This window comes from Urtica dioica, chromosome 8, assembly GCF_054948205.1.
Source record: "Urtica dioica subsp. dioica isolate 48M chromosome 8, U.dioica_male_clone48M_v1_H2, whole genome shotgun sequence".
NCBI lineage: Eukaryota > Viridiplantae > Streptophyta > Magnoliopsida > Rosales > Urticaceae > Urtica > Urtica dioica.
The window spans coordinates 49,368,219-49,440,307 of record NC_142763.1 but is presented as its reverse complement, the minus strand read 5'-3'; the positions used below and the strand labels follow the sequence as shown (position 1 = coordinate 49,440,307).

Below are 72,089 nucleotides of genomic sequence, written 5' to 3'. Positions count from 1 at the left end.
CTCAGATGGAGGCCTTTTAGCAACAGTTCTCTGCCTACACACAGCAGCATCCGTCTCCCATGCAGACATCCCCAGCGATACCGCACCTTCGGACGACGCCGCCATCAGCTTCAATGTCGAATGCTCAGATGATGCCATCAGCTTCAATGTTGAATGACGCGGCAATCAGCTTCAATGTCGAATGCTCAGACGCCGCAATCAGCTTCAATGCCGAATGCTCAGACGCCAGGTTCAGTGGAGTTTCAGCGGCTACGTCCGAGCGGCAGCGCATCAGGACGCCAAGGCGCACGAGGAAGGTCTGGCGGAAGAGAAGGTCGTGCATTGAAGAATTGGAACCCTCCAAGTGAAAAAGGAAAACAAAAGGAATAGATTGTAATTTTTTTAATTTATTGAACGTAAATTATCAAATTTATATTTGTTAATATTAGAATTTCTATTAAAGGATCTATATAATTATTATATGAATCAACATATATATAATTATTATTATTAAAATGATTTTATTAAAATAAAAATTATAAGCTGATTCTAGAATCAACATATGAAATTTATAGGCCGAATCTATTAGAATCAGCATTTAATTAAAAAAAAAAAAAAGCAAAAGAGAATCAGATATTTACTCAAAAACAAAATATTAAGGCGGGATATAGTGTTTCGGATGCGACTAGTCACATCTGAAACTTTAGCGCCAAAGATATCAGATGCGACAAGTCGCATCTGATACTCTTGTATCCCGCAAAAGTATTAGGTGGGAAGGAATATCAGATACGATTAGTCGCATCTGATATCTTTGGCGCTAAAGTTTCAAATGCGACTAGTCGCATCCGAAACTCTATATCCCGCCTTAATATTTTGTTTTTGAGTAAATTTAGGTGCGACTTTTGGTGCGAAAAGTCACACCTAAATTTGTCGTACCTAATAGTAATGACTTTCAGGTGCAGTCTTTCGCACCTAAAAGCACCAGTTGCGAACTTTCGGGTGCGACTATGTAGCAGCTAATGTCGCACCTAATAGTGTCATCCGGTGCGAGTTTTGCACTTTCAGGTGCGATAAAAGTCGCACATGATGCTATATTTTGTACTAGTGGTTACCACGATCATGGCTGGAAGATTCGCGTTAAAAGAAGTTCTAATCGACAACGACAACTCATCTGATATCCTATTCAACATGAATTTCGACATAATGGCATTAGAGGGAGTTGAAACGGTGCTAGGAGAACCTCTCCTTTGAGGTTTCTCCCGTGAGTCAGTATCTTCCATAGGCACCACCAAACTCCTAGTGACATTCGAAACCGAGGATGGCCGAAAACATGTCATGAGATCGATTTTTAAATCATCGACGTACCCGTGTTGTACATTGCGATCATCGGTCAGTCGACGCTCAACAAGCTCCACGCCATCACATCCACCTATCATCTTCTAGCAAAGTTTCCCATTCCCCATGGAATCAGAATCATCGGGGTGATCAAGAGATCTCGAAGACAATCTCCGATATAGGGTGGCCACCATATATCAAATAGGCGACGACTAGACTTGTGCCATTGAGGACGCCCGATCATTTGAAGAATTAGATCCTCCAGACACCGAGAGAACACGATTCAGAGGACGATGCTCTAGCTAGGATGGCATCTGGCATGGATCACGAACACATACGGAAGGTGCCAATCGAGCTGCATGAAAAACTATTTATCAACAAAGAAGAAGTCAACGACGTGGAAGAGAAAGTTTAGTTTATGTGGATAACCCCAATCGTAACGGGGCTGTTAGAAATTCTACAAGAATGAGAACTAACAAGATTATTAGAGGTCATGAGTTACTCCTCTTATTGTCAATTGATTTTGAGATAGAACCACACGATACTTTCAATCCCATACACCATATATAATAAATGGTTTTTTTTTTCTCGTCAAAACATAAATTTTACATGTCATTTTAATTCATACAACATTCTGACCACAAAGTTCTTAATCACGTTTTAGCACTCTTGGGAAGTATTCTTTGCTAAGTAATTACTTGCTAGTCTGAACAAAGTATATTTTAAATATCTGAATAAGATTACCAATATAAGTATTATTTCTTAATCTTTGACAATTTTATTTTTCATTTTTCATTTTTAATATGATTTTATACATTACATATTACATTTCGTGAGCTTTTGAATCATCGTTATCTTGAAGATGTTACCTAAATTAAATTATTAAGAGTTTATATATATTTTTTTATCTTATTATCGTGTAATTTTTTGTTGTTTCATCTTCTCGATAAGTGAAAAATTACCAGGGCTCAAAGCGTCTCTAATCCACTCCACACTGCAGTAAAATGTGACAAATTAGACTCCGATTGTCTTCAGTTCAAATCCAATTTAATTAATTTCATACCCCATTATAAAATTAATGAATATAGAATTTCGCTAAATATTTATCTTAATATTCTAGTAAATATTTATGATGTTAAATTAGATTTTTTAAGTTATAAAACAAAACCAAAATACTATATATATATATATATATATATATATATATATATATATATTATACATATAAACAACTGTTTTATATGATTCTAGTTAGAGTTTGTAATATGAAAATTAATTTAATCTGTGATAAATAATAATTGCATAAAATAAATTAATTAAATATATCAATATACATTTGAAAATAGGAAGAGAACATTGGTAAAAATAAAATATTATATTACGGATAAAATATTGCTTGTTTTAATATTAATTGTATTTAAATTTTGGGTTGGCGATCCTTTAGCATCACACACTTCAGAAATGATATATGTTAAAATTTCCTAAATAATATCAATAATTGAAGGCATTGAACTGGCAAAAGGTCTAAGCTTCTTTATAGTTAATGGCATATATAATGATTTCATGTGCAAAAGCTTAGAGCGGGTTGACCACATACCGTACTTAATTCCTTTTGTAAATTTAAAATTCATATAATATAAGGTTTAGTGTAGTTCACAACTTTTGGTGTGGCTAACTAGTGGTTATTGAGTACAATAGAAGAGATAGCCCACAATAACATCATTATGAGCTTCAATAATAATGTTACTTTATACATGTACGAATACTAAGATATCAAGTTAACCTATTGTGATCGATCTTTTTTAATCACTTTTATTTTGTTATTTTGAATGTGAATATATGCTGCAGGTACACTCATTCACATGGCAGGCAAGGCGCTAGAAGTTTCCTTTGTTCGACCGTTGAAGAAAATAAAAATTAGAATGATTCGTTTGCTTCTTTTCTTTACAACCACAGCTTGTTTTTTTTTTTTTTTTTTTTTTTTTTTCTTTTTTTATACTACAGAGATCGCATCTTTAGGAACAGGAAAAATCTATTAAAGAAAAAACATAATAATAACAATAGCTACGAATAATGCCGATCGATGGAACTCGTTATCAAATTATATCAAATGATTAAGAACATAAACTTTATAAAATCAGTTGTTTTCCATGTTTTCTTTCTCTTCTTTTTAACACTCGGTTTCGAGATAATACTAGAGAGTCATTCGCGATTCAACCATGAAACTGCACGTAGGCAAGTCTCGTCAAACGTGTTGTCGCTGTTTTTCGGACAACTATTTAGAAGCCCCAAACGGTTCGACCCAAGACCGGACCAAGTGGTCGCGTTCGGGCTTGAGCGTGTCGGACTCGGTATCCCGAGTCTTCCCATAGCTGTGATTGGTGTTTGCTTCGTCCGTCGTTCGTCCTGCAAGAGAAGGTAACGATGAACTACAAAGGGGAAACAGAGGGGTTGCCTCTGTTTACCTCTCCGACGCTCAACATTAGTAGGGTTGAGGTAGATTGTAGAGAGTTAGGTGTTTAGGGGCCGAGACTTGAGAGAAACGAGCGAGATACGAGTTCGACAGCGTTTCAGTACTCAAGAATGGATTACCTGGACCAGGGGAAGGACCCCGGTATTTATAGGCGACCAAGGGGCTTTTTGGGCGTCCCCTTGGCCGAAGGCCGGTCCTGGGTCGGCCGTGGAGGCGAAGGCCGGCCCTGGGTCGGCCGTTGTGGCGAAGGCCGGCCCTGGGTCGGCCGTGGTGGCGAAGGCCGGCCCTGGTTCGGCCGTGGTGGCGAAGGCCGGCACTGGGTCGGTTGTGGTGACGAAGGCCGGCCCTGGGTCGGCTGTGGTGGCGAAGGCCGGCCCTGGGTCGGCCGTGGTGGCGAAGGCCGGCCCTGGGTCGGCCGTGGAGATGAAGGCCGGCCATGGGTCGGCCGTGGTGGCGAAGGCCGGCCCTGGGTCGGCCGTGGTGGCGAAGGCCGGCCCTGGGTCGGCCGTGGTGGCGAAGGCCGGCCCTGGGTCGGTCGTGGAGGCGAAGGCCGGCCCTGGGTCGGCCGTGGTGGCGAAGGCCGGCCCTAGGTCGGCTGTGGCCGGGCGAAGGCCGGCTCTGGGTCGGCCGTGTGCCGGGGGATCCTAGGAAGGCCGCTTTACCGGGCAGATACGGGCCGGTATCATTAGCCCCCCGAGTTTATTATCGACTGTAAGTCGCGTGGTAAACTCAAAGTTTGTCATCGGCCCACCGGAGTAGCCCGTCGCCTAGAGGTATGTCCCGACGTCTTTTAATATTATTATTTTTATTTTTTGTCGATCACTTTAGCCTCGTTATTCGCGCCCATGGACCCCATTGACCGCCTATCGGGGAGTGGGACCATTGAAGACGACTTGCTTCACTTGTTCGGGGATAACCATGTGGATTTAGATAATTTTTGGGCTCAATTTTCGCCCCCTTCAACGATCTCCAACGTCCGGCATTCGTCGAATTCATCCAACGCAATCGAGATGACCGGGAAGGATCTTTCTTTGTTGGAGGCGTGGCTGGCCGGCGAGGGAGAGGGCACGCGTGCCGGAGACGGCCAGCGCCGGCAGGTAGACGCCGGGGACGGCTCACGCGCCGGAGGAGGCGCCTTGGCCCAGGGCGGCGCCGGCGGCGCTGGAGGTGTCGAGGAAGACCCGCCCAGGCCGGGGAACAAGGCCCAACCACCTACAGGTGGCCTGGGCTGCGCGCGCATGCTGGGGAAGGTCGCGCCCGGAGCGGCCGGCGCTGGAGGAGACGCACCGAAGGGGGGCGACGCCGGGGAGGGCACCTTGCCCAGGGGCGGCGCGGTCTGGGTCGACCCCAGCGCCGAGGGAGCCCCCATTCGGCCGGGTGGGTCCGTCTGGACGGTCACCAGGCGCGCCGGTGAGGAAGAACGCCCGAGCGGTGCGAGTGAGCCCGGGGTGGCCGCGCGCGGCGAAGCCGGCGCTGAGAGGGGCGCGCCGGCTGGTGTCGGCGTCCTCTGGGCCGGTCCCGACGCGGGGGAGGCCTCTGCTCGGTCGGGTGATACCATCGAGGGGCCTACAAATCGCGCCCAGGAGGAGAGCCCCCCGGGCCTGGCCGCGCCGGCGATGACGCGTGCTGCCGGAGAGCCGCCGGCGCCGGGCGACGCTGCCCATGGGGGGATACTTGTTGTTTGTAACCAACGATCCCCAACACTAATGAAAGAAGCAATTAACGTGAGACTAAGATCTTGTGGCCCTCTCTTCAATGAGATTACTCTATGGATTTTTTGCTTTGATCATTGCTGAAACCAATTTAAAAGGTGGCTAGACAAAATTGGTGTATTGACATCTTGGCTAAGCATTAATGATGTGTCATTTACTTATAAAAAGAGATTTTTTGCGGCATTCTCTTGAGGGAGTAGATTATCATTTCATTTATAACACCTTTGGATTTTATCAAATTTTAAAACTTAAATCCTAAACCAAAAAACTAATCATAAACTTGTTTCAACTTAGATCAGCAATTTGTCTCTCAACCACCTCTCAACCATCCTTTCCTCGAACAAACACGAAAATGAAAACTACGTATATTCGAAACGTAACCTCGACATCGTCCTTACCGTTAACAAGCACAAATGGGTACTTACCACCCCGTGTCCTCCTCAAACGAATGATTATTCGACTCAAGAGGACAAAGATGCCTTGGCAACCTGGCTCAATTCCGATGAGATTGTAAGGTGCTATATCTTAGCATCTATGAACAATGTGCTGAAACAACAACATCGTAACATTGAGACAACCGCTGACATGCTCTACAATGTCCATGAGATGTTTGGAGGGCAAGGGCGTCAGGCCAGACAACAAGCAGTCAGACAGTTTATGAACTGTCGTATGAAGGCTGGGACTCCTTTCAGGGACCATATGATACTGATCATTAGTTACCCGAATGAGATGGAAATCTTAGGATCCAAAATTGATCGGAAGAGCAAAATAGATATGATCTTGAAAACTCTCCCCGAATCATTTGAAACCTTCAAGCTGAACTACTCCATGAATAAGCTAGAGTACACTGTTACCGAGCTAATAAAGGAGCCTCACACTATCGAGGGTCTTACTTAGAAAAAGAGGAATCAAGGAGAGGCACATGCTACTGAGCACAAAGCCTTTGCCTCTGGATCTAAGAAGAGACCTCACAAGGCTGAGAAGAAGAACTGTCCTGCCTATCTCAAAGCAAAGGAACATAGTATTGTACTGATTGCCGAAGCATGCTTTGTAGCTGATAATGTACCAACGTCTAGGTAGAGGCTGTCAACAAGACAATTAAAAGAAACCTTAAGAAAAAGCTCGAAGCCAAGAAGGGCGCCTGGGCTGATGAACTACCATTCATCTTATGGGCCTACCGAACGACTGTTCGAAACGCCACCGGAGAGACCCCCTTTTCCCTAGCCTTTGGGGTTGAGGCAGTGGTCCCCGTGGAAATTGAGGTCCCCACTTATCGAGTCGACACTTTCGATAAGAAAGAAAATGACGAGGCCGATCAATGTCTCCATCTGTCGCTTGAGTGCGAAGCCTTGAGCGGTCATGTGACCATAATCCTGGTGGAACTCAATAACGGGACCGATTGGGAGATGCAGGGTCACCTTTCATTGAAGCTGGAGTGGTGAAATTGTTACGTGCCACATCATAGATTCAATCTACAGGGGTATTCAAAGGTGTGTATAAAGAATAGTCTCTGAAGTTGTTCGTAAGACGCGACTTTTGAGACGTAGGGGGTCGGCTATAAGAAGCTTGACCTCCCTTATTCACTTTCTTTCAGGGGTTGCCCTGCTCGTTGCCGGACATGTCTCGATGGCGAGAGCTTTGATTATTGCTTCTACGATCGTCGAGGTAATCTTCGACCCCCATGAAAGTCTTGGCTCGGTTCATTAAATCAACCATTGACGAAGGGACTCTGCCAACGATGAACTTTAAGAAGTCCCCAATGCACTGTTGTCAATGGTGCCCACAAGAAGAGTAGTAGTGTCTATTTATGTACATTTGATGTCATATAGTCTTACGAAGACTCTTGCTTGTAATTGCTTATTCATTAATATAAAGTTGAAACGTTCATTCATTCTTTCTTTGTTTGAAGCTTTATGATAAAACCTTAGTCTTTTAGTCCATAAACAAACTTAACAACTTACGAAGAGACAAATGTAGATTTGCATGAACAAACTCTTCGTAGTTTGCTTAAAACGATATATTCGCAACCTTAGGGTCAAAGGACTATTGACCTCGGTATGATTGTTAGAAGAATCTATGATGTCTGGTTATGAGGCATTGAGAGTTGGAGACTCTATAGTTCTTCTAGGTATCTTCCGAAGGTACTGAATTGACCAGTGCACTTCTAGAGACAAGATAAGAACAAACCATTTAACCTCTTATGTCTCGAAGTCACTATGTATGAATTGCATCATGCTTACCTTAATCCTGAAATGAGACATGTCATTTCACACCTTAGTATTCTCATTTGAGAAAGTAAGAGTTCGGACTCACTATGTGATTCCGAACAGGGCCTATTGGTGAAGTACTAAGTTGTGAGTATGTCATGAGTAACTTTGTGAAGTTCTCATAGATATGGAATTCATGTACAAGATTGCTGAAATGCAATGTATGTCACCTCATGCTTTGTTCCTTGGAGTGTGAATAAATGAACTGGCCAGTGTCCAAATTGAGTCCTGACTCTTTTGGATGAAACAATGTGACTTGTTAGCTCCTCGTCAATACATTGTTTCTAACGTATTCACAAGCGACAAAGGAGTTGAGGAAATAACAGCTAGAAGGGTAAAATGGTAATTTAGTAAATCCCGACTAGCTGATGACATTCATGAAGGGTAAACATAGATAATATTCAGTGGATCCGCTCATCATAATTAGGTTGAATTCTTGAGTAGAAAATAAATTCATTTGAACCGAGAGATTTTCAGTGTCAACTCTTTAGTGGAGTCAGTTGCCATTAAGCTAAACTTGGAAAAGGTTTGTGAACTTTTAAGCCCAAGTGTTTAGCTCAAGCTTTGTTCATTTGGGTCCATGAGGTCACTGTCACGAATCACATCGAATAGGAATAGTTAAACTGGAAGCTAAGCCAAAACAAGAACGAAAATTGTCAAAAGGGTATTTTTGTCTTTTGAGACATAGGATGAAATGAATGTCAATAAATTTTTGACATGGTCATTTGATGACAAGTAACACTCGGCCATAATATGATTAATTGGGCCTTGTGGATTAATTTCATTTCATAAGAATTTTATTGAAAATTCTTAATGGGCCTTTCTCATGTTGTTATGAAGAAATGAAGAAGCTTCTAGAAGCTCCTTCTAGATGTGAAATGGGCGCCCAAATACCCAAGACAAAGAGAGATTATTTTGTGCATAAATGTATCAAGATACTTGCCAAAAGAAAAAGAGGAAACAAATTTCCTCTATGAGGAAACAAGGAGAATCGGCCAAGGCAACGAAGAAGGGAAACAAAAGAGGAAACTAATCCCTTGTGGATTGAATGAGGTGGGCGCCTATGTTGATAGGAATGGGTAATAAAAGATTGCTCATAAAGGCTTGGAAAATAAGAGGAAACTACTTCTTTCCAAGGCCAACCCCTCTCCTATAAATAGGACCCTCATTCCCTTCATTTTATTCATTCCACACAACTTAGAGATTGAGAGACTCTCTCTCTAGACATTGTGGCCGAACTCCTCTCTCTCTCTCTACTTTATTTTTTATTTTGTTTTGGCACCTAGGTCCTCATTCGACCTAGAGTTTAGCTCTGCGACTTCGAGACTCGTTCTTAAGTCGTAGTGTTTAAAAGTGCCCACTCACTAATTCCTTTTCTCTCGAGTGATTTAGTGATAGAAACTTTCGTGGTTGCTCGAGGTGCCGAGGAAAGAAAGAGGGACGTGCTGCGAGGGGAGACGAGCTTTGCAACTTTCTAAGAACTTCTCAAAGATCAAGCTTCAAGAAAGGTTAGTAAACTTCTTAGCTCATAATAGTTTTTAATTACGTGTACTTGCTCTTTTGTCTAGATTAGTAAAAACTGGTTTTACTTTTAAAAGAAAATTTTTAAAATTCCGCCGCTTACCGAAGCGTTAATTATTTTCTTAAACCCTAGATCGATTCCAACAAATGGTATCAGAGCTATGGTCAAATATTAGCATGTACATGTATTTAAAATTATGAGCTTGAAAATCGTTTTCGAAAGTTTACTAATTTTGTGACAAGTTAGAATTGTTATCTTATATTTTTTTTTAATTTATTGCTCATGCCTTTAAATTAAAAATCATGTTGATTTTCTATGAGTTTGGGATGATATTAAAACACATTAGAATCAGCTCTAAAAGTTTTTAATTTTTTATATTGAAAAACGTGTTTTAAAGGTTTGAGAAATTTCGAGTAAAATTTTGTGACTAGTTTTCTTGTTTTACTAGTTTCTTATTTTTACTTGAATCGTTTTATGCTTGTTGTTTTTACTTTTATGCCTTGTTATTACCTTGCTAATATAACACAAATAAAAGCTTTAACAACCTTCATAAAACGATCCGTTACACTCGATTCTTTTTCGCACCTACAAAGGACCAAGCTTTAATTATTTCTTTTTCTTCGAGCTGGAGTAAACCCGCATTAAAAGTGGCATAACTCTCTTCTCAGAAATTGAAATTTTATGATTTTTGAATCAAATTAAAGCTCTGTCTGTCCTCTGTCCAAAGCCACCGGTTTCGGCTCAAAATGACATCGGAGCCGCCAGTTATGGCGATTTTACTCCGAGGTGCGCGGCTGTTCCGAAACTCCAGTTTTTTAGAATTCCGGATTTTCAAACCCCACTACCATGAGTTATAGAACTCTAATGAGAAAAACATTTTGTGCAAAAAAAATTTTCATATGATTATAAACATGATGTGTAAGATTAAAGTGTTTTGATTTTTGAAAGTTTAATTGAAATTGAGTTTTTACAAAACTAGTTTGAATTTTGAAAACCCGTTTTCACTTTCAAACTTGAAAATATTTTGTCATCCAAATCAAATAAGTTTTCAAAATGTTTTCAAAACTATATCTATATCACATATGTTCAAAATCAATATGCTCTTGAAAATTTGAGTGGGAGGTCTCCTTGTAGACAAGCCGAAAAAATAAAAAGATGTGTAATCTCAAACTTTCAAGTGTTCGAGTGAGTTGAAGTTCACACTTCCCTCACGCACTTTCCCGAAATAGAAAATAGGAAAAGATCGAGTATGTACCTTGTGCCTTTATGCACTAATACTGCTCTGAAAATGTCGATCTAGGATTCTCTTCTAGTTGTCCGCTCTGTCGCTCTTTAACTAGGAAATCCGTTTCCGAACTTATAAGAGTCGATGAACCAACTCCAAAAACTAAGTGGGAGGGTTATACTTGTTGTTTGTAACCCACGATCCCCAACACTAATGAAAGAAGCAATTAAACGTGGGACTAAGAGCCGCTCTTGCGACCCTCTCTTAAATGGGAGTACTCCAAGGCGTTTTTGTTTCGATCATTGCTCAATGAGCTACGTCCGAGAGTGAGACGATGATGGCAAGGCCTCCCCTTGGGGGATTGTTTTTCAAAGTTGACCTTTTGGACTAAGTGGTTGGTTGCACACTTAGGCTCAATCCCTAGTAATCCTCCCTTGAGGCTCTGCGAAAGGATGTGAGTGATCAAACCAATTTAAAAGGTGGCTAGTCAAAATTGATGTATTGACATCTTGGCTTAGCATTAATGATGTGTCATTTACTTATAAAAGGAGATTTTTTGCGGCCTTCTCTTGAGGGAGTAAATTATCGTTTGGTTTATAACACCTTTGGATTTTATAAAAGTCTTAATAAAACTTAAATCCTAAACCAAAGACTAATCATAAACTTGTTTCAACTTTTATAGGCAATATGTCTCTCAACCCTCTCTCAACCATTCTTTCCTCGAATAAACTCGAAGGCGACAATTACGTCGACTGGAAACGTAACCTCGACATAGTCCTTACTGTCGACAAGCACAAATGGGTTCTCACAACCCCCTGTCCTCAAACGAATGAAGATTCGACGCAAGAGGAAAAAGACGTCCTGACGGGCTGGCTTCGATCCGATGAGATTGCGAGGTGCTACATTCTGGCATCGATGAACAATGTGTGGCAACAACAACATCATGATTATGAAACTGCCACCGATATGCTCTACAATCTCCATGAGATGTTTGGAGGGCAAGGACGTCAAGCTAGGCAACAAGCGGTCCGACAATTCATGAACTGTCGTATGAAGGCTGGAACTCCCGTTAGAGATCATATGATGCTGATCATTAGCTATCTAAACGAAATGGAGATCCTTGGATCCGAGATTGATGGGGAGACTAAAATAGATATGATCTTGGAAACTCTCCCCAAAACCTTTAATACCTTCAAGTTGAATTATTCCATGAACAAGCTAGAGTACACTGTTACCGAGCTTATGAAGGAACTTCAAACCACTGAGGCACTAACTAAGAAAAAGAGGGCTCAAGGAGAAGTACATGGTACTGCCTCCACCTCTGGATCTAAGAAGAGACCTCGCAATGCCGAGAAGAAGAACCAACCTAAGGTTCAAACGAAGAAGAAGGCGCCAAAGGCTCCGAAGGTGGACAAGTCTAAAGACAAGTGCCACCACTGCAATGAGCCTGGTCACTGGCGTAGGAACTCTCCTGCCTACCTCAAAACCAAAGTAAAACGTATTGTACTTGTTACTGAAGCTTGTTTAGTAGCTGATAATGTATCATCGTGGATTATTGACTCCGCTGCTACTAACCATATTTGCTGCTCCTTAACTGGTTTTAGGAAAAGCAAAAGCTTAGAGGATGGCGACTTCTGCTTCAAGTGGGGTGATGGGAGCGTGGTGTCTGCGAAGGCTGTGGGATCCGTGACGCTATCTTTTGAAGATCGAACTTTAAATTTGAATAATGTTTATTATGTTCCTTCCTTTGGGAAAAACCTAATATCTGTTGCTCAACTTTTCGAGCAAGATTATTATTTAAAGTTTATAAAGAATGGAATTCGTATTTCTTTTTCTAATTCTTTTGTCACTGATGCATGTATGAAGAATGGTCTTTTTTACATTTATCCCACTCAACCTTCCATCTTAGATACTGAAATAGATAATGATCTAATTAGGGAGCCAAAGAGGATCAAACTTTCTGAATCCTCCGATCTAACAAAATCAACATACCTATGGCACTTAAGACTTGGTCATATCAGTCTAGATAGGATTAAGAGACTTGTGAGGGATGGTCCACTCCAAGCCTCTGCAATAGGTTCACTACCTACTTGTGAATCCTGCATAGAAGGAAAAATGACTAAGCGACCTTTCTCCGATAAGGGTCGAAGAGCCACTGAGTTGCTGGAACTAGTACATTCTGATGTATGTGGTCCGCTCAACCAACAGGCACGTGGAGGATACGAATACTTCGTTACCTTCACCGATGATTACTCACGATATGGGTTTGTCTATTTGCTCAAACACAAATCCGAGACCTTTAACGTATTTAAGGTCTTTAGGGCTTTAGTGGAAAAGAAAACTGGCAAAGTGATCAAAACCCTTCGATCTGATCGAGGTGGTGAGTATATGTCTGGAGAGTTCGATGACTTTCTTAAAGAAGAAGGTATCGCTTCTCAGCTTATCGCACCTGGCACACCTCAACAAAACGGAGTGTCAGAGAGAAGAAACCGAACTCTCATGGAGATGGTTAGATCAATGATGAGTTACTCATCACTCCCTCTTTCCTTTTGGGGATATGCCCTCGAAACAGCCGCTTATATTCTGAACCAAGTTTCGTCCAAGACGGTTCCTGGTACTCCTTATGAACGATGGAATGGCCGTAAAGTGAATCTTGGCCGCATCAGAATTTGGGGTTGCCCTGCACACGTGCTAAGGCAAAAGACTAGCAAGTTGGCTAGTAGGTCAGAATTGTGCCTGTTTGTGGGATATCCAAAGGAAACCAAAGGTTTCATTTTCTATAATCCCAAGGACGATAATACTTTCGTTAGCACGAATGCTCGTTTCCTTGAGGAGGACTTCATGAAGGATGCGAAACCTAGAAGCAAAATTGTGCTTGAAGAAAAGTTGGGAGAGGAAGCTTCTACCTCATCTGTAAGAACTGTTCTTACCCCAACTGAAACACAACCTAACTCATCAGAATATCGTCAAGTATTACTTCGACGTAGTGGGAGGGCTACTCAAAAGCCTGACAGGTACATGTCTTATGGAGACTCTCTTGTAGCCGTCTCTGACATGGATGATCATGTTTCCTATAGCAAAGCGATGGCTTGTTCTGAATCAAACCTTTGGCTTGACGCCATGAAAGTTGAAATGCACTCGATGTATGTCAACAATGTTTGGAAACTTGTAGACCTTCCTGAAGGGATTAAACGCGTAGGGTGTAAGTGGATATACAAGAAGAAAAGGGGTCCTGATGGGAACGTCGAGACGTTTAAAGCACGACTTGTGGCGAAGGGTTATACCCAACAAGAAGGGATTGACTATGAAGAAACCTTCTCGCCAGTCGCGATGCTTAAATCCATCCGCATACTCCTATCCATAGCTGCAGCTCTCGACTATGAGATCCGGCAAATGGATGTCAAGACAGCCTTTCTGAATGGCAATCTTGACGAGCGCATTTACATGGCTCAACCAGACGGTTTCGTGGAAGAAGGTCAAGAGACCAAGGTTTGTGAGTTGCTTAGGTCCATTTATGGATTAAAGCAAGCATCTAGGTCATGGAATATTAGATTCGATGAAACTATAAAGAGCTTTGGCTTTGAACAGTCAATAGATGAGCCTTGTGTTTACAAGTTAATACACGAGGTAAAGTTGTGTTTCTGGTACTATATGTCGATGATATACTACTCATTGGTAATGACGTGGGTAAGTTATCTGAGGTTAAAGTCTGGCTAGCAAAGCAATTCGATATGAAGGATCTAGGAGAAGCCGCGTACATTCTGGGAATCCAAATCTTTCGAGATAGGAAAAACCGGACCATGTCGCTCTCTCAAGCATCTTATATTGATAAGGTGATGGATCGCTTCTCGATGCAAGACTCCAAGAAGGGTCAAACACCCTTTAGGCATGGAGTTTCACTCTCTAAGGACCAGTCTGCCAAGACTGCACAAGAAATTGAAGACATGAAGAAAATTCCTTACGCCTCTGCCGTAGGAAGTCTCATGTATGCTATGCTTTGCACTAGACCTGACATTTGTTTCGCCGTTCGTGTAGTTAGCCGTTTCCAATCCAACCCTGGACCCGAGCACTGAATTGCTGTTAAGCATGTTCTTAAGTATCTTCGAAGAACTAGGAACTTGATGCTTACATACTCAGGTACTGACCCGACTATGACGGGATATACCGACTCCGATTTTCAAGTGGATAAGGATTCCAGGAAATCCACTTCGGGATCTGTGTTCATCCTTAATGGTGGAGCTGTTGTGTGGAGAAGTATTAAGCAATCTTGCATTGCTGACTCCACGATGGAAGCAGAATATGTGGCTGCTTGTGAAGCATCCAAAGAGGCTGTATGGCTTAGAAAATTCCTTAAGTATTTGGAAGTTGTTCCAAACGTCGACGAGCCCATGACCCTTTATTGTGATAATAGTGGGGCTGTCGCTAACTCAAATGAACCTCGAAGCCATAAGCGCTTTAAGCATATTGAGAGGAAATACCATTTGATTGGAGAGATCGCGCAGCGCGTAGACGTGGAGGTGAAGTAGATCTCTGGCAGATCCATTCACCAAGGCCCTAGCGAACATGGTCTTCGACCAACTTCGAGAGGGATTAGGCATGTAGGACTACTCACATCTTCTTTGAGTCAAGTGGGAGTTTGTTGTCAATGGTGCCCACAAGAAGAGTAGTAGTGTCTATTTATGTACATTTGATGTCATATAGTCTTACGAAGACTCTTGCTTGTAATTGCTTATTCATTAATATAAAGTTGAAACGTTCATTCATTCTTTCTTTGTTTGAAGATTTATGATAAAACCTTAGTCTTTTAGTCCATAAACAAACTTAACAACTTACGAAGAGACAAATGTAGATTTGCATGAACAAACTCTTCGTAGTTTGCTTAAAATGATATATTCGCAATCTTAGGGTCAAAGGACTATTGACCTCAGTATGATTGTTAGAAGAATCTATGATGTCTAGTTATGAGGCATTGAGAGTTGGAGACTCTATAGTTCTTCTAGGTATCTTCCGAAGGTACTGAATTGACCAGTGCACTTCTAGAGACAAGATAAGAACAAACCATTTAACCTCTTATGTCTCGAAGTCACTATGTATGAATTGCATCATGCTTACCTTAATCCTGAAATGAGACATGTCATTTCACACCTTAGTATTCTCATTTGAGAAAGTCAGAGTTCGGACTCACTATGTGATTCCGAACAGGGCCTATTGGTGAAGTACTAAGTTGTGAGTATGTCATGAGTAACTTTGTGAAGTTCTCATATATATGGAATTCACGTACAAGATTGCTGAAATGCAATGTATGTCACCTCATGCTTTGTTCCTTGGAGTGTGAATAAATGAACTGGCCAGTGTCCAAATTGAGTCCTGACTCTTTTGGATGAAACAATGTAACTTGTTAGCTCCTCGTCAATACATTGTTTCTAACTTATTCACAAACGACAAAGGAGTTGAGGAAATAACAGCTAGAAGGGTAAAATGGTAATTTAGTAAATCCCGACTAGCTGATGACATTCATGAAGGGTAAACATAGATAATATTCAGTGGATCCGCTCATCATAATTAGGTTGAATTCTTGAGTAGAAAATAAATTCATTTGAACCGAGAGATTTTCAGTGTCAACTCTTTAGTGGAGTCAGTTGGCATTAAGCTAAACTTGGAAAAGGTTTGTGAACTTTTGAGTCCAAGTGTTTAGCTCAAGCTTTGTTCATTTGGGTCCATGAGGTCACTGTCATGAATCACATCGAGTAGGAATAGTTAAACTGGAAGCTAAGCCAAAACAAGAACGAAAATTGTCAAAAGGGTATTTTTGTCTTTTGAGACATAGGATGAAATGAATGTCAATAAATTTTTGACATGGTCATTTGATGACAAGTAACACTCGGCATAATATGATTAATTGGGCCTTGTGGATTAATTTCATTTCATAAGAATTTTATTGAAAATTCTTAATGGGCCTTTCTCATGTTGTTATGAAGAAATGAAGAAGCTTCTAGAAGCTCCTTCTAGATGTGAAATGGGCGCCCAAATACCCAAGAGAAAGAGAGATTATTTTGTGCATAAATGTATCAAGATACTTGCTAAAGGAAAAAGAGAAAACAAATTTCCTCTATGAGGAAACAAGGAGAATCGGCCAAGGCAACCAAGAAGGGAAACAAAAGAGGAAACTAATCCCTTGTGGATTGAATGAGGTGGGCGCCTATGTTGATAGGAATGGGTAATAAAAGATTGCTCATAAAGGCTTGGAAAATAAGAGGAAACTACTTCTTTCCAAGGCCAACCCCTCTCCTATAAAAAGGACCCTCATTCCCTTCATTTTATTCATTCCACACAACTTAGAGATTGAGAGACTCTCTCTCTAGACATTGTGGCCGAACTCCTCTCTCTCTCTCTACTTTATTTTTTATTTTGTTTTGGCACCTAGGTCCTCATTCGACCTAGAGTTTAGCTCTGTGACTTCGAGACTCGTTCTTAAGTCGTAGTGTTTAAAAGTGCCCACTCACTAATTCCTTTTCTCTCGAGTGATTTAGTGATAGAAACTTTCGTGGTTGCTCGAGGTGCCGAGGAAAGAAAGAGGGACGTGCTGCGAGGGGAGACGAGCGTTGCAACTTTCTAAGAGCTTCTCAAAGATCAAGCTTCAAGAAAGGTTAGTAAACTTCTTAGCTCATAATAGTTTTTAATTACGTGTACTTGCTCTTTTGTCTAGGTTAGTAAAAACTGGTTTTACTTGTAAAAGAAAATTTTGAAATTTTCGCCGCTTACCGAAGCATTAATTATTTTCTTAAACCCTAGATCGATTCCAACATGCACAAGCCCTCAATGATGGATGTTATTGCGTCACTGTCGTCGAAGCGTTTGACCTTGTTGGATTCCGTGGTGAACCGAGTGAGATACTGTCTCAAGGACTCGTTATTCTCCTACCTGATTGACCATAGGTACATTGTAGTTTTCTTTTGAACCATCGATGTAGAAAATCGTGCTAGGAACAAGTCCTTCAAGTCTTTGAATGATTGGACACTCCCTAGTCTTAAATTCTTAAACCACTCGAAACTGGGTCCGGTGAGGGTAAGACTAAAAGCCTGGCATAGAGCCCTAGGTGAGATGCCCTGCATCGTTATCCAAGTTTCGTAGTGTTGGATGTGATAACTAGGGTTGGTTTTCCCACTGTATGGAGAGAGATTCGGGAGTTTGAAGTTTCCCGTGCACACCTCAGCAAGGATTTGGGCAGTGAATGGCGAGGAATGTTCTTCTACGACTGCGTATGTATTACCGGCCAAGCCGCCTTCACGTAGATCATGTACTTTGTTGCGAAGATTGAGAATCATGGTGATGACGTCAAGGCCAGTGTTGGGGGGTCACTCCCTGTTCGGGAGGAGTCACCTGGCGTCTTTCATTTGACCCTTGAGCCGTGCGAGGGTCCCCATTGATTGGGGCCACAAGGTTGTGACCTTGGCGGGCATTCAACCTCTCTCGTAGGTCTTCACCACAGTTGTTCCGTTGGCCGTAAGTTGATCCCTTAGGTCTTGATCAGTGGCATGGGGGCGTGAGCTTTGAGCCACATGCCTCACTCGCCGAGTCGTTTGACCTTCCCTGACATTTCCTCTCTGACAAGGTTGGTCATAGCTGATCGTCGGGAAGTTTCCTCTCAGGAGGAAATGGGTATCGCCTTTGTCTTAGGTGGTGGATTCGAAGGACCAGCTTCAATCTCTACATGGAGTTCCCCGTCATTAGTGAGAGAAGTCTCGATGTCCGCCAAAATCTCCAAGCCCTCGTAGTCAGGATCGTATGCATGTCCTTCGTCTACGAGGTCTTCGGGTTCCCTATGAGGAATACCTTGCATAGGTCCCTTGCCCACTAGTTGGCGTGGTACCTCACGTTGGCCACTCTTAGTTGGCGGATCTTCTCCTCCATCTCGAGGATACGATTGTCCCGGCTATCCTAAGGAGGAGGTGGCGAGGGAGTGTGACTCTCGTCGTTGAGAGACTCCTCGTCGCCATGCACTCGGGAGCGCAAGAAGTATTTCTTCACTCCGGTTGCATTCCCGGGGTTATTCACGCCCTCAGAACGAATGGGTGGTTGACCGTTCATGTCTTTCACAAGTCGAGAAAGAAGGGGTCGAGTTGTAAAAGGGATTTCGGACTGTATAAGGTTGGAAGTCCCCTCCTTCTAGCGCCAAAATATTGTCGCACGAAAATGAACAACGATTAAAAACCTCGGGCGGTTTGATCCAAGGCCGGACCAAGTGACCGCGCCCGGGCCATAAATGTGAACTCGAACACCGAGTTGCACCCTCCAGACCCTACTAGAGGTTGGTTGCCTACGTACCCGTCGTCCGGGATCAGGTCAAAACGTAGTTCAATGTGGGTGTGGGGGCTATCTTGGGCTCGGAGGTTGAGAATCTAAGACTTTGGAGAAAGACCTAGCTTTTAGCTTCTAGTGAAGACTTTAGAGTGGACGCGTAACTCATAGCTCAGAGTTCTAACTCAAGGGCCAAGAAGCTGGAGGCAGCTTGCGCTGTGAAGACTCGTGTCGCAGAACTGGAACGCGCTCCCTCTCGTCGAGAGGGGTTCTCGGATTTTTGAGCCGAGCCGGTAGAGGAGGAGAGAGAGCTCTTGGAATGTCACAGAAGCATGGTGAGAGAGAAGAGAAGAGAGAGTTCTCAAAAATCTCTAGAAGAAGTGAGTTCAAGGTCCCACTCAAGTGAAGATGTGGGGGGCTATTTATAGGCTTGGGAGAAGCCTTGGGACGGCCCTCTTGAGGCCCACCGGATGGCAAGGCGCAGGCGTGGCATGCGTATGGGGGGACCCCTCGGCCAGGACGCGGTGCGCACGAGGTGTGACGCCCGACCAGGCGTGCGGCACGCGCGGGTGTGAGGCCCTGCCATGCGTGGGGCGCGGCGGGGCCTAGATCCCGGTCGGGAGCGCTATCCGGCCGGCTTCCCGGTAGGGGCGTGCCGGTGCTCGCCGAGAGAGATCTGGCCAGCGCTGGGGCGCTCGGCCGAGGCAGTAGGGCGCGCACGGGCGAGGGAGCGAGGCGCGCGCGCGGGCTAGGAAGTTGGGCGCGTGCAAGGGTGCGCGCGCGGTCCGGAGGGCAAGGGGCACAGGGGCGCGCGCGGGCCGGTGGGCTGGGGTGCTGGGACGCGCGCGGGCCCGTTAGCCGGGGGCCCTCGAAGCGTGTACGCCCGTGGGCCGGGGGCGCTGGGCGTGTACGCGAGCCGGGGGCCCGACGATGCAGTGCGCACGCAGACCAGGACGTGAATGGACTGGGGCCCCTCAGGAGGTCCGGCCGGCGAAGCCCGATCGGCGCCATATCATTTTTGTTTTTCTGGTTTCCCGAAAATGACCGGTAACACTACGTTTGACAAGAAACTCGTGGGACTAATGTTGTCTGCCCTGCGACGGCCGCTAGGGGTAACGAATTCAATACACGTCGCAGTCTGAAGAACCATCCGCCGGCCAAGGCTCATTCGGCCGACTCCCGGCCGGCCAAAGCTCGTCTGGCCAAGGCCCGTCCGGCCTTCTCTCGGCCGGCCAAGGTTCGATCGGCCAGTGACCCAAATCGCATGGCCAATGGCCAATCCAACTCACTCGGCCAACGACCGATCCAACTCGCTTGGCCAACGGCCGGCTTAGTATCGCTCGACCAACAGCCGACCCAACTCGCTCGGCCAACGGCTGACCCAGTCTCGCTCGGCCAATGGCCGGCCTAGTCTCGCTCGGCCAATGGCCGGCCTAGTCTCGCTCGGCCAACGGTCGGCCCACTCTCGCTCGACCAATGGCCGACCCAATTTTGCACGGCAAACGGCCGGTCTAACTCACTCAGCCAACGGCCGATCAAAACACTCTTCACTCCGTATTAATAGAGACCTTGACTCTCTCCTGATGGTAATTCAATCTTGAGTCTCGAAACACTGTCGAACTCGTACTTCACTCATTTCACTCATCTTTGGCCTCTAAATACCTTAATCCTCTTATCCACCTCAATCCCATCAATTTTGAGCTTCGGAGACGTAAACAAAGGCAACCCATCTGTTTCACTTTGATAGCTTCTCGTTTACCCTTTTTTCAGGTACGACGACGATCAACATCACCCCGACCATTGCTAGAGTAGACTTAGGATACCAAGTCTAAGATGGTCGAAGCCCAAACGTGACCACTTGGTCCGGCCTTGGGTCGAACCGTTGCGGGTGTTAAATAGTTGTCCAAGAACGGCGAAAACATCCTTCACAACGAAACCTACTACATCGAGTACACAGACGCGAGTTCGATCTGTCACACTTGGAATTCGGAACACTTGAGTCAGTACTACTAGTAGCCAGCACACAACCCCCCCCCCCCCCCCCCCCCCCCCCCCCCCCCCTAATTTATTGCATTTTTTTTTTGTTTTTTCCAAATTCAATAAGACCATGAGCCAATCTTTAGGACTTCCAAATATTTTCGCAATACCAATAAACCAAAGTTTTTCAGGTTAAAAAATCTACTTTATCAAGGTCTTGCAGTCATCAAGACAACGCTTGTAAACTCAGGAACTTGAGGGGCTAGTAACATAGGCATCTTGAAAGGAGATCCTCAAGAAAAAACATATTTATTGACACTCATACCATATTTTGTCCTAATAGACAAAATTACCCTTTAGACAATTTTCGTAAAATTCGTCTAGTTCAACACTTGAACTTGTTTTGACTTAGCTACTAGTTTAACAAATCCTACTATAATGATATCTGGTAGTGACCTTATGGATCCAAATGAATAAAGCTTGAGCTAGAATTCTTGGACACAAAAGTTCACAAACCTTTTCCAAATTCTAGCTTAATGTCAACTGACTCCACTAAGGAGTTGACACTGAAAATCTCTCGGTTCACAGGAATATGTTTTCTACTCATAATTCTACTTGATTGTGATGAGTGGATCCATTGAATATTATCTATGTTTACCCTTCATGAATATCATCAATTCGATGGGATTTATAAAATTACCATTTTACCGTTATAGTTGTTATTTCCTCAACTCCTTTGTCACTTGTGAATAAGTTAGAAATAATGTATTGACGAGGAGCTAAAAAGTCATGACTCAATTTCGACACTGGTCAGTTCATTTATTCACATTCCAAGGAACAAGGCATGAGGTAATATACATTTCATTTCAGCAATCTTGTACATGAATTCCATATCTATGAGATCTTCACAAAGTTGTTCAAGACAACTTCATAACTTAGTACTTCACTGATAGGTCTTGTCTATATCACATAGTGAATCTAGAACTCTGACTGACATGTCTCATTTCAAGATTAAGGTAAGCATGATGCAATTTATACATAGTGACTTTGAGACATAAGAGGTTAAATGGTTTGTTCCTATACTGTCTCGAGAAGTGCACTAGTCAATTCAGTATCTTCATAAGGTACCTAGGAAGAAGTATAGAGTCTCCAACTCTCTATGTCTCATAACCAGACATCATAGGTTCTCCTAGCAATAATATCGAGATCAATAGCCCTTTGATCCTTAGATTGTGAATGTACTGTTTTAGGCAAACCATGAAGAGGTTGTTCATGAAAATCTATATTTGACTCTTCATTTGTTGTTAGCTTTGTTTAAGGACTAAAGACTAAGGTTTATCAAAAAGCTTCAAACAAACAAGGAAGAATGAATGAAAGTTTCAACTCTTTATTGATTATTCAGCAGTTACAAGCAAGAGTCTTCGTAAGATTTTATTACATTAAATTTATGTAAAATATGACTACTTCTCTTCTTGTGGGCACCATTGCCAACAGAAACACGCAACAGTTAGTTGGAAGAGAAGCATAGTGAGATTTTGTTTGAGCCAGCTCCATCTGGACAAGTCTCATGCGGCAAACAAAAGTCGAAAAGGATCTTCTCACCCCACATAGCACGTTCGAGTACCTAAAGCAATCAAAGGCACAAGTTAAAAATGTGCGACTGGAGTGAAAGTTTCAACAAGACGAATGGAGGAGAACCCCACGTCATTGCACGAAACAACATCCTTCAACACCTTCAGACAAGATTCTCAAAGGCCTTGAGAGCATTCACCTTTAACCTCCATGGCTTCCATCACCACCATGTAATGCGTATGCTTCCATTCCGAAAGCACATTCGAAGGCACGGATGTTGACTCCTGCTTTAGGGAAGCACGAGGGTAACACTCGACCAAGTGACTGGCCCCAGAGCTTTTCCGGCAAGCGCACGCTGCGATTCAAGACTGAGTCGCTATGAAGGCGCTTGAGTCTCGAGAAGACTTCGCCAGCTGCACCGAGCCCTCTCTCTTGATAAGGGACCAACAACAACAAACGAAGGCGAGACTACCTGATACAACGAGACCCATGGGAGAAGACTTAGTGCGAGGGACTTTCTTCGCTATCAGAAGGCTCTTGGGATCGGCAAGGAGAGACAGGTACAACCCAGTCGATGCCATCAACTCCTTCTAGCGAAAGCGATTGCTAGTTTTCTGGTCATCGGACTTGCTTCGGATTGCCTTCACAAACTCAAGATTATCCGCCGCCACGCTGACGGAGAAGTCAGCGAAACACTGTAGTGGCTCCGCCCCAAAGGCTTTCGCTATAATCCACACCTAAGCGATCCTGCTAGTGGTCTCACTATTGGTGATAATCTTTGCATTTGAGCGGTCCCGAGCAATATGGAATCCAGGTTTAACAGTCGCCTTGAAAATAGTGACGAGGTTGCAAAAATCGTATATGCTCATGGCGCGCTTTGTTCGGCTATGCCATTCCATGTGGCACGTCGCAACCAAGCAAAAGAACACCGGGCTCATATGAGAATCACGCACCCCCTATGCGCAAGGTGCTGTTGAACGATCGGCTAGAAGGGCAAGCGCAACCCTCATTGAAGACTCGCCATGGACACCGCGGCAAAACCGTGCCCCGAAAGAAAATGATTGGCTTCCGAGATTGGCTAGAGAAGCGACACCGAAGTTGTAATGTCGTAAGAATCCCGAAGGTTGATGAAAGCGTGTTGCATGATCAAACTCCTAATATAGATCCCCGTGCAACGAAACACCTTTAGACCAGGAAGGCAACCCGGTCAAGAACCACTCTCGCTTGTCCACGTATCTGGTCGAAGAACCAGCATCTACCTCCGAGACCTCGGAGTCTCGACACCCAAAAGAGTAGTCGCCCTTCGAGTCAGCCAAGACGGCCATCATAACCTTCCCTGAACGGGTCACGGTCAACCCCTTATCACTTGGAAAAGTCTTCGAGTCATCAACAGGCTCTTCAGACTCTGACATAATGAGATCATCATAAGAGATTTCTCATCATGAACAAACTTGGACGAGACCTAGCCAGAGATTGTTGAGACCAGCAGAGCGCAGCTCGAATGCCTGGTGTGGCGAGCTGCGCCCCTCAACCACACATCATCCGCACAATCCGCCTGCAATCAGCCAGATCGATCATGAGTCGCAGCACGCTTCCCCATGGTGCACCGCGCCAGTCCACTTCTCATGCGCACAACGTCTAGTTAGTGCGCGAGCGTCCTTTAGCTCCAAAGGTTGAGCGACGGACGCACTCACGTCCGCCTCGCCCACATTGAGCCACTGCTCCGGGAAATTTGGATCCTCCTCCACCTTTAGAGGAATCTTCTCTAATCCCACAAAAAAGATTAGTTCGTGTATGCTTAGGGTCTAGAATCAAGTGAGAGAAATCCACCTCGAGTTCTTCAATTGAGAAAGAGAATTGATTTTCCACCGTGCACTTATGTCGAGAGAGAAAGAAAAGTGGGAGATAGCGTGTGTAGCTGTGAAAAATAAAGGAGCCTTGTGTCTCTATAGGCACATGGGAAGGAGAAAAAAAAGTAATATTCTTAAAAGAGGAATCGTACTCCTACTCCAATGTTGATTATTTAGCAATGTCGAACGTTTAATTTGATTATTTTCTAATTTTCGGGTCAAAATATATAACAAAAATTAGTTTGAACAAATTCGATTATTAAATCATATTTTAAAATTTTTTTAACTTTTAGGCAGGACAATAACGAAGAAACACAAATTAAAAAGAGAATATATATATATACATGTATATATATATATATATATATATATATATATATATATATATATTGAGATTATATATATTTGTGTTGAAAAAAAAAAGTAGATAGGGTTTAGTATGTTTATCTATACATGGAATATGTAGAACGTATAAAAAGAGTATATGTCTTATTTATTTTATACATTTTTTTAATGTCATACATATATAGACACTCACACACACGAAGGACGAACATGACGCGGATTTAGGGTACGTTTGGCGTTGCTTATTTTTAGGTGTTTTTGTATTTTTAGAATTTTAAGTCAATTTTTATGTTTGGTAAGTCAAAATAAAAATAGTTTACTAAAAAGTTGTGCTTTTTTATAGGTAAATTTTAAAAGCAGATATTTGATACTTTTTCTAAAAGCCACTTTTGTATGGATTAGTTTCTCTCTCCACATACTATTTATTTTTCTTTCCGTAACTTTTATTTTTAGGGTTTCTTTCCGTAACTTTATTTTTAGGGTTTCTTTCCGCAACTCTTCTCACAATTCTCTACAACGAAAAAAAAATAAAAAGGTATGTGATTTTTATATTATTTATCCGTGGTCATTGAAGTGACGGTAATCAAACAAGTCTATGTTAGATTCCATGTTTACACACTACTACAAATTAACATATTGGGTGCGGAAGGGTATTAGGTGCAACATGTCGCACCTAAATGTCGCACCTAAGCACATATTAGGTGCGACATGTCGCACCAGATAGTCCTCTAAGCGACTAAAAATTTCGCTGATGGTTAGTGCTATCTGGTGCGACTTTGTCGCACCTAATACAAATTTGTCGCACCCAATACTATTGGGTGCGACAAATGTCGCACTTAACGTGTTTAAAAATTGAAACGGTCAGAAATTCCCCCCGAATATTTTTGTTTTCCCAAAAACATATTTGGTGCGACATTGGGTGCGACATGTCGCACGGAATATGTTTTTAGGTGCGACATTGTCGCACCTAATAGTTTTAGGGTATTTTAAATACCCGAGCGTCTTCTTCCTCGAGCCCACAGCCTCTCTCTCTCTCTCTATCTAACCGTCTCTCTCTCCAACTCGTTCATCTTCCTCCGCCGTGATCTCCCCCGCCGCCGTGACCCACGTCCAGCCACCGCCGCCCGCTGCCCAACATCCAGCCAACGCCGCCCGCTGCCCCACGTCTAGGAACGTAAGTCTCTTAATATTAATATGCAATATATATGTGATTCATATTTTAATGTTGAAAAATTACAGCAAAAGGAAGATGAGAGTATAGGCTCGGCTTTAGCGATATGGTCAGAAAAACACCATGACGCTAAGGGATCGTGGAGGACGGACTTCACGAAGACGCAATACGTAAGTTAATTTTTTTATTTACTATATTTAATTACTTTATTTCTTCTTATCTGATAAGTTTTTTGTGGTTTTATTTTGAAGGATCAAATCACCGCCTAGACGATAGATATTTTGCGGCAAGCGGCGGAGCAAAACGCCGTGATCTCCCAAGAAGATGCGGAGATGTACGCGATGCGTGATGTTTTGTGAGTACGCAGAGACTGGGAAGTCGGTTTAGGGCCTTCGATCCCAAGGTCATCGTTGGGTGTTGCCCAAACGCTAGATAGAGGCTCGTCAAGTTCGTCATCTTTGACCGATCCATTGGTTGCCGAGATGCGTGCTCAGATGGATGCCCAACAAGCCGAGCTGCATGAGATGCGGCAACAAATCGCCTTCCTCAGCTAGATGCACAACCAGCCTCCCACGACTCCCCAACCTCCGCATGCACCGCAAGCAGGTGGGACTGATCAGCAGACGCCAGGTTCCACGCCGGGTTCTACGCCTGGTTCTATGGATTTCTTGCGAGACCGTCCTTACGGAAGCGGCGGAGCGAGCGGCAGCGCGTCAGGCAGCGGTGGACGAGGACGCAGAAGCAGTTCCCGAAGTTCTGGCAACTTATTCGGTACAGGGAATTCTACTATCGATAAGTTTTATAGGAAAAAAATTCGGAATTCATTTTTTCGCTTTTTTGGAAAGAATTTGTTTTTTTAATTAAGAATTCTATTTTCAGAATATTATTTCTAATTAATTTAGAATTTCGTTAATTAATTTTTATTTAATTTTAAATGAATTTTGATTTAGTTTTTTAATTTTGTATTTTTTTTAATTTAAAAACCATATTCGGTGCGACAATTATTGGTGGGAATGGCATTAGGTGCGACTGTGTCGCACCCGATATGAATTTACCCGCCAATTTTATTAAATTTGGCAGGAAAATAGCTTGGGCATTCGGTGCGACATGTCGCACCTGAAAGTGTCGCACCTAAAGGTGTAATTATTCGGTGCGACATGTCGCACCGAATACCTTCTGCGACGGGTTATCCGGTGCGACGCTGTCGCACCTAATAAACTTTTAGGTGCGACATTTTAAGCATTGGGTGCGACATTCGTCGCACCGGATAACGTTTTTGTCCTAGTGACAATTTTCTGCTAGTTTTCATGTTTTTTGCTTTGCTTTCAATCAGTCACATGTCATTTATATTATTTTAATATATGGAGGGATTTTTTTTATTGTGGTAGACTTTTAAACGTAGACAATACAAAACACATATTTTATTATATAGGCTTGATATTATAACGCATAGTCATAGGCTCATAGGTAACATATGGATGTGTGTATGGAGGGGTTTTTTGCTGTGGTAAAATTATTATATATTATTATTTTAATATGTATATAGGATGTGTACGTTTTAGTTGCTGAAACTTGAATTGATTTGATAAAATATTAAAATTAAAATTTACATGTATTATTTCGGCTTTAGATGGATAGCCAAAACAACCACAACCAAGTAGAAAATAAGAATATTAAATCAAGAGTGAAAGCGGTTTGGGACGCGCAGACTCTCAATTTATTTTGTGAGTTGTGCGTTAAAGAAGTTGAATGTGGACAATGACCAGGAACTCATTGTACGAAGGTTGGATGGGAAAACTTGATCAAGAACTTCAAAATTAACACCGGAAACACGTACGATAAAGTTCAATTGAAAAATAAATGGGATTATCTCAAGAACGATTGGAAATTGTGGAAACAACTCATTGGCAAAGAAAGTGGTCTTGGCTGAAACATTCAAAAGAGAACAATCGATGCAAGTGATGAATGGTAGGACAAGAAATTACAGGTAATTATCAAATATTTAGAATTTATCTACATTTTGTGAGCATTTATCAATCTAAAAATTCATCATTCATTTTCTAGATGCACCCTAATGCAGCGAAATTTTGAAAAGAAGGTTTTCCACGAGAATTTGTAGAGATGTTAGATGGGATGTTTATGAAAATCACAGCAGCTGGTGATCATGCTTGGACACCTACGTTTGGAACTATCCAAGTACGGTTAGCAATGGAGTAGAAGATGTTACTCCACTTGAGATTGATAACGAGTCACATGATTCGAGTACCAAGAAAAAATTTAACTCTAAATCAGGCGAATTCGGTTCCTTGAAAAGAAAAAGAGAGAGCAAAAGTGCGAAAATCGGAGGTGCGGTGAAATTATCAACACAAATTGATCGCTTATGTGAAGCTGTCGAAAAAAGGAGTGCACCGGCAACCACATAAAATGATCAACTTGATTCTAGCATAGCCACTGTTATGAAAATTGTTACTTCCTTACCTGGAGTGGAGATATGTAGCGACTTACATTTATTTATAACCAGGTTGTTCATGATCAAGGGGAAAAGGGAAATGTTCATGTTAATTGAAGATCCGGACAAGAAACTTACATGGCTCAAATTTGAATAGTCTGAAAGAATATGACACGTCTTTTTTTTTTTACTACTTTTAAGTTATTTTAGGGATATTTCTAAGTTTGTAACGACTTTCTTTTACTTTTGAATGTCATAAGTTTTTTTTATATATATATTTGATCTTTTACAGTTTGAAAATTTTGTGTTGTTATATAGAATAATTAGAAGATGAATATTGACGAGGACGAAGAACGTATCACGGATCAAATCATCTGCACGGCTGCCCATCTTATTCGACAATATTATGTGACTTACATATACAAGACTCCATGTATGACTTCTTCTCAAACTGGACATGCGTGGCTGATGGAGATGTTAAGAGGACATGGACATAGATGTTATAATATGTTCAGATTGGACATAAATGTGTTTATGGAATTCAGCACTGAATTAAGAAGCAACTACGGATTGTAAGACTACAAAAGAATGGCTGTTGATGAAATGTTGCCCATGTTTTTATTTACATTAGGTCATGGCGCTTCAAATAGATTAGTCAACGAAAGATTTCAACATTCTGGAGAGACTGTCAGTAGATATTTTAATATGGTGTTGGATTGCATATGTACGAGGAGTGTAAACAATTTGAAGCCAAAAGATCCAAAATTCAAATCCACTCCAAAAGAAATTTTGAAAGACAATATATTCATACCACATTTTAAGGTAATTATGTTTTTTCTTCTTATAAATTTTATGATTAATTTTTTTTCCTTTCTTCATTTACCTATTTTATTGATTTTTCAGGATTGTATTGGTGCTATAGATGGTGTCCATGTTTCTGCTATCATATCTCCTGAAGATCAAGTACCATTCATTGGAAGAAAAGGAGTTCCAACTCAAAACATCATGGCAGTGTGTAATTTTGATATGCAATTTACCTACGTATATGTGGGGTGGGAAGGTTCGGCTCATGATGCCAGAATATTCTTAATAGCTTTGCGTGATCCTAGTCTTAAGTTTCCAAAGCCGCCTACAGGTTCGTTTCACATCAAGTATACTTTTATCGAATTTTAATAACAATTTATTATTTCTATGTTTTGAAATTTATTTTTATTTCATAGGTAAATATTACTTGGTTGATGCTGGATGTTGTCGCTGTTTTTCGGACAACGATTTAGGAGTCAAAGGCGGTTAGACCCAAGGCCGGACCAAGTGGCCTCGCCTTGACTCGAGCGTGTCGGACTTGGTATCCCAAGTCTTCCCTTAGCTGTCAATGGTGTTTGAGCTCGCCGGCATACCTGAAAAAGATAGAAGAACCGTGAGCTAAGAAAGGAAAACAGAGGGGGTCCCTCTGTTTACCTCTCCGACGCTCAACATTAGTGGGATTGAGGTGGATTATAGAGGTTTAGAGGTGGTGAGAAGCCAAAGGTGAGAAAAACGAGCGAAGTCTGAGTTCGGCAGCGTTTCGAGACTTAAAGTTGGATTACCTGGACCAGGAGAGGGGCCCTGGTATTTATAGGTGACCAAGGGGTGCTTTGGGCGTCCCCTTGGCCGAGGGCCGGCTCTGAGGCGGCCTTGGAGAGGAGGGACGGCTCTGAGGCGGCCTTGGAGAGGAAGGACGGCTCTGAGTCGGCCATGGAGGAAGGCCGGCCCTGGAGGAAGGCCGGCTCTGAATCGGCCATGGAGGAAGGCCGGCTCTGGAAGAAGGCCGGCCCTGGAGGAAGGTCGGCTCTGGAGGAAGGCCGCCTCTTAGTCGGCCATGGAGGAAGGCCGGCTCTGGAGGAAGGCCGGCTATGAGTCGGCCATGGAGGAAGGCAGGCTCTGGAGGAAGGCCGGCTCTGGAGGAAGGCCGGCTCTGAGTCGGCCATGGAGGAAGGCCGGCTGAAGGGTTCACTCGGCCATTGGCCGAGCTAACTGCATGGCTAGATGACCTTTGGGCCGGCCGTGGGCCGGCTGATCTTTGGCCCGGCCGTGGGCCGGCTGAGCATATGGCCGGCCATTGGCCGGCTGACCTTTGGGCCGGCCATGGGCCGGCTGACCCTTGGGCTGGCTGAGCATATGGCCGGCCATTGGCCGGCTGAACCTTGGGCAGGCCATTGGTTTGGGCCGGCCAATGGCTGAGGTAAGGTCTCGCCGTCAAAGGCTTCACGCCGGTCTCGCGGGTCGAAGCGATGCCTTCTTCTTCGTCGGTCCGAGACGGGCCGACAACATTAGCCCCCCGAGTTTCTGGTCGAGCGTGGGTCGAGCGGAAACTCAGTACTTGGGCTGACGTGCGGACCCGGGATGAACGCTCTCGAGTTTGTGGTCACATCGTAGAAGGGCTTTCAATGCGTCGTGATGGACGGCTTGTGTGCGTCGCGAGGGACGGCCTTTGTGCGTCGCGAGGGACGACTTTTGTGCGTCGCGAGGGACGGCTTTTGTTCCGGGTTGATCGTCCGTGGCTTATCTTCTCGACCTACCAATGAAGGCGTGATCGATTTGCACGGCTTGGGCCTCGGGGGGCCTTGGTGTCACGTTTGTGTGACCGGGCTTTCCGCGGACGCTGGCTAGACCAGGTACGTCCGACGGACGCAAGCCTTTGAAACCCATTTGAAACTCGCTGCCTTTCGGCTCACGAGCTGGGCGGCGAGCGCGATGCCACATTTGCGTGGCGAGGTTTCCCGTAGACGCTGGCTAGACCAGATACGTCCGGCGGATGCACGCCTTTGAAACCCATTTGAAACTCGCTGCCTTTCGGCTCACGAGCTGGGCGGCGAGCGCGATGCCACATTTGCGTGGCGAGGTTTCCCGTGGACGCTGTCTAGACCAGATACGTCCGGCGGACGCAAGCCTTTGAAACCCATTTGAAACTCGCTGCCTTTCGGCTCACGAGCTGGGCGGCGAGCGCGATGCCACATTTGCGTGGCGAGGTTTCCCGTGGACGCTGGCTAGACCAGATACGTCCGGCGGACGCAAGCCTTAGAAACCCATTTGAAACTCGCTGCCTTTCGGCTCACGAGCTGGGCGGCGAGCGCGATGCCACATTTGCGTGGCGAGGTTTCTCGTGGACGCTGGCTAGACCAGATACGCCCGGCGGACGCAAGCCTTTGAAACCCATTTGAAACTCACTGCCTTTCGGCTCACGAGCTGGGCGGCGAGCGCGATGCCACATTTGCGTGGCGAGGTTTCCCGTGGACGCTGGCTAGACCAGATACGTCCGGCGGACGCAAGCCTTTGAAACCCATTTGTAACTCGCTGCCCATCGGCGCACGAGCTGGGCGGCGAGCGCAGACTCGAGACTCAACTCGAGGACTCATGTAGAGCCTGCACGAGGAGTAGTTAGTTGACTTGTTGACTCGGGACTCAACTCGAGGGCTCATGTAGAGCGTGCACGAGGAGCGGTTAGTTGACTCGTGGACTCGGTATTTGACTCGAGGAGTGAATTCGAGTTGAGAACTCATGTAGAGCCTGCACGACGAGCTACGTGAGGATTTGGCACGAGGAGTATCGGTCGACTCGTGGATTTGAACCCAATTCGAGGAATGAGCTCATCTCGAGGAGGTATGTGAAGAGTCGGCACGAGGAGTATCAGTCGACTCGTGGATTCGAACTCGGCACGAGGAATGAACTCGTCTCGAGGAGGCATGTGAAGAGTCGGCACGAGGAGTATCGGTTGACTCGTGGACTCGAACTCGACTCGAGGACTCATGTAGAGCCTGCACGAGGAGTTTCGTGAAGATTTGGCACGAGGAGTATCGGCCGACTCATGGATTTGAACCCAATTCGAGGAATGAGCTCATCTCGAGGAGATATGTGAAGAGTCGGCACGAGGAGTATCAGTCGACTCGTGGATTCGAACTCGGCTCGAGGAATGAACTCGTCTCGAGGAGGCATGTGAAGAGTCGGCACGAGGAGTATCGGTCGACTCGTGGACTCGAACTCGACTCGAGGACTCATGTAGAGCCTGCACGAGGAGTTTCGTGAAGATTTGGCGCGAGGAGTATCGGTCGACTCGTGGATTTGAACCCAATTCGAGGAATGAGCTCATCTCGAGGAGGTATGTGAAGAGTCGGCACGAGGAGTATCAGTCGACTCGTGGATTCGAACTCGGCTCGAGGAATGAACTCGTCTCGAGGAGGCATGTGAAGAGTCGGCACGAGGGGTAGCTTGTCGACTCGTGGACTCGAACTCGACTCGAGGAATAAACTCATCTCCAGGAGTTACGTGAGGAGTCTCTCTTTGGGACCTCCGGCCTAACAATCGACCCCTTGAGACTTTACTATTATTATTATTTATTTTCTGTTTCGAGAGAGTTAGCCCAGCACGTTTGGGTGAACTGATGAACCAAATTCAAAGATGTTTGGACGAAGTGATGAAGTCGCTCCAGCTCGACTAGACGAAGTGGCGAGCTTGACTAGACGAAGTGGCGAGCTCGACTAGACGAAGTGGCGAGCTCGACTAGACGAAGTGACGAGCTCGACCAGGCGAGGTGACGAGATCGACCAGGCGAGGTGACGAGCTCGACCAGGCGAGGTGACGAGCTCGACCAGGCGAGGTGACGAGCTCGACCAGGCGAGGTGACGAGCTCGACCAGGCAAGGTGACGAGCTCGACCAGGCGAGGTGACAAGCTCGACCAGGCGAGGTGACGAGCTCGACCAGGCGAGGTGGTGAGCTCGAAATCCCAACAATTCGTTATAGTCGGCACGAGGAGTATCAGTCGACTCGTGGACTCGGACTCAACTCGAGGACTCATGTATAGCCTGCACGAGGAGCCATGTGAAGAATCGGCACGAGGAGTATCGGTCGACTCGTGGATTCAAACTCGACTCGAGGAATGGACTCATCTCGAGGAGTTACGTGAAGAGTCGGCACGAGGAGTATCAGTCGACTCGTGGACTCGAACTCGACTCGAGGAATGAACTCATCTCGAGGAATTACGTGAAGAGTCGGCACGAGGAGTATCAGTCGACTCGTGGACTCGGACTCAACTCGAGGACTCATGTAGAGCCTGCACGAGGAGCCACGTGAAGAATCGGCGCGAGGATTATCGATCGACTTGCGGATTCGAAACTCGACTCGAGGAATGAACTCATCTCGAGGAGTTACGTGAAGAGTCGGCACGAGGAGTATCAGTCGACTCGTGGACTCGGACTCAACTCGAGGACTCATGTAGAGCCTGCACGAGGAGCCACGTGAAGAATCGGCGTGAGGATTATCGGTCGACTTGCGGATTCGAAACTCGACTCGAGGAATGAACTCATCTCGAGGAGTTACGTGAGAAGTCTTTCTTTGGGACCTCCGGCCTAAGCATCGGCCTCTTGAGACTTTATTAATTTTTTTTTTGAGTTGTTGTTGAGTTGTTTTTTATTGAGCATTGATCCCTGTTAGCCCCCCGAGTTTCTTGCGTTTGTGAGACAAAGGCCAAGAAACTCTCGTGTTAGAGGTATACAATAATGTGTGTTACATTTTTCCATGTGTGAAATAACTCTTTATTGCAATAAGGGGGTCGTTACAGTTTGTCATGGCACTTGGCCTTCTTTGAAAAAAGGAAATTACATTTTCGCAATAAAAGTTATCACGAAGCCGATCGAGTTCGGGCGTGAGTCTAATGGCGGAAACCGTGGTAGTCGTCACGGCGAGTGGTGGGCGCTTGTCTCTCTTTGGGACCTCCGGCCTAACCATCGTCCCCTTGAGACGCCTCATTCCATCCGACGAGTCGGGCGCTCGGTCGGGGTTGTCACCTTGCTAACAGATGTGATGAATTCCCTGAGATCCCCACCTCGAATCAGGGAATCAATTTACTTCCTAAGTTGGTACCATTCAGTGGTTGCGTGTCCGTGATCTTGGTGATAGTCGCATTGCTTGCTTCTGTCCCGTGTCGCGGGGTCCGCTTTCAACGGGGTCGGGGATCCTAGCTTTTCCTTGTGTAAGCTCAAGATCCGGTCGGGCGTCGTGTTGAGAGGGATGAAGGATCACTTCGGGGTCGGAGAAGGAAGGTCATTAGGGACTCGACCTTTTCTGCGCCTCTTCCTTCGGGAGTCGGGAGCGACGGCCGATGCGGCGAGTGTGGAGGCGCGTTTCTTGTTGGGTGCGCAGTTAGCAGCGTCAGGTGGTTGACGTCCCAAGACGATCTCGCTCGCGATCTCGCGTTGAGCGTTGAGCTTTTCTCTCAAGTCGCTCTCATGAGATCCCTTCCGGGAATTGAGGTGATCTCTCAAGTCTCCGGTGGCCGTCCCTATCACTTTAGGCGAGAGTGTGTCATTTGAGTGACGTTCTCGATAGACGACACGGCCATTGTTGTCGTCATCTCCCCGGGGGTTTTGGACGCGGATGGTGAGCTTGGAGCGTGCCTCTCGGGGCCTAGAGGTTGAGCGCCCCCGTGTACCGTTCGACACTTGTCGTCTTGACGTGGTCGCCCGAGGGTGTCCCCTCGAGGGCGCGTGCGGGTGCTCATCAGAAAGTTGACGTTTCGACGCGGCCGCCCGAGGGTGTCCCCTTGGAAGCGTGCGCGTGTGTCCACTTTCGTGAATAGCGTGGTCGAGGTTGGTCTCGTGGTTGATGTCGTCGACATTGTTGGAGTCGAGGAGGTCGGCGATGAGCGCGCCGGTGACGCCGGGAAGGTCTAGGAGTTCGGCGTGCCTTCGAGCCGTGTCCTCTCGGACTGCGGCCTCGGGGTCAATCGTCGGGTCTCGGGGCTGGCTCTCGTTATCACGAGGTTGCCCTCCAAGACGACGTGCGGGGCTTCGGAGGCCGCACCTCGAGCTAGTTGCTCGGGCGCCCACGGCAGTGGCGGGGACATGACTCATCTCTCGAGAGTCGTAGAAGTGAGAAGAGGAGTGGTAGAGGGGATGCGACTAATGTTGTCGCCAAGGTCGAGATCCCCTCCTTCTAGCGCCAAAACGTTGTCGCTATTTTTCGGACAACGATTTAGGAGTCAAAGGCGGTTAGACCCAAGGCCGGACCAAGTGGCCTCGCCTTGACTCGAGCCTGTCGGACTTGGTATCCCAAGTCTTCCCTTAGCTGTCAATGGTGTTTGAGCTCGCCGACATACCTGAAAAAGATAGGAGAACCGTGAGCTAAGAAGGGAAAACAGAGGGGGTGCCTCTGTTTACCTCTCCGACGCTCAACATTAGTGGGATTGAGGTGGATTATAGAGGTTTAGAGGTGGTGAGAAGCCAAAGGTGAGCGAATCGAGCGAAGTATGAGTTCGGCAGCGTTTCGGGACTCAAAGTTGGATTACCTGGACCATGGGAGGGGCCCTGGTATTTATAGGTGACCAAGGGGTGCTTTGGGCGTCCCCTTGGTCGAGGGCCGGCTCTGAGGCGGCCTTGGAGAGGAGGGACGGCTCTGAGGCGGCCTTGGAGAGGAAGGACGGCTCTGAGGCGGCCTTGGAGAGGAGGGACGGCTCTGAGGCGGCCTTGGAGAGGAAGGACGGCTCTGAGTCGGCCATGGAGGAAGGCCGACTCTGGAGGAAGGCCGGCTATGGAGGAAGGCTGGCTCTGGAGGAAGGCCGCCTCTGGAGGAAGGCCGGCTCTGAGTCGGCCATGGAGGAAGGCCGGCTCTGGAGGAAGGCCGGCTCTGAGTCGGCCATGGAGGAAGGCCGGCTATGGAGGAAGGCCGGCTCTGAGTCGGCCGTGGAGGAAGGCCGGCTGAAGGGTTCACTCGGCCATTGGCCGAGCTAACTGCATGGCTAGATGACCTTTGGGCCGGCCGTGGGCCGGCTGATCTTTGGCCCGGCCGTGGGCCGGCTGAGCATATGGCCGGCCATTGGCCGGCTGACCTTTGGGCCGGCTGTGGGCCGGCTGAGCATATGGCCGGCCATTGGCCGGCTGACCTTTGGGCCGGCCACGGGCCGGCTGACCCTTGGGCCGGCTGAGCATATGGCCGGCCATTGGCCGGCTGAACCTTGGGCCGGCCATTGGTTTGGGCCGGCCAATGGCTGAGGCAAGGTCTCGCCGTCAAAGGCCTCACGCCGGTCTCGTGGGTCGAAGCGATGCCTTCTTCTTCGTCGGTCCGAGACGGGCCGACAACACTGGATATCCATTAATTAAAGGATTTTTAGGACCATACAAAGGCGAAAGATATCATCTTCCAGTATTTCGTTCAAGTGGACAACAAAATGGTTCCCAAGAAGTATTTAATCATGCGTATTCCTCTCTTAGAAGTGTGATTGAAAGAACATTTGGAGTTTGGAAGAAAAAGTGGAACGTACTACGCGATATGTCTAGCTACCCATTTGGCAAACAAGTAAAGATAGTTATTGCAACAATGGTTTTGCATAACTTTATCAGGAAGTACGCAAATTATGATCTGGATTTTGAAGATACAACTGAAGATAACATTGCTATAGATGATGATCACGACGGCTGTTGTCGCACGAAAATGAACAACGATTAAATACATCGGGCGGTTCGATCCAAGGCCGGACCAAGTGATAGCGCCCGGGCCAAAAATGGGAGATCGTAGACCGAGCTGCACCCTCCAAACCCTGAGGTGTGTTTTGGGGGGGTGTGACCGTGCCAAAGGTTGGCTGCCTACGTACCCTTTAGTCGGGATCAGGTCAGAACGTAGTTCAATTTGTGTATTGGGAGGCTATCTTGGGCTCGGAGGCTTTGTGAATCCAAGGCTTTAGAGGGGGACCGGGCTCGTAGCTTCTAGTGAAGACTTTAGAGGGGTCGCTTGCCTCGTAGCTCGGAGTTCTAGCTCAAGGGCCAAGAAGCAGAAGAGCGGTGTGTACCGCAGAAGCTCGGGTCGCAGAAGAGGAGCGCGCTCCCTCTCGTGGAGAGGGGTCCTTGTTTCTGAGCCGAGGGAGGAGGATTGCGCGCTCTTGGAATGTCACAAGAGCACGAGAGAATTCTCAAGAGAAGAGAAGTGTTGTTGGCGTCAACCAGGATGTAAGTTGTGTCCAAAATCGGGATCCTTTTTCCTTCCCCAAGGGGGGGTATTTATAGTTGTGGAGAGAGGCCTTGGGCCGGCCCCTTGAGGCCCACCGGGTGGCCGGGAGCGGGGCGCGCGAGGCTTCACGCCCAAGGGGGCGCAGGGCGCGCGGGACATGTCGCCCGGACGGGCGCGGGGCACGTCGGGCGCGGGACATGGTCAGGCGCGGCGTGCCCGGCTGTAGGTGTGCCCTGCCGAGGTGGGAAGGATGCTCAGCCGAGGTGGCCGCGGTGGCGAAGAGGCTCGGACGATATGGCCGAGGTGGCAAGGGTGTTCGGCCGAGGCGGCCGAGGTGGCCAGGACGCTCGGTCGAGGTGCGCGCGGGCTTGGATGCCGGGGCACATGGGAGTGCGCGCACAGGCAAGGAGGCCGGGGTGCGGGAATGCGCGCGGGCCAGGAGGCCGGGGCGCGGGAGCGCCCGCGGGCCGGGAGGCCGGGGCGCATGAATGCGCGCGGGCCAGGAGGCCAGGGCGCGGGAGCGCGCGCGGGCCGGGAGGCCGGGGCGCGGGAGCGCACGCGGGCCGGGAGGCCGGGACGCGGGAGCGCGCGCGGGCCGGGAGGCCGGGGTGCGGGAATGCGCGCGGGCCAGGTGGCCGGGGCGCGGGAGCGCGCGCGGGCTGGGAGGCCGGGACGCGGGAATGCGCACGGGCCAGGAGGCCGGGGCGCGGGAGTGCGTGCAGGCCGGGAGGCCGGGACGCGGGAGCGCGCACAGGCCAGGGCGCGGGGTGCGCGCGAGCTAAGGTGCGTTGGAGCGCGCAAGCTAGGGCGCGCTAGGGCCCATTGGGCCGGGGGCCGCTGGGCTTCTGGCCGGCGTAGCCCGGCCGACCTTGAATCGTGTTTGAATTTCCGATGTCCCGAAATCGACCGGTAACATTAGCCCCCCAAGTTTACGGCTTACGGGACGTAAGTCGTGAACTTTAGAAGAGGAGAAGGGCGTTGAGGTAATTTCACCTTCGATCATGTATGACCGTACGCGCGCATATCTCTCTTTACCCCTTTTTTCTTTTGTTGGCCGGGCCCCTGGGGGTCGGATCGGGCCGGCCGGGCAGCAGGCGCCGCGCGCGGCCTGGCGCTTGGGACTGGCGTGCGCGCGAGGCCGGCCCGCGGGCCGGGCCTTGTGTCGCGCGCACAGCAGGGGGGGGGGGGGGGAGGGGGGGGGGAAGGAGCAGGGTTTGCTCCTTCCTCTCCTACAAATAGGAGAGCTCCCGCCCTTTCTGTTCACACCTGGCAGCTTCTCGGGAAATTGGAAAATTCCTTTGAATTTGAAATTTCCCTTTGGGCCGCTGGCTTTTTTATTGTTCTTTTATGGGGAGCGATCTTATTGCCCACGTTGATGATCCCGAGGCCGACTCTTGCGGCCCTCTCCCAAATTTTGGGGGGGCGGCCGAGGGTCCCTTTGTGGAACTCGACGAGGTCCCCATATTTGTCGAGGAAGACCTTAGTGCGGCCGACGAATGTCTCGCGGAGCTGGGGACTGACGTTGCGGCGATAGCCGAGTTGGCGGGGCCCGGGAGTGGCCCTCCTACCAGGTGCGGCCCCGAAGGGGAGAACGAAGGGTCCAAGGACTCGCATTCGTCACCGCTGGTGATCAACCTCGTCTCGCGCGAGGCGTCCTTTGACCCCCCCTTGCTCGAGCAGCGAGGTGAAGCGACGGCGAGCGCCGGGCTCCTCTGGGCGTCTGACTTAGATGCCTCGGGTACCGGGCGTTCGATAGTGCCGTCCGAGTCTTTTTTGGACGAGATTTATTCCGATGATCCCCTAGGGTCGGGTTCGGAAGACCCTGAAGAGGATTTGGGGACTCCTCCCGCGAAGGGGAAGGAGAACCGCGATGGCAAAGTGCTGGCGACGGTTTGGTCAGCTTCCGAGTCCGCGGACACCTCGGGCTATACCTATGCCAGGTCTTTGGAGAGGACCCGCATGTACGGAGTAGGGGACCCTGTTTCCCCCGTCGGCTTAGACTGCGGGGGGGTTGATGCTGCAAACACACTCACCTCCCGAGTCTTCAGCATGCTCTGGGAAACGTATAACATTCCTCCCTTGGTGGGGCTGCTCAGACCTGCCCCCGAGGATAGGCCTTCTCGTCCAAGGGACGGGTATGCGGCCGTGGCGATCGGGAGTCTCGCCTGCGGGCTGCGCCTTCCGTTTCCGGCGATCGTCCAGCAGATTCTGATCCGACTAGGGGTTCATGCGTGCCAGATGAGCCCGGCGTTCTATCGCCTATTGGCTACGTGTTTTATGGAGTGGCATTGCCAGACACAGCGTGCCATGACCGTGGACGACTTCCAGGGTTTCATATGGCCCGTGCCCGGGGCAATGTGAGGTTGGTCGAGGATAGTGATCCGCCTAGCCGCCGGGCGTGGGTGTGGGTTACCTCGGACGCCTTTGGCGGGGCACCCCTTCGCTTTGGTCGTCTGGCGGATTTTTCAGCGGATGAGGGGGCAGCGGAGCTCCCCTTCGTGAGAGAGATATCGGGGATGTCGGAAGCCCGCAAAGCTGGCGAGCGGTTCCGTTCCCCTGAGTTGATGGCGCTCACTGGGTGGTTCCCGCCCTTTGCTCCAGGCACCGAGGAGGCGCGCCGGGCGAGCAGGCCCCCGAGTCCCGTGGTTCAGCCAGCTGCTCCTGCTTCTCGAGGTAACTTTTACGGCTTTGTAAAAAATTTCTGTTCGGCAGGAACTTGACTTTCGTTACTTTGCCTTGCGTAGCTGCTAAGACGCGAGCTAGGAGGTTGGCTCTCGCTTCTCGGGACCCCGAGTCGATGGCGGAGATTCGCTCTAGGGTCGCTGACCGCAAGGCGAGGGGAGAGCGCGTCGAGACCGCTGGTGCGGTCGAACCACAGCCTCGTGCCTCTTTGAAGAGGGCTTCGACAGCGGCGCCCCCCGATGAGCGTTCCGAACCCAAGAGGGCGAACTCGGCGGTGGAGCTGGAGGCGATAGAGGCTCGAGGGGATTGCTTCCTTCATCTCGAGGGATCCCCACTATCCTGGTGGAAGGGCGTGGTGTCGAAGAGTGACATCGCCTTCTTTCAGGCGGGGGTTACTGACGCTCAGAGGGTCAGTATTTTTGATAATTTGTCACAAGCGTAGGTTTTATTTTTAACCTTTGCTCATTGTCGTCGCAGGCGTATGTGAGGGCCGTGCGAAGTGACAGGATTCTGCACGACTTCATCCGGTGCTTGGGGGCATTCCAGGACGAGCTCGCTCGGACGAAGGCTAGGCTGGCTCAGGTCGAGCGAGGTTCGCACCCGGGGGCGGAGACCGAGATGCTTCGAGGCCAGCTTCACGAAGCTAAGGTGGAACTCCAAATTGCACGGGATCAACGCGATGGAGCCCAACTGTCGGTGGCCAAGATGGCGGGGGAGCTGACCAAAGAAAGGCGAGCTAGCGAGGTGGCGACCCGATCAGCGGAGATTTTTCGCACTGAGGTCACCAACCTTCGGAGGAAACTGGATGATCGATCCGATGCCTTGGAGACGTTGCACTGCCAGCTCACTTCGAGCGAAGCGGCGCGTGTTCGGGCGGAGCGCGAGCGCGACTCTCTGACGGCGGAGAACACTCGTCTCTCGTCCCGGCTTGCTGAAGCGGAGCGAAAAGCGTCCGACTTGCAGGATGACTACGACATAGGGGTCGAGGACGCCCGTCGTGCCGGAGCGGTGGAATGTCGGAATGCGACCGCGACCGAGAACGAGGCCCGGGGGGTCACTTTCGACTTCTTCGACACCTTGTTTCCCCTGCTGGATGAGGGTGCTCCTTGAGCCGTGTGGCTTCTTTTTTAACGCGCATGTTTAGCGTTTTGCTTTCTTTTCCTTTCCTAGGATTTATTTATTTTTTTCACGCACTTTTTATTCAGCACGTGTTCATTGGATTCGGAGCTGTGGCTCTCCTTATTTATGAGATATTTTTTGTTGCTTTCATGTTGAATGCTATCTCATTTTCCGAGCAATTTTTACTCGCATGTGCCTTCTTTGTGGGCTATCGTGGCCCAGTGACTTCGCTTCGTGCCTTTCGGCGATAGAAGAGGTCGTACCGGGCAGTCCCCGGGGGCTTTGCATCCGTGCCATTGGCGACTGGACGTGTAAGTTGCGCCGGGCTGGGTCGGCGTCTCTTGAGTTCGCGCCCTGGAACAAGCGAACTCTCATGTGTTGCGCCGGGCTGGGCCGGCGTCTTTGAGCTCGTGCTGTCAAGCGATCAAGCTTATGTGTTGTGCCGTGTTAGGCCGGCATCTTTGAGCCCGTGTTGTTTAGCGATCAAGCTTTTTCTTGAGGTTGCTCTTAATCGTCTTGTTGACGGCTTCCACTTGGCCATTAGCCTGTGGATGTCGCGGGGATGAGAATGTCTTGCTTATCCCTGGTTTGGCGCAGATCTCTCTAACCCTCGCGTTGTCGAACTGCGCGCCGTTATCGGTCACGATTGATGCGGGGATGCCGTGGCGGCATATTATGGACTTCCCGATGAAGTTCGTAGTGTTGGCCTCGGTGATCCTGGCCAGAGGCTCGGCTTCGACCCACTTGGTGAAGTAGTCGATAGCGACGATGGCGTATTCGTATTGCCTCGGGGCTTTGGGAAGCTTGCTGATAATGTCTACGCCCCATTTTGCGAAGGGGCGTGGAACAACGATGCTACTTAGGGGAGATGGCGGCTGTCGTGGAACGTTGGAGAAACGTTGACACTTGTCGCACTTTCTCGCCTAGTCGTAGGCATCTTTTTTCATCGTTGGCCAGAAATAGCCTTGCCGAAGCGCTTTGAGCGCGATGGACCTTCCAGCGGCGTGGTTTCCGCAGAGGCCTTCGTGGATCTCGCGGAGGACCTTGGTCGACTCGATGCTGTTGAGACATCGGAGCAACGGGGTTGAATACCCGCGCTTGTATAAGGCTTCGCCTCTCAACACGTATTTGGATGCGAGAGCTTTTAGGCTTTCGGCTTCTTTGCGGTCTTCGGGAAGTACCCCTCTTCGCAAGAAGTCCGTAAGCGTGGTCATCCAAGTTGGATGAGCGGCGCTCTCAACCGCTCCCACCTCGTCACGTGAGACGGATGGTCGTGAGAGAGACTCGATCGGGATGGTTCCCAACCCGTCTTCGGTGATACCGGATCCGAGGCGAGCTAAGGCATCAGCCTCGGAGTTCTCTTCTCGTGGGATCTGGATGATCTCGAACCAGGAGAAGGCATCTAACTTGGCATTTGTCTTTGCCAAGTAGGCGATCATGTTAGGTTCTTTGGCAACGTAGTCGCCTTTAACCTGATTTACGATTAACTGCGAGTCACAGTGTATTCATAAATTCTGTACGTTGAGCTTTTGAGCGAGCTCTAGCCCTACGATGAGGGCTTCATACTCGGCTTCATTGTTTGAGGCCTGGAATCCGTAGTGGAGGGCGTAGCGTAACTTTTCCCGATCGGGATTTGTCAAAATCACGCCGGCGCCTGCTCCTTGGGCATTAGATGCTCCGTCTACGTGTAGTTCCCAGATGGGACCCGTAGGGTCGACCTTTCTCTTTTGAGCTGACAAGTCATCGGTCGAGCCGTCTTCTGCTCTTCCCATGTCGGGAGTGTGGGAGAATTCTGCCACGAAATCAGCTAAGGCTTGAGCCTTTATTGCCGGCCTCGGATGAAACTCAATCCCGTACTCGCTCAATTCTTGGGACCACACCGCCATGCGGGTCGATGTTCCCTTTTGAAGAGCCTTCCCGATTGGGTGTCCGGTTCGGACAACGATTGGGTGAGCCTGGAAGTAGGGGCGTAGTTTTTTGGCGGCTATGAGGAGAGCGAGAGAGAGCTTCTCTATCTCTTTATAACGCATTTCGGCGTCAAGTAGGGCTTTGCTTATGTAGAAGATGGGCCATTGAGCCCTATCTTCTTCACGGATCAGCACAGCGCTCACAGCTCGTTCGGAGACGGCGAGGTAGATGTAAAACGTCTCGCCTTCTTTTGGCTTGGAGAGGAATGGACGTGTCCCGAAGTAGGCCTTCATTTCTTGGAAGGCCTTTTCGCACTCGTCCGTCCATTCAAAGCCGTCCGTCTTCTTAATTGCTTTGAAGAACGGTTGACACTTGTCGGTTGCTTTGGCCACAAAACGCGATAGGGCGGCAATCCGACCGGTCAGAATTTGGACTTCCTTGACACGTCGCGGGGACTTCATGTCAAGGAGTGCCTTGATTTTCTCGGGGTTCGCTTCGATACCTCGACGGCTAACTATGTAGCCTAGGAACTTCTCGGACTCAACCCCGAACACACATTTGTTGGGGTTGAGCTTCATTTTGTACCGGCGGAGGATTAAGAACATCTCCCTCAGGTTGTCTACATGGTTGGTAGCCAATACGCTTTTAACAAGCATGTCGTCCACGTACACTTCCATGGTCTTGCCGATTAGGTCGGCAAAGATCCGGTTTACCAATCGTTGGTAAGTAGCTCCTGCATTCTTAAGGCCGAAAGGCATGACCTTGTAGCAGTAGAGGCCGCGATTAGTGACAAAGGTTGTCTTGATCTGATCGGGCTCGTGCATTCGTATCTGGTTATAGCCCGAGTAGGCGTCCATGAAACTTAGGAGTTCATGTCCTGCTGTGGCGTTGACCAGTTGTTCGATGCGTGGGAGTGGAAAGCAATCTTTCGGGCAGGCTTTGTTAAGATCTTTGTAATCTATGCAAATGCGCCACTTCCCGTTAGGCTTTTTGACCATGACCACATTGGCCACCCACTTTGGGTACTTGGCTACTCGGATGAAACCAGCGGAGAGAAGTTTTTCGACTTCCTCGTTTATCGCTAGGTATCGTTCGGGGTTGAACGCATGTCTAGCTTGTACCTTTTCAGCGATAGTTTTAACGTCGTTCAATCGGTGCACAATCACATCGGGGTCTATGTCGGGCATGTCTGCATGTGTCTATGCAAAGACATCCTTAAACTCCCGAAGGAAGGACGCGAGTTGAGTTTTGATGGCGAGAGGGAGTTGTGCACCGATCTTTACTACCTGGACTGGTTTAGCTTCGTCGAGGACGATCAAAGTGAGATCATCGGGGGTGTCAGCTTTCAACCTCTCGATATCGTCGCGGGGGTCTAATTCCCCGAGTTGCCGTGCATCTTTTTGATCACACGGGTAGTCGTCTTCCAGTTGGTAGATCGTGTTAACCCTTTTTTCAGCGGGCTTGCCGTCCACGCCTTGGACGTAGCATATCCTCGCTTGGGTTTGATCACCGGCCATGACGCTATTCCCTCTTCGGTGGGGAATTTCACTAGTAGGTGATAAGTGGACGTGATAGCCCTTAGTCTGTTCAACGTGGGTCGCCCAATGATAACATTGTAGGGCGACTCGTGGTCGACCACAAGAAAGGGGACCATGTGAACGACTTTGATGCCTCCGGTAGTTCCGAAGGTGACTGGTAAATCAATGATTCCTTCAGTCATGACCTTTTCTCCCGTGAACCCAAACAGGGGTGTCTGAGTTGGGACAGGGCGGAGCCCCCCGAGCTTCATGCGCTCGAGGGTGGTCTTAAAGATTATATCGGCCGCGCTGCCGTTATCATTAAGAACTCTTTTTACCAAGTTGTTGGCCACCTGGGCCTTAGAACTATAGCATCATCGTGCGGGTGCACAACTCGCTTGGCCTATTCATTGGTGAATTGTATCGTCTCGTGAGGTACGGACAGAGGTTCCTCGTAGGTGAGGTTAACCTGCCCGGCAAGGCCTTCGTGAGAGGCAGCTCTGAGGAGCTTTTTCCTTTGCCAGGCTGAGTCCCCGTCTTGCAAGCGACCTAGTATGGTGGTGACGACGTGGAGTTGCGCACCAGCCGTAGCTGTGACCGTTGTGCGGTCGGTGTTTGCATTGGTCCCTCCACCTTTCTCCGGCTGCGGCCTGTTGCCGGCGGGGGCTGCCGCTCCTACTAAGCGAAGGACGAACTCTTTGAGCTCTCCCTTCTGGATTAATGTCTCAATTTGTTTCCTAAGATGGAAGCATTGAGCGGTCGTGTGACCGTAATCCCGGTGGAACTCACAATAACGGGACCTGTCGCGAGATGCGGGGCTGCCCCTTATTGGAGCCGGAGCGACGAACTTCTCACGCGCCACAGCGTAGATTTGCTCTACCGGGGCATGGGTAGGCTATCGATAGCTTTACCTCCCTTGTTTATCCTCTTGCGGGGGTTTCCGGGCTCGTTGCCGGACTTATCCCGACGGCGGGAGCTTTGGCTGCTGCTCCTGCGGCGGTCGAGGTAATCTTCTACCCCCATAAAGGTTTTGGCTCGGTTCATTAACTCGGCCATCGTAGAAGGGACTCTGCCGACGACGGACTTTAAGAAGTCTCCGGTGCGCAAGCCCTCGATGATGGCTGTAATTGCATCACCGTCGTCAAAGCGTTCAACCTTATTTGATTCTGCGGTGAATCGGGTGAGATACTGTCTCAAGGACTCGTTATTCTCTTGCCTGATCGACCATAAGTACATCTTGGTCTTCTTTTGGACCATGGATGTAGCAAACCGTGCTAGGAACATGTCCTTCAGGTCTTTGAATGATTGGACGCTTCCTGGTCTTAAATTCCTAAACCACTCGAAACCGGGTCCGGTGAGGGTAAGACTAAAAGCTTGGCATAGAGCCCCAGGTGAGATGCCCTGCATCGTCATCCAAGTTTCGTAATGTTGGATGTGATACGTGGGATCAGATTTCCCATTGTATGGAGGGAGATTCGGGAGTTTGAAATTTCCCGTGCACACCTCAGCAAGGATTTGGGCGGCGAAGGGAGAGGAATGTTCTTCCACGACCCCGTATGCATCACCGACCAAGCCGCCTTCACGCAGGTCAGGCACCTCATTACGAAGGTTGTGAATCATGGTGGCGACGTCGAGGCCAGTGTTGGGGGTCACTCCTTGTTCAGGAGGAGTCACCTGTCGCATTTCGTTCGACCCCTGAGCCGTGCGAGGGTCCCCATTGATTGGGGTTGTAGGGTTGTGACCCTTATGAGCGCTCAGCCTCTCTCGGAGGTCTTCGCCACGGTTGTTCCGTTGGGCGGTAAGTAGATCTCTAAGATCCGGCCCGGCGGTATGGGGGCGTGAGCTTCGAGCCACACGCCTTACTCGCCGAGTCGTTGTACCTTCCCTGACATTGCCTCTTTGACCGAGTCGATCATGGGCTGAACGTCGGGAGGTCTCTTCTTGAGAGGAGACCGGTATTGCTTTTGTTTTCGTCGGACCGGCTTCGATCTCAACAGGGAGTTCCCCGTCTTTGGTGAGAGAAGTCTCGACGTCCGCCGAAATTTCCAAGCCTTCATAGTCGGGGTCATAATCATGTCCCTCGTCCATGAGGTCCTCAGATTCCCCGTGGGGGGCGCCGTGTGCAGGTGCCTTGCCCGCCAGTTGGCGGTGGTACCTTGCATTGGCTATCTTCAGTTAGCGTATTTTCTCCTCCATTTCAAGGATGCGGTCGTCCCGACTGTCCTGAAGAGGAGGGGGCGAGGGAGTGTGGCTCTCGTCGTTGAGAGACTCCTCGTCGCCTTGCGCTCGGGAGCGCATGAAGTATTTCTTCACCGCGGTTGCATTTTCGGGGTTATTCACGCCCTCAGAACGAACAAGTGGTTGACCACTCATGTCTTTCTCGAGTCGAGAAGAAAGGGGTCGAGCTGTAGAAGGGATTTCGGGCTGTGTAAGTCGGGAAGTCCCCTCTTTCTAGCGCCAAAATGTTGTCGCACGAAAATGAACAACGATTAAATACCTTGTGCGGTTCGATCCAAGGCCAGACCAAGTGATCGCGCCCGGACCAAAAATGGGAGCTCGTAGACCGAGCTGCACCCTCCAAACCCTGAGGTGTGTTTTGGGGGGGTGTGACCGTGCCAAAGGTTGGCTGCCTACGTACCCTTTAGTCGGGATCAGGTCACAACGTAGTTCAATTTGTGTATTGAGAGGCTATCTTGGGCTCGGAGGCTTTGTGAATCCAAGGCTTTAGAGGGGGACCGGGCTCGTAGCTTCTAGTGAAGACTTTAGAGGGGTCGCTTGCCTCGTAGCTCGGAGTTCTAGCTCAAGGGCCAGGAAGCAGGAGAGCGGTGTGTACCGCAAAAGCTCGGGTCGCAGAAGAGGAGCGCGCTCCCTCTCGTGGAGGGGGGTCCTTGTTTCTGAGCCGAGGGAGGAGGAGTGCGCGCTCTTGGAATGTCACAAGAGCACGAGAGAATTCTCAAGAGAAGAGAAGTGTTGTTGGCGTCAACCAGGATGTAAGTTGTGTCCAAAACCGGGATCCTTTTTCCTTCCCCAAGGGGGGGTATTTATAGTTGTGGAGAGAGGCCTTAAGACGGCCCCTTGAGGCCTACCGGGTGGCCGGGAGCAGGGCGCGCGAGACATGTCGCCCGAACGGGCGCGGGGCGCGCCGGGCGCGGGACATGGTCGGGCGCGGCGTGCCCGGCGGTAGGTGTGCCCTGCCGAGGTGGCAAGGATGCTCGGCCGAGGTGGCCGCGGTGGCAAAGAGGCTCGGCCGATATGGCCGAGGTGTCAAGGCTGTTCGGCCGAGGCGGCCGAGGTGGCCAGGACGCTCGGTCGAGGTGCGCGCGGGCCTGGATGCCGGGGCACATGGGAGCGCGCGCGGGCCGGGAGGCCGGGGCGCGGGAGCTCGCGCGGGCCGGGAGGCCACGGCGCGGGAGCGCGCGCGGGCCGGGAGGCCGGGACGCGGGAGCGCGCTCAGGCCGGGACGGTCAGGGCGCGGGGTGCGCGCCAGCTAAGATGCGTTGGAGCGCGCAAGCTAGGGCGCGCTAGGGCCCATTGGGCCGGGGGCCGCTGGGCTTCTAGCCGGCGGAGCCCGGCCGGCCTTGAATCGTTTTTGAATTTCCGATGTCCCGAAAACGATCGGTAACAACGGCAATGAAGATGGCGAAGGTCAAGATAATTCAGGAACATTAGAGATGAAAATTTTAAGGGATCGTGTTGCTGCAAGTTTGATGGGACAGTAATTTTTTTCGTTTAATGATTTTTTTTTCTAGACAGATAAGATTTTATATTACATTATTTAAAAATAATTAAATTATTTATTTTTGTTATTTATATTAATATTGAGATTTACCTAATATTATTTAGGTTTACTCTAATTTTTTTTTACCGTAGAAGCTAATTAAATAAAATGGTTTATCAAACACTAAACAATAATTTTTTAGAAAATTAACTGCTTTTGATTTTGATTACTTTTTAAAAGCAATCACATCAATGTAAACTGGGCCTAAGTCAACTCTTGCGATACAACTATTGTCCAACTATTGTCCACTCATTGGCTTTCTAATTTTTCATATACATTCATTGCATCAAACCATCATTGACTTGGGTGTTTGTTCCAAAAAGATAAGATATTTATACAATTCTGCATAGTCAAAAGGGTGCTAGTTAATTTTATATTAAACTACTATTACGCTTTGGTGAGGTTAGCGATTCATTAATTGGCATGTGCAGTAGCTCCAAAAAAAAATATTAAAAAAAAAAGAAGCAGAAAAAATCAAACAAACGATATGAAAGTACCAACTCATCTTCGTCATCTCAATGTATTTGATTTGGGTCATGTACATGTATTCCGTGCTGAATATATTGATCTTAATATTATATCACTAAACGGTTATGTTATAATAATTAGGAAAAGCAAATGAGATAATTGGGTTAGGACTTAGGACAAAGAAGTCAAAAATGGTGGAATCACATTATGCTATGCTATTATTTGACGCCCCATATAGGTTGAATATCATTATCTTCACAAAAAAGGAAATGTATGTTCTGACGATTAATATATAGTGTCTAGTACGAAATTATCCATCATAAAACTGTGAAGTGAATAGTGTGTTCCACTATATATACAGACTTAAATATAAACCACACGATTTGCACTTTTTTTTTTTTAATTATTAGTAGTAATATTTTATATATATATATATATATATATATATATTTATTGTGTAAACCTCAAAAGTCTCAAGATACCAAGATTATTTAATATCCAAAATTAAACTTTTGACTTATTTTCGGACAAAATTATCACTAAATTCAAATCAACCCTCAAACTCTCTCTTTCGTTCTCATTTTCTCAAAAACTCTTCATCTGTCTCTCTCTCATAAGGACAAATTCTGACCAATTCCGAGTGTCTCCGACCGAATCCGCTGTGCCCCAACCAATTTCAAGCGTCTCCAAGTGATTCCGACAAGCTCCGACTCCGGCATTCGTGGTTCTTCAAGCTCCCATTCCCGGTTGAAAGTTTCAAATCTCCAAATGACAAGCAAAAGTTAGATTTTAATCTATTTCTTGTAATTTTATTGGTGTAGAATAGATATAATTGTGATTGGAGTGATTATTAGTTATTCTTTGATGATTTGGATTTAGACGATTTAGAAAAGTTAGGATTTTGAAATATGGGGTTTTCTCTGATGAAATCCAATTGATTCAGACGAAATCCAATGAAATGAATACAAATATCAAATGAAATTTATAAGGTGATTAAAGACGTGACTGTCCCTCTCGTTCAGCAAAATGTCAAACCCAAATAGAGATTGGATTATCTATTGACTGTTCAAAGCCGAAGCTTTTCACAGTTTCATCGAATCTAATACTCCATGACCTAGATGCTTGCTTTAATCCATAAATGGACTTAAGCAACTCACAAACCTTGGTCTCTTGACCTTCTTCCACAAAACCGTCTGGTTGAGCCATGTAAATGCGCTCGTCAAGATTGCCATTCAGGAAGGCCGGCTTGACATCCATTTGCCAGATCTCATAGTCGAGAGTTGCAGCTATGGATAGGAGTATGCGGATGGATTTAAGCATCGTGATTGGCGAGAAGGTTTCTTCATAGTCAATCTATTCTTGTTGGGTATAACCCTTCGCCACAAGTCGTGCTTTGAACGTCTCGACGTTCCCATCAGGACCCCTTTTCTTCTTGTATATCCACTTACACCGTACGGGTTTAATCCTTTCAGGAAGGTCTACAAGTTTCCAGACTTTGTTGACATACATCGAGTGCATCTCAACTTTTATGGCGTCAAGCCAAAGGTTTGATTCAGAACAAGCCATCGCTTGGCTATAGGAAATAGGATCATCCATGTCAGAGACGGCTACGAGAGAGTCTCCATAGGACATGTACCTGTCAGGCTTTTGAGTAGCCCTCCCACTACGTCGAAGTACTACTTGACGAGATTCTGAAGAGTTAGGTTGTGTTTCAGTTGGGGTAGGAACAGTTCTTACAGATGAGGTAGAAGCTTACTCACCCAACTTTTCTTCAAGCACAATTTTGCTTCTAGGTTTCGCATCCTTCATAAAGTCCTCCTCAAGGAAACGAGCATTCGTGCTAACGAAAGTCTTATAATCCTCGGGACTATAGAAAGTAAAACCTTTGGTTTCCTTTGGATATCCAACGAACAGACACAATTCTGACCTACTAGCCAACTTGCTAGTCTTTTGCCTAAGCACGTGTGCAGGGCAACCCCAAATTTTGATGCGGCCAAGATTCACGTTACGGCCAGTCCATCATTCATAAGGAGTAACAGGAACCGTTTTGGACAGAACTTGGTTCAGAATATAAGCGGCTGTTTCGAGGGAATATCCCCAAAAGGAAAGAGGGAGTGATGAGTAACTAATCATTAATCTAACCATCTCCATAAGAGTTCGGTTCCTTCTCTCTGACACTCCATTTTGTTGAGGTGTGCCAGGTGCGGTAAGCTGAGAAGCGATACCTTCTTCTTTAAGAAAGTCATCGAACCCTCCAGACATATACTCACCACCTCGATCAGATCGAAGGGTTTTGATCACTTTGCCAGTTTGCTTTTCCACTAAAGCCCTAAAGACCTTAAATACGTTAAAGGTCTCGGATTTGTATTTGAGCAAATAGACAAAACCATATTGCGAGTAATCATTAGTGAATGTAACGAAGTATTCGTATCCTCCACGTGCCTGTTGGCTGAGCGGACCACATACATCAGAATGTACTAGTTCCAGCAACTCAGTGGCTCTTCGACCTTTATCGGAGAAAGGTCGCTTAGTCATTTTTCCGTCTGTACAGGATTCACAAGTAGGTAGTGAGCCTATTGCAGAGGCTTGGAGTGGACCATCCCTCACAAGTCTCTTAATCCTATCTAGACTGATATGACCAAGTCTTAAGTGCCATAGGTGTGTTGATTTTGTTAGACCAGAGGATTCATAAAGTTTGATCCTTTTTGGCTCCCTAAGTAGATCATTATCTAATACGGGGTCTAAAAGAGAAGGTTGAGTGGGATAGATGTAGAAAAGAGCATTCTTCATACATGCATCAGTGACAAAAGAATTATCAGGAAATGAAATACGAATTCCATTCTTAATGAACTTTAAACAATAATCTTGCTCAAGAAGACGAGCAACAGATATTAATTTCTTCCCAAAGGTAGGAACAAAATAAACATTATTCAAGTTTAAAGTACGGTTTTCAAAAGACAGCGTCACGGATCCCACAGCCTTCGCAGACACCAGGCTCCCATCACCCCATTTGAAACAAAACTCGCCTTCCTCTAAGCCTTTGGTTTTCTTGAAACCAGTAAAGGAACAACAAATATGGTTAGTAGCAGCGGAGTCAAGAATCCACGTTGATACATTATCAGCTACTAAGCATGCTTCGGTAACTAGTACAGTACTATGTTCCTTTGCTTTGAGATAGGCAGGACAGTTCATTTTATCGGCCTTGTAAGGTCTCTTCACAGTTCCAGAGGCGGAGGTTTTTTTTTGCTCAGTAGCATGTGCCTCTCCTTGATTTCTCTTTCTTTTAGTGAGACCTACAGCAGTGTGAAGTTCATTCATAAGCTTGGTAACAGTGTACTCTATCGTGTTTATGAAGTAGTTCATCTTGGAGGTATCAAGAGATGCGAGGAGAGTTTCTAAGATCATATCTATGACATTCTTCCCATCAATCTCAGATCCTAGGATTTCCATTTTATTTAGATAACTAATGATCAGTATCATAAAGTCTCCAATAAGAGTCCTAGCCTCCATGTGACAGTTCATAAACTGTCGGACTGCTTTTTGCCTTGCTTGACGCCTTTGCCCTTCAAACATCTCAGGGAGATTGTAGAGCATGTTGGCGGCAGTCTCGATGTCACGATGTTGTTGTTGCAACACATTGTTCATTGATGCTAAGCATCTCACAATCTCGTCGGATCGGAGCCAGGCCGCTAAGGCGTCTTTTGTCCTCTTGAGTCGAATCATCATTCGTCAGAGGAGGACACGGAGTGGTGAGTACCCATTTGTGCTTGTTAACGGTAGGTATTATGTCGAGGTTATGTTTCCAATCTACGTAGTTTTTTTTTTTGAGTTTATTCGAGGAAAGGATGATTGAGAGATGTTTGAGAGACATGTTGCTTAATTAAGTTGAAACAAGTTTATGATTAGTCTTTGGTTTAGGATTTAAGTTTTGTTTAAGACTTGATAAAATCAAAAGGTGTTATAAACCAAACGATGATTTACTCCCTCAAGAGAAGGCCGCAAAAAATCTCCATTTATAAGTAAATGACACATCATTAATGCTCAGCCAAGATGTCAATACATCAATTTTGACCAGCCACCTTTTAAATTGGTTTGATCACTCACATCCTTTCGCAGAGCCTCAAGGGAGGATTACTAGGGATTGAGCCTAAGTGTGCAACCAACCACTTAGTCCAAAAGGTCAACTTTGAAAAACAATCCCCCAAGGGGAGGCCTTGTCATCATCGTCTCACTCTCGGACGTAGCTCATTGAGCAATGATCGAAGCAAAAACGCCTTGGAGTACTCCCATTTAAGAGAGGGTCGCAAGAGCAGCTCTTAGTCCCATGTGAATTGCTTCTTTCATTAGTGTTTGGGATCGTGGGTTACAAACAACAAATATAACCGTCCCACTCAGTTTTTGGAGTCGGTACATCGACTCTTATAAGTTCGGAAACGGTTTTCCTTGTTATAGAGCGATAGAGCGGACAACTAGAAAAGAATCCTAGATTTTCATGTTCAGAGCAGTGTTAGTGCATAAAGGCACAAGGGACATACTCGGATCTTTTCCTATTTTCTATTTCGGGAAAGTGCATGAGGGAAGTGTGAACTTCAACTCACTCGAACACTTGAAAGTTTGAGATTACACGTCTTTTTATTTTTTCGGCTTGTCTACAAGGAGACCTCACACTCAAATTTTCAAGAGCATATATATTTTGAACATATGTGATATAGATATAGTTTTGAAAACGTTTTGAAAACTTATTTGATTTGGATGACAAAATTTTCCAAGATTCAAACCAGTTTTGTAAAAATTCAATTTCAATTAAAATTTCAAAAATCAAAACATTTTAATCTTACACATCATGTTTATAATCATATGAAAAACATTTTTCTCAAGAAAATTTTGTCATTAGAGTTCTATAACTCATGGTAGTGGGGTTTGAAAATCTGGATTTCTAAAAAACTGGAGTTTCAGCACAGCCGCGTACCTCGGAGTAAAATCGCCATAACTGGCGGCTCCGAAGTCCTTTTGACCTAAAACCGGTGGCATTGGAAAGAGGACAGACAGAGCTTTAATATGTTTCAAGAATCATTAAATTTTAATTCCTGACCAGAGAGTTATGCCATATTTACTGCAGGTTTTACTCCAGCTCGAAGGAAAAGAAATAATTAAAGTTCGGTCTTTTTAGGTGCGAAAAAGAATCGAGTGTAACGGAACGTTTTAGGAAGTTGTTAAAGCTTTTATTTGTGTTTTATTAGCAAGGTAATAACATGGTATAAAATAAATAACAACATGCATAAAACGATTCAAGTAAATAAAAGAAACTAGTAAGACAAGAAAACTAGTCACAAAATTTACTCGAAAAATTCTCAAACTTAAAAAAACGTTTTATTATAAAAAATTAAAAACTTTTAGAACTGATTCTAATGTGTTTTAATAACATCCCAAACTCATAGAAAATCAACATGATTTTTAATTTAAAGGCAAGAGCAATAAATTAAAAAAAAAAATCTAAGAAAACAATTCTAACTTGTCACAAAATTAGTAAACTTTCGAAAACCATTTTCAAGCTCATAATTTTAAATACATGTACATGCATATCTTTGACCATAACTCTGATACCATTTGTTGGAATCGATCTAGGGTTTAAGAAAAAGTTTAACGCTTCGTTAAGCGGCGGAATTTTAAAAAATTTCTTTTTCAAGTAAAACAGTGTTTACTAACTTAGACAAAGAGCAAGCACATGTAAATAAAACTAATATGAGCATAAAAGATTACTAACCTTTTTAGAAGCTTGAACGTTGAGAAGCTTTTGGAAAAGGTTGCAACGTTCGTCTCCCCTCGCAGCACGTCTCTCTTCTTTCCTCAGTAACTGGAGCAACCACGAAACTTTCAATCACTAAATCACTCGAGAGAAAAGGAATTAGTGTGTTAACACTTTTAAACACTACGACTTAAGAACGAGTCTTTAAACACTACGAAGAGTTTGTTCATGCAAATCTACATTTGTCTCTTCGTAAGTTGTTTAGTTTGTTTATGGACTAAACACCAATGTTTTATCATAAAGCTTCATACAAGGAAGATTGAATGAACGTTTTTTTATTAATGAATAAGCAATTACAAGCAAGAGTCTTCATGATTCTTTATTACATCAAATGTATATAATAAAGACTACAACTCATCACCCTCCTTACCAATCGGTTGTCCCTTATCATCAAATTGTACAAGAATTTTTTTACCTAGATCCCGACTCATAAGAGTGTTTCTTCTTTTTCCTTTTTCATCGGAATTTAGTGCTAGTTGTCTTCTAATATTTCTTTTACCACTATCGCTATAAGTAGTAGTAGTGGACGACATTGAATCTAATAAACAAAATTCAAAACATAATTTCAATTTTCAACTTAAATGTAATCAAAATTTCAACTCAAATGTAATAAAAATTTCAACTCAAACCCTTAACAAAAACATAAATTTCAAATCAATATCAAACTCAACTCCAATCACATTCAAAAACATTACCCGGAGTTGGACGAGCACAAGGGCGGCGAAGAGAGGGTAGTGAGATGAGGGCCGGAGAGGTAATGGCCGAAGGCGGCGAGGTGAGGGTCGGAGGGCGCAAGGGTGGGCGCGCGGCGAGGGTGGGCGCGCGGCGAGGTGAGACCGGAGGGCGCAAGGGTGGGCGCTCGTGTTGGAATTGATCTAGGGTTAAAGAAAAAGTTCAACGCTTCGGTAAGCGGCGAAATTTTAAATTTTTTTTTTTTTCAAGTAAAACAGTTTTTAATATCCTAATATGAGCATAAAAGATTACTAACCTTTTTAGAAGCTTGAACGTTGAGAAGCTTTTGGAAAAGGTTGCAACGTTCGTCTCCCTCGCAGCACGTCTCTCTTCCTTTCCTCGTTAACTCGAGCAACCACGAAAGTTTCTTTCACTAAATCACTCAAGATAAAAGGAATTAGTGTGTGGGCACTTTTAAACACTACGACTTAAGAACGAGTCTTGAAGTCGCAGAGCTAAACACTAGGTCAAATGAGGACCTAGGTGCCAAAACAAAAAATCGAAAATTAACTAGAGAGAGAGAAAGGATCGGCCAAGTTCTAGAGAGAGAGTCTCTCAAATCTCTTAAACTTGGATGAATGAAATGCGTGGAATGAGGCTCCTATTTATAGGAGAGGTCTCACCTTCAATAAGGTAGTTTCCTCTTCTATAGAATATCACATATTCATGAGCCAATTTCCCTTTTCCTTCACAGAGTCACACGGCCAACAAGGCATTCTAGAAGCCTTGATTTGTTTCCTATTTTGTTCCTTTCTCTAGCCTTGGCCTAATTTCCTTATGGCATGCATAGGAAATTTGTTTCCTCTTTTTCTTTTGGAAAGTATCTTGATACAATTATGCACAAAATATTCTCTCTTTCTTTGTGTATGTTGGGCGCCTATATTCACTATAGAAGGGGCTTCTAGAAGCTCCTTCATTTGTTCATGACAATATGAAAAATGCCCATTAAGAATTTTCAATAAAATTCTTATGAAATGAAATTAATCAACAAGGCCCAATAAATCTAACTTTGGCCGAGTGTTACTTGTCATCAAATGACCATGTCAAAAAATTTATTGACATTTTTCGTTCTTGTTTTGACTTAGCTTCCAGTTTATCTATTCCTACTCGATGTGGTTCGTGACAGTGACCTCAAGGACCCAAATGAACAAAGGTTGAGCTAAACAGTTGGACTCAAAAGTTCACAAACCTTTTCCAAGTTTAGCTTAATGTCAAGTGACTCCACTGTTGTCGGTCGTTTTCGGAAAACCCGAGATGCCAAGAAGACACGCCATTCAAAGGGCCGATCGTCAGGCCGGAGGTCCTAACGAGCGGCGAGCCTTCTCTCACGAGTCGACTGACAAGTCCTCGTGCCAAATCCTCATGCCCCTCGAGTCGAGCCCCGAGTCGTTCCTCGAGTCGAGCCTTGAGTTGTTCCTCGAGTCGAGCCTCGAGTCGGTCTCCTCGAGTCGAGCTTCACTCCTCGAGTCGAGCCTCGACTCGCTCCTCGAATCGAGTCACTCTCGCCAAGTGGAAACCTTCATATTTCATGTGGCAAGAATGGTATTCGAAGGCCCGCAAGAGCCTGACGAGACGGGCCATGCGCCGCGCGCGCAGCCGCGCCGGCCAACCAAGCACAGCAGCCCGCGCGCCGCGCCAGGCAGGCCGCGCGCCGCGCATCCCGCGCCGCACATCCCGCGCCGCACATCCAGCGCCGCGCATCGCGCGCCGCGCCTGGTGACCCGCGCGCCGCGCCCCCTGCGCCGCGCGCCGCGCACCGCGCGTTGTGCGCCGCGCGCTCCGTGCGCCTCTACTTGATGGCGCGCGCGTTCCTAGTCCCACATGGACGAAAAAGAAGCCTCCTAAGGCCCCCAAACACCTATAAATACCCCCTCTCATTGAGGGGAAAGCCATCCCATTCTTTCTCAAGGAACTTGAGACTTCTCTCCGCTTCTCTAGATGCCATCCTTGGCCTGAAGCGGATTCTCCATGATTTCTCGCTCTCGGAGATTCTGAAGCACTTTCCGGGGACTCCCGAGTGCCGCCTCTCTTGATCGAGCGATTAATCTTGACCCCACGAGTGCTCTAACGGTTTTCTACTGAAAATCGCCTACGCGTCTAGCACCCTAGACGCGTCCGCCATTTCTGACAAGAAATCGCCTACGCGTCCGGCATTTCCAACTAGGAATCGCCTACGCGTCCGGAATCTCCGCCACAACAAGGAACTCTTGACTTAGAGTCTTCCACGTCTCCAAAAGAGAGAAAACACACATTCTCTCTCGCATACGCGATCTCCGAAGTTCTGAGACGCCGCCGAGGACTCCTCGCGCCCCGTCTCCTTCGTCGAGTACGCTTCTCCATCAAGGCTCCGCGCCTCATACTGCGTATCACACACTTGAACTACGTTCTGACCTGATCCCACACACGGGTACGTAGGCAGCCGACAACCAAGGCACGGTCACTCCTCCTCCTCACCCCCTACCTCTCCCGAGAGGCGGGTTGATCGGAGAAAACCCTAGCTCGAGACTATCGAGTTCACACTCTTGGCCCGGGTGCGATCACTTGGTCCGGCCTTGGATCGAACCGCCCGAGGTTTTAAATAGTTGTTCATTTTCGTGCGACAACATTTTGGCGCTAGAAGGAGGGGGCTTCCCGACCTGTTCAGCCCGAAATCCCTTCTGTTCATCTTCTTCTTTTCTTCTACAAACTCAACTTTCTCGAACTTGAGAAAAGATGAGTACTCAACCACCCGTACGTTCTGAGGGCGTGAACAACCCCGAAAACGTCACTGGGACCAAGAAATACTTCTTGCGCTCCCGAGCGCATGGTGACGAAGAGTCGCTCCATGAAGAGAGCTCGACCTGATCACCATCTCCATCTCCAGATAGCAGGGACCACCGCATCATGGAGTTGGAGGAGAACGTCCGCCAACTAAAGGCAAAGAACGCGAGGTACCACATCCGACTGGCTGCGAAGCAACCCGCGCATAACGCAATGACCCCCAACGGGGATCCTGAGAACCTCAACGAGGAAAGCCACGACCGTGACCTTGACTATGAGGGTACTTGCGATCCGGAGGATATCGAGACTTATCTCACGAAGGATGGAGGACTCCCCGCCATGTTTGAAGCCGGTCCTTCGAATCCCCTACCCCGGAAAGGCGACGCGCCGGCTGCTTCTCAAGAGGGAAACTCCCGACGCTCGGCCCTCGACCGACTAGGTCGAAGGGAGAACGTTGAGGAGAGTCAGGGCACGCGGAGAGCGCGCCGTCGCAGACGAAGCCTGTGCCTCCGAACGACCAGCCCAGATCTTAGGGATCACCTCACCGCCCAACGCGTCGAGCGTGGCGATGACCTAAGGGAGCGACTAAGCTGTCGGCCAAACATCCCCGCAGCAGCCCCAACTAACGGGAACCGCCGAACGGGTCAAGGGTCAAATGAAAGACGACAGGTGACTCCTCCCGAACAGGGAGTTACTCCGACTACCGGTCTCGATGTGATCACAATGATCCACAATCTTCGAAATGAAGTACGAGATCTCCGAGAACACGAAATAGGCGGAAGTGCCTATGGGGTCGTTGAGGAGAAGTCCTCGCCTTTCACGGCTCAGATATTGGCCGAGGTATGTACGGGAAATTTCAAACTCCCGAACCTCGCTCCATATAATGGAAAAGCAGATCCTGCTTACCACATCCAGCACTATGAAACCTGGATGACAATGCAGGGTGTCACTCCCGGCGCTATGTGCCAAGCTTTTAGTCTTACCCTCGCCGGACCCGGCTTCGAGTGGTTCAAGAACTTAAGGCCGGGAAGCATCCGCTCGTTCAAAGACCTGAAGGACATGTTCCTAGCACGGTTCGCTACGTCTATGGTCCAAAAGAAGACCAAGATGTACCTGTGGTCAATCAGGCAAGAGGATGGCGAGTCTCTTAGACGATACCTCGCCCGATTCACTGAAGAATCGAATAAGGTCGATCGCTTTGACGACAAAGACGCAATCACCGCCATCACTGAAGGCTTGCGCACAAGTGACTTCCTTAAGTCCATCGTCGGCCGTGTCCCTTCTACCATGGCCGAGTTAATGACTCGAGCCAAGACCTTCATGGGAGTCGAAGATTACCTCGATGGTCGCAAGGGCAATGATCAAAGCCCTCACCACCGAGACGAGCCTAGCAACGAGCAAGGAAACTCCCGTAAAAGGCGAAAGAGAGGAGGTCAGACTTTTAATAGACGACGTCCGATGCCCCAGAAGCCGCGACTTGCGGAAGACTTTAAGGGCTACTCGTCGTTCACACCGTTGAACACAACGCCGGAGCAAATCCTTTTAGCGCGTGACAAGTTCACTCCCCCGGCTCCAATGAACAAAGATCCCGCGACTCGCGATAGATCTAAATATTGCGAGTTCCATCAGGAATACGGTCACTTGACCTCTGAATGCTATAGTCTTAAAAGGCAGATCGAGGCATTGATCCAACGGGGTGAGCTAAAAGAGTTCGTGTTACGCATGATTAGCGCTGCGGGCCCCACCTCGAACAGACCACAGTCTGGCAGGGGAGGAGGAACAGCCGCTTCTTCCGACCGAACCACGGCTACTGCCAATGCCAATCCACAACTCCACGTTGTGACCACCATATTGGGAGGTCCACAAGATGGAGATTCGGCCCGACAACGGAAAAAATTCCTAAAGGCCGTGGCTCAAGAAGACGCTGCTATGCACGTCAACCTCACGTATGAAGAACCTCCGTCCGTGCCTCACGAGACGATGCATTTCACCAACAAAGAGGCCAAGCGAGTTGTGCATCCGCACAATGACGCAATTGTGCTCAAAGCCCAAGTAGCTAATAACTTGGTGAAAAGAGTTCTCATCGACAACGGCAGTGCTGCCGACATAATTTTCAAGTCCACCCTAGAGCGCATGAAGCTCGGGGGGCTACGCCCAACTCCGACCCAAACGCCTCTATTCGGGTTCACTGGGAAGAGAGTCATGACTAAAGGCGTCATCGATCTGCCGGTCACCTTCGGAACTCCCGGAGGCATTGAAGTCGTTCACATGGTCCCATTCCTAGTGGTCGACCAAGAGTCCCCCTACAACGTAATCGTTGGGCGACCCACGTTGAACCGGCTAAGGGCAATCACTTCAACATACCACCTACTGGTGAAGTTCCCTACCAAGGATGGAATCGGCATCATGGCTGGAGATCAATCCCAAGCCAGAATATGCTACATCCAGGGAATCGATGGAAAGACCGCTAAAAAGACGGTTAACACGATCTCTCAGCTCAGAGATAGCGTCGAGTCGACCAAGGTCCTCCGCGAAGTCCATAAAGACACCTGCATGACACCCAAGTGCAAGGTAACGGCGTCCTCATCAGGGACCCCACACGGTCTACCAGGTCATACATGGACGAGACACCGATCTATCGCCTGTGGAATGCGGAACACTGGAAGAGAGTACTACCACTAGCCAGCGATCCCCCCATTTTATTTCTTTGCTTTCTAAACATTCAATAAGGCCTACGAGCCAACGTTTTAGGATTTCAAATTTTTTTGCAATATTAATAAAGTTCGATGTTTTTCTTTCAAAATCCACTTTATCAAAGATTTTTAATCATCAAAGGTTACACTTGTAAACCCAAAACTCGGGGGGCTAGTGCCATAGGCAATGGAAAGTACGCTCAAAATCCTCAAGAAAGTACGCTCCACAAAAAGAAAGCACGCTCCATCAAAACAAAACACCCGAACACAAAACGGGAACAGGCGTGCACGTAAGACGCCTCCGTGGCGCGCCGTAAGACATCCCCGAGATGCAGGCTAAAGACGCCCCCGTGGCGCGCCCAAGAGACATCCCCGAGATGCAGGCTAAAGACGCCCCCGTGGCGCGCCCAAGAGACATCCTAGAGATGCAGGCTAAAGACGCCCCCGCGGCGCGCCCAAGAGACATCCCCGAGATGCAGGCTAAAGACGCCCCCGTGGCGCGCCCAAGAGACATCCCAGAGATGCAGGCTAAAGACGCCCCCGTGGCGCGCCCAAGAGACATCCCCGAGATGCAGGCTAAAGACGCCCCCGCGGCGCGCCCAAGAGACATCCCCGAGATGCAGGCTAAAGACGCCCCCGTGGCGCGCCCAAGAGACATCCCCGAGATGCAGGCTAAAGACGCCCCCGTGGCGCGCCCAAGAGACATCCCAGAGATGCAGGCTAAAGACGCCCCCGCGGCGCGCCCAAGAGACATCCCCGAGATGCAGGCTAAAGACGCCCCCGTGGCGCGCCCAAGAGACATCCCAGAGATGCAGGCTAAAGACGCCCCCGTGGCGCGCCCAAGAGACATCCCCGAGATGCAGGCTAAAGACGCCCGCGCGGCGCGCCCAAGAGACATCCCCGAGATGCAGGCTAAAGACGCCCCCGCGGCGCGCCCAAGAGACATCCCAGAGATGCAGGCTAAAGACGCCCCCGCGGCGCGCCCAAGAGACATCCCAGAGATGCAGGCTAAAGACGCCTCCGCGGCGCGCCCAAGAGACATCCCCGAGATGCAGGCTAAAGTCGTCCCTCGCGACGCACTTAAGACGCCTACATGGCGCAACCCGTAAGACGCCTACATGGTGCAACCTAAGACGCCTACATGGCGCACGTAAGACGCGTAAAGGCGCAGCCCGTAAGACGCCTACATGGCGCAATATAAGACGCCTACATGGCGCACATAAGACGCCTACATGGTGCACTTAAGACGCCCACATGGCGCAACCAAGTCGTCCCTCGTGACACACCTAAGTAACCTACATGCCGCATCTAGGCCATCCCTCATAACGTGCCTACGATGCCTAAAACAACGCACGCAGCCGTCTCTAATGACGCGCTCTGAGTCACCGCAAGGCGCTGTGTATGATGACTAATCGGAACGCACCTGAACAGCCATACAAGGCGCAACTCATGTCATCTTCACCACCGCCGACTAAGCACAATCACACCCGCCTCTGAGCAAGAACCTCGCTCGGCCTGAACCAGCTGAGACCTCGCTCCTCGAGTTGAGTCATTCTCCTCGAGTCGAGCCTTGCTCCTCAAATCGAGTCAGTCTCCTCGAGTTGAGCTTCGCTCCTCGAGTCAAGTCATTCTCCTCGAGTCGAGCTTCGCTCCTCGAGTCGAGTCATCCCCCTCGAGTCGAGCTCCGCTTCTCGAGTTGAGTCATTTTCCTCGAGTTGAGCTTCGCTCCTCGAGTCAAGTCATTCTCCTCGAGTCAAGCTTCGCTTCTCGAGTCGAGTCAGTCTCCTCGAGTTGAGCTTCGCTCCTCGAGTCAAGTCGTTCTCCTCGAGTCGAGCTTCGTTCCTCAAGTCGAGTCATCCTCCTCGAGTCGAGCTTCGCTTCTCGAGTCCAGTCATTTTCCTCGAGTTGAGCTTCGCTCCTCGAGTCGAGTCAGTCTCCTCGAGTCGAGCTTCGCTCCTTGAGTCGAGTCATCCTCCTCGAGTCGAGCCTTGCTCCTCAAATCGAATCATTCTCCTCGAGTCGAACTTCGCGCCTCGAGTCGAGTCTCCTCGAGTAGAGCTTTGCTCCTCGAGACAAGTCACTCTCCTCGAGTTGAGCTTCGCTCCACGAGTCGAGTCATCCTCCTCGAGTCGAGCTTCGCTCCTTGAGTCGAGTTATTCTCCTCGAAGTCGAGCTTCGCTCCTTGAGTCGAGTCATTCTCCTCGAGTCAAGCCTCGCTCCTCGAGTTGAGTCACGCTCCCTGAGTCGAGTCTTGCTCCTTGAGTCAAATCATTCTCCTTGAGTCGAGCACTGCTCCTTGAGTCAAGACATCCTCCTCAAGTCGAGTCACACCCTCCTCGAATCGAGCCATGCTCCTCGAGTCGAGTCACTCTCCTCGAGTCATCCCTCTCGAGTCGAGCATCACTCATCAGGTCATTCTCCCCGAGTTGAGTCTTGCTCCTCGAATCGAGTTATACTCCTCGAGTCGAGCATCGCTCCTCGAGTGGAGTCATATTCCTTAATGACCAGCCAGTCTCCTTGAGTCGAGTCTAGCCCCTCGAGTTGAGACTTGAGTCGGCTCCCCGAGTCGAGCCTAGCCCCTCGAGTTGAGACTTGAGTCGGCTCCCCGAGTTGAGCTTCGCTCCTTGAGTTGAGACTTGATTCAGTCTCCTCAAGTCGAGCTTCGCTCCTCGAGTCAAGCCTTGAGTCATTATCCTCGAGTCGAGCTCCGCTCCTCGAATCGAGCCTTGAGTCAGTCTCCTCGAGTCGAGTCCCACTCCTCGAACAAACACCTGGAGCGACCTGAAGAACAGGTCAGCCAAAATAGAGACCCGCGCTCGCGCCTGGGGAATAAGGGCCGATCTTCCGAACGCAGACGAAGAAGCGTCACCAAGGCGAGAATGGCGGATGCCCCGTGAGGCCGACTTATGCTTGATGCGTGGTCAAACTTTTAGCGTTTATCCCCGAGCAGTCGAAGCCCTCCGGTGCGGCAGAGCCTTCTGCCACGTGCCTCTCCGTCTTCTCGAAGCATCAGCCCACATCATCAACCTCCGTCTTCGAGACCTCGGAATGAGCACGCCTTTGCAAAATGCAAAAGTGCAGTCGCCTTCCAAGCTGGCCGAGACGGAAGCCATGATCTTCCCCTAATAGGTCACGATTACACAATCGTCACCCTGCTAGTCACCATCGAGTCCCATGGACTCCGGATTGATGATATTATCAAACAAAACGCCATCGAAGGTTAACTCGGGCGTAATATTGCCAAAAGATCAATAAGCCGCGACGCGCCGGCACACCTCTACACAAATGCACGCCCCACTTGCGCATGCATATCCCATTTGCTCCGGGGCTAGAGCGACGAACGCAAGCGCGTTCGCCTCGCCCACGTTGAGCTACGCCTCCTATCCGCTTGGATCCTCCTCCACGTGTACATCACACACTCGTGTCGAGAGAGATGGAAAAGTGAGAGAGAGCACTAGCAATTGTGAGAGTATTCTTTATAATCACAAAGGCTTCGCAACAGTGAAGCTCTGGAAAGTCTATTTTCCTCAAACACCCGGCGGAAACAACTAAAAGTTCACCGCCCGGGGCCTCCCGAGCAATGAACTTGGGGGGCTAATGTTGTCGGTCGTTTTCGGAAAACCCGAGATGCCAAGAAGACACGCCATTCAAAGGGCCGATGGTCAGGCCGGAGGTCCTAACGAGCGGCGAGCCTTCTCTCACGAGTCGACTGACAAGTCCTCGTGCCAAATCCTCATGCCCCTCGAGTCGAGCCCCGAGTCGTTCCTCGAGTCGAGCCTTGAGTTGTTCCTCGAGTCGAGCCTCGAGTCGGTCTCCTCGAGTGGAGCTTCACTCCTCGAGTCGAGCCTCGACTCGCTCCTCGAATCGAGTCACTCTCACCAAGTGGAAACCTTCATATTTCATGTGGCAAGAATGGTATTCGAAGGCCCGCAAGAGCCTGACGAGACGGGCCATGCGCCGCGCGCGCAGCCGCGCCGGCCAACCAAGCACAGCAGCCCGCGCGCCGCGCCAGGCAGGCCGCGCGCCGCGCATCCCGCGCCGCACATCCCGCGCCGCACATCCAGCGCCGCGCATCGCGCGCCGCGCCTGGTGACCCGCGCGCCGCGCCCCCTGCGCCGCGCGCCGCGCACCGCGCGTTGTGCGCCGCGCGCTCCGTGCGCCTCTACTTGATGGCGCGCGCGTTCCTAGTCCCACATGGACGAAAAAGAAGCCTCCTAAGGCCCCCAAACACCTATAAATACCCCCTCTCATTGAGGGGAAAGCCATCCCATTCTTTCTCAAGGAACTTGAGACTTCTCTCCGCTTCTCTAGATGCCATCCTTGGCCTGAAGCGGATTCTCCATGATTTCTCGCTCTCGGAGATTCTGAAGCACTTTCCGGGGACTCCCGAGTGCCGCCTCTCTTGATCGAGCGATTAATCTTGAGCCCACGAGTGCTCTAACGGTTTTCTACTGAAAATCGCCTACGCGTCTAGCACCCTAGACGCGTCCGCCATTTCTGACAAGAAATCGCCTACGCGTCCGGCATTTCCAACTAGGAATCGCCTACGCGTCCGGAATCTCCGCCACAACAAGGAACTCTTGACTTAGAGTCTTCCACGTCTCCAAAAGAGAGAAAACACACATTCTCTCTCGCATACGCGATCTCCGAAGTTCTGAGACGCCGCCGAGGACTCCTCGCACCCCGTCTCCTTCGTCGAGTACGCTTCTCCATCAAGGCTCCGCGCCTCATACTGCGTATCACACGCTTGAACTACGTTCTGACCTGATCCCACGCACGGGTACGTAGGCAGCCGACAACTAAGGCACGGTCACTCCTCCTCCTCACCCCCTACCTCTCCCGAGAGGCGGGTTGATCGGAGAAAACCCTAGCTCGAGACTATCGAGTTCACACTCTTGGCCCGGGTGCGATCACTTGGTCCGGCCTTGGATCGAACCGCCCGAGGTTTTAAATAGTTGTTCATTTTCGTGCGACAACATCCACTAAAGAGTTGACACTGAAAATCTCTCGGTTCAAATGACTTTATTTTCTACTCAAGAATTCAACCTAATTGTAATGAGTGGATCCACGGAATATTATAAGTGTTTACCCTTTATGAATATCATCAGCTAATCGGGATTTACAAAATTACCATTTTACCCTTCTAGTTGTTATTTCCTCAACTCCTTTATCGCTTGTGAATAAGTTAGAAACAATGTATTGACGAGGAGCTAACAAGTCAAATTGTTTCATCCAAAAGAGTCAGGACTCAATTTGGACACTGACCAGTTCATTTATTCACATTCCAAGGAACAAAGCATGAGGTGATATACATTGCATTTCAGCAATCTTGTACATGAATTCCATATCTATGAGAACTTCACAAAGTTACTCATGACATTCTCACAACTTAGTATTTCACCAATAGGCCTTGTTCGGAATCACATAATGAGTCCAAACTCTGAATTTCTCAAATCAGAATACGTAAGGTGTGAAATGAGATGTCTCATTTCAGGATTAAGGTAAGCACGATGCAATTCATACATACTGACTTCAAGACATAAGAGGTTGAATGGTTTGTTCTTATTTTGTCTCTAGAAGTGCACTGGTCAATTCAGTACCTTCGAAAGATACCTAGAAGAACTATAGAGTCTCCAACTCTCAATGCCTCATAAACAGACATAATAGATTCTTCTAACAATCAAACTGAGGTCAATAGTCCTTTGACCCTTAGATTGCGAATATATCGTTTTAAGCAAACTACGAAGAATTTGTTCATGCAAATCTACATTTGTCTCTTCGTAAGTTGTTTAGTTTGTTTATGGACTAAAGACTAGTGTTTTATCATAAAGATTCAAACAGACAAGGAGGAATGAATGAACGTTTCAAGTTTTTATTAATGAATAAGCAATTACAAGCAAGAGTCTTCATGAGACTTTATTACATTAAATGCACAATATAAAGACTATAACTCTTCTTATGGGCACCATTGACAACAAACTCCCACTTGACTCAAAGAAGATGTGTGTAGTCCTTCATGCCTAATCCCTCTCGATGTTGGTCGAAGACCTTGTTCGCTAGGGCCTTGGTGAATGGATCTGCCAGGTTGTCCACCGTTGAGATCTTCTTCACTTCCACGTCTCCGCGCTGCAGGATCTCTCGAATCAAATGGTATTTCCTCTCAATATGCTTAGTTATGCCTTCGAGGTTCCTTTGAGTTAGCGACAGCCCCACTATTATCACAATAAAGGGTCATGGGCTCGTCGACGTTTGGAACAACTTCCAAATACTTAAGGAATTTTCTAAGCCATACAGCCTCTTTGGATGCTTCACAACCAGCCACATATTCTGCTTCCATTGTGGAGTCAGCAATGCAAGATTGCTTAATACTCCTCCACATAACAGCTCCACCATTAAGGATAAGCACAGATCCCGAAGTGGATTTCCTGGAATCCTTATCCACTTGAAAATCGGAGTCGGTATATCCCGTCATAGTCAGGTCAATACCTGAGTATGTAAGCATTAAGTTCCTAGTTCTTCGAAGATACTTAAGAACATGCTTAACAGCAATCCAGTGCTCGGGTCCAGGGTTGGATTGGAAACTGCTAACTACGCCAACAGCGAAACAGATGTCAGGTCTAGTGCAAAGCATAGGATACATGAGGCTTCCTACGGTAGAGGCGTAAGGAATCTTTCTCATATCTTCAATCTCTTGTGCAGTGTTTGGAGACTGGTCCTTAAAGAGTGAAACTCCATACCTAAAGGGTGTTGGCCCTTCTTGGAGTCTTGCATCGAGAAGCGATCCATTACCTTATCAATATAAGATGCTTGAGAGAGTGACAGTGTTCGGTTTTTCCTATCTCGAAAGATTTAGATCCCCAGAATGTACGCGGCTTCTCCTAGATCCTTCATATCGAATTGCTTTGCCAGCCAGACCTTAACCTCAGATAACTTACCCACGTCATTACCAATGAGTAATATATCTTCGACATATAGTACCAGAAACACAACATTGCCTGTGTGTGTTAACTTGTAAACACAAGGCTCATCTATTGACTGTTCAAAGCCAAAGCTTTTCACAGTTTCATCGAATCTAATATTCCATGACCTAGATGCTTGCTTTAATCCATAAATGGACATAAGCAACTCACAAACCTTGGTCTCTTGACCTTCTTCCATATATATGAGAACTTCACAAAGTTACTCATGACATTCTCACAACTTAGTATTTCACCAATAGGCCTTGTTCGGAATCACATAGTGAGTCCGAACTCTGACTTTCTCAAATGAGAATACGTAAGGTGTGAAATGGCATGTCTCATTTCAGGATTAAGGTAAGCACGATGCAATTCATACGTGGTGACTTCGAGACATAAGAGGTTAAATGGTTTGTTCTTATTTTGTCTCTAGAAGTGCATTGGTCAATTCAGTACCTTCGGAAGATACGTAGAAGAACTATAGAGTCTCCAACTCTCAATGTCTCATAACCAGACATCATAGATTCTTCTAACAATCATACTGAGGTCAATAGTCCTTTGACCCTTAGATTGCGAATATATCGTTTTAAGCAAACTACGAAGAGTTTGTTCATGCAAATCTACATTTGTCTCTTCGTAAGTTGTTTAGTTTGTTTATGGACTAAAGACTAGTGTTTTATCATAAAGCTTCAAACAGACAAGGAGGAATGAATGAACGTTTCAACTTTTTATTAATGAATAAGAAATTACAAGCAAGAGTCTTCATGAGACTTTATTAAATCAAATGTATAAAATAAAGACTACAACTCTCCTTGTGGGCACCATTGACAACATGTACTTGTCACGCGCCCCAGCGTAGATTTGCTCTACCAGGGCGTTCAAAGGGGTGTAATGTGAGTAGTCTATGAAGTTGCTTGCAAGATGCGGGTTTTGAGACGTAGGGGGTCGGTTCTCGGAAGCTTGACCTCCCTTGTTCACTCTTTTGCGGGGGTTGCCTGGCTCGTTCCCGGACTCGTCCCGATGGCGGGAGCTTTGGTTGTTGCTCTTGCGGCCGTCGAGGTAATCTTCTACCCCCATGAAGGTTTTGGCTTCGTTCATTAACTCGGCCATCATGGAAGGGACTCTGCCGACGACAGACTTTAGGAAGTCCCCAGTGCCCAAGCCCTCAATGATGGCTGTAAGTGCGTCACTGTCGTCAAAGCGGTCAACCTTGTTCGATTATGCGGTGAATCGGGTGAGATACTGTCTCAAGGACTCGTTATTCTCTTACCTGATTGACCATAATTACATCTTGGTCTTCTTTTGGACCATCGACGTAGCAAATCATGCTAGGAACATGTCCTTCAGGTGTTTGAATGATTGAACACTCCCTGGTCTTTAAATTCTTAAACCACTCAAAACCGGGTCTAGTGAGGGTAAGACTAAAAGCTTGGCACAGAGCCCCAGGTGAGACGCCCTGCATCGTCATCCAAGTTTTGTAATGTTGGATGTGATATGTAGTATCGGTTTTCCCATTGTAGGGAGGGAGATTCGGGAGTTTGAAGTTTCCCGTGCAAACCTTAGCAAGGATTTGGGCAGTGAAGGGCGAGGAATGTTCTTCTACGACCCCGCATGTGTCACCGGCCAAGCCACCTTCACGTAGATCACGTACTTTGTTACGAAGGTTGTGAATCATGGTGACGACATCGAGGCCAGTGTTGGGGGTCACTCCTGTTCAGGAGGAGTCACCTGGTGCCTTTCATTCGACCCTTGAGCCGTGCGCGGGTCCCCATTGATTGGGGCCACAGGGTTGTGACCCGTGCGAGCACTTAGCCTCTCTCGGAGGTCCTCGCGACGGTCGTTCCATTGGGCGGTAAGCCGATCTCTAAGATCCGGCCCGGTGGTATGGGGGCGTGAGCTTCAAGCCACACGCCTCACTCATCGAGTCGTTGGACCTTCCCTGACATTACCTCTTTGGCCTAGTCGATCATGGGCTGAACTTCGGGATGTCTCTTCGTGAGAGGAGATTGGTATTGCCTTTGTCTTAGGCAGTGGGTTCGACGGACTGGCTTCGATCTCAACGGGGAGTTCCCCGTTTTTGGTGAGAGAAGTCTCGACGTCCGCCGAAATCTCCAAGCCTTCATAGTCGGGGTCATAGTCATGTCCCTTATCTATGAGGTCCTCTGATTCCCCGTGGGGACTCCTTGCATAGGTGCCTTGCCCGCCAGTTGATGGTGGTACCTTGCATTGGCTACCTTTAGTTGGCGGATCTTCTCCTCCATCTTGAGGATGCGGTCGTCCCGACTGTCCTGAGGTGGAGGGGGCGAGGGAGTGTGGCTCTCGTCGTTGAGAGACTCCTCATTGCCTTGTGCTCGGGAGCGCAAGAAGTATTTCTTCACTCTAGTTGCATTTTCGGGGTTATTCACGCCCTCAGAACGAACGGGTGGTTGACCACTCATGTATTTCTCAAGTCGAAGAAGAAGGGGTCGAGCTGTAGAAGGGATTTCGGGCTGTATAAGTCCGGAAGTCTTCTACTTCTAGCCCCAAAATGTTGTCGCACAAAAATAAACAACAATTAATTACCTCGGGTGGTTCGATCCAAGGCCGGACCAAGTGATCGCACCCTGGAAAAAAATGTGAACTCGTGGACTGAGTTGCATCCTCTAGACCCCGAGGTGTGTTTTAGAGGGTGTGACCGTGCCAAAGGTTGGCTGCCTACGTACCCGTTAGTTGGGATTAGGTGAGAACGTAGTTCAAAGTAAGTGTTGGGGGCTATCTTGGGCACGGAGGCTGAGAATCCAAGGATTTAGAGTAGGACCCGACTCATAGCTTATAGTGAAGACTTTAGAGGGGTCACTTGCCTCGTAGCTCGGAGTTCTAGCTCAAGGGCCAAGAAGCGAGAGAACAGAAGAGGAGCGCGCTCCCTCTCATGGAGGGGGGTCCTTGAATTTCTGAGCCAAGGGAGGAGGAGTGCGTGCTCTTGGAATGTCACAAGAGCACGAGAGAGGAGAGAGTTCTCGAGTGGAGAAAGATGTGTGAATAATGGGATGAATTTGGATGCCTATCCCTCCCCCAATGGGGGGTATTTATAGTTTTGGAGAAGCATGCGCACACACGCGCACGCACGCACCCTGGGGTAAGTATGCGCACGTACGCGCCGTCCGGAGAGAGCGCCCCATCCACGTAGCACGAGGTACGCCGCGCAAAGCACCCTGCGCGCCAAACACCCGCACAACTCGTCCTTTTGAGGAAAGCGCGCTCTCCAGTCCAACATGGACGATCTAAGGGCCTCTTAGGGTCCTCCAACTACTATAAATACTCCCCCGCCCTCCCACTCCCCAATGAAGGGTAATCCATCCCTTTCATTCCTTTGAAAACTTAATATTCTCTCTACTTTTTAGGATCCCATCTTTGGCCTGAAGCATCCTCTGCAAGAGTTCTCGCTCTCAAAGATTCTGAAACGCTACCGGGGACTCCTGAGCGTCGCTTCTTCTGACCGAGCACTTAGTCTAGAGCCGAAGCGTGCTCCGGGGATTTATGCCAAAAATCCACTACGCGTCTAGAACACTAGACGGGTCCACCATTTTCGGCAGAAAATCACCTACGTGTCTTGCATGCCCACCGCGGCAAGGAACTCTTGACTTAGAGTCTTCCATGTCTCCAAAAGAGAGAAAAGACACATTCTCTCTCGGGTAACTCGATCCCCGAGTTTTGAGATGTCACTGAGGAGTCCTCCGCGCTCCACCTCCTCTATCGAGCACACCTTCCAGACTCCGCATCTCATACAGCGTTATATACGCCTTGAACTACGTTCTGACCTCATCCCTATTCATACGGGTACATAGGCAATTTACACAAAAAGTACGGTCACTTCCCCTATTCACCCATTCTCCTCTCCGTGAAACCCTCCGAGTGGAGAAAACCCAACTCGAGACTTTCAAGTTCACACATTTGGCTCGGGTGCGGCCACTTGGTCCGGCCTTGGATCTAACCGCCCGAAGCTTTAAATCATTGTTCATTTTCATTCGACAACATTTTGGCGCTAAAAGGAGGGGACTTCTGGACATACAGCCTGAAATCCCTTCTATCCATCTTCTTCTTTTCTTCTGAAAGCTCGACTTTCTCGGACTCTAGTAAAGATGAGTAATGTTGTCGCTCGTTTTCGGACAACGATTTAGGAGCCCCAAACAGTTCGACCCAAGGCCGGACCAAGTGGTCGCGTTCGGGCTCTAGCGTGTCGGACTCGGTATCCCGAGTCTTCCCATAGCTGTGGATGGTATTTGCCTTGTTCGTCGTTGGTCCTGCAGGAGATAGAAACGATGAACTACTAAGGGGAAACAGAGGGGGTGCCTCTGTTTACCTCTCCGACGCTCAACATTAGTAGGGTTGAGGTAGATTGTAGAGGGTTTAGCTGTTTAGAGGCCGAGACTTGAGAGAAACAAGCGATGTACGAGTTCGACAGCGTTTCAATACTCAAATTCATATTTACCTGGACTAGGGGAAGGACCCCGGTATTTATAGGCGACCAAGGGGCGTTTTGGG

The 72,089-nt window shown here is 47.8% G+C and overlaps 1 pseudogene; it reads left to right on the top strand.

Annotated features, from left to right (window-relative positions):
* Positions 1–28,505: 28,505 nt before the first annotated feature.
* On the top strand, positions 28,506–71,110 carry LOC149389991 (uncharacterized; annotated as a pseudogene).
* The last annotated feature ends 979 nt before the right edge of the window (positions 71,111–72,089 follow it).